General features: G+C 44.3%; 3 protein-coding genes across 4 annotated transcripts in view; all 3 read left to right on the forward strand.

Moving 5' to 3' along the window:
- Nucleotides 1-2,020: 2,020 nt before the first annotated feature.
- Nucleotides 2,021-21,173, forward strand: LOC306923882 (LHFPL tetraspan subfamily member 3 protein-like; the record flags this gene model as incomplete). Its single annotated transcript, XM_079502226.1, has 3 exons — nucleotides 2,021-2,209; nucleotides 2,595-2,832; nucleotides 20,929-21,173. 3 exons carry the CDS (start codon nucleotides 2,021-2,023, stop codon nucleotides 21,171-21,173), a joined length of 672 nt encoding a protein of 223 aa, XP_079358352.1.
- LOC306923181 (cullin-1-like) lies at nucleotides 10,183-12,558 on the forward strand (the record flags this gene model as incomplete). The annotated part of the gene is made up of 1 exon (XM_079501209.1): nucleotides 10,183-12,558. The coding sequence occupies one exon, from the start codon at nucleotides 10,183-10,185 to the stop codon at nucleotides 12,556-12,558; it is 2,376 nt and encodes a 791-aa protein (XP_079357335.1).
- An 11,715-nt stretch (nucleotides 21,174-32,888) lies between the features above and the next one.
- The window catches only part of LOC306923424 (tripartite motif-containing protein 14), a 493,176-nt gene continuing 465,369 nt past the window's right edge, over nucleotides 32,889-60,695 (forward strand). The window contains exons 1-12 of one of the 2 annotated variants that reach the window (XR_013790063.1): nucleotides 32,889-33,282; nucleotides 37,253-37,430; nucleotides 38,905-39,119; nucleotides 41,168-41,447; nucleotides 42,634-42,910; nucleotides 43,356-43,451; nucleotides 47,616-47,864; nucleotides 48,223-48,245; nucleotides 49,693-49,838; nucleotides 50,016-50,230; nucleotides 52,979-53,080; nucleotides 54,029-55,528. Coding sequence is in view for 1 of the 2 variants with exons in the window: in XM_079501510.1 (XP_079357636.1) it covers nucleotides 33,012-33,282; nucleotides 37,253-37,430; nucleotides 38,905-39,119; nucleotides 41,168-41,447; nucleotides 42,634-42,910; nucleotides 43,356-43,451; nucleotides 47,616-47,864; nucleotides 48,223-48,245; nucleotides 49,693-49,838; nucleotides 50,016-50,230; nucleotides 52,979-53,080; nucleotides 54,029-54,271 (2,295 nt within the window). In the remaining variant the exon portion in view is untranslated. Of the gene's footprint in view, nucleotides 33,283-37,252; nucleotides 37,431-38,904; nucleotides 39,120-41,167; nucleotides 41,448-42,633; nucleotides 42,911-43,355; nucleotides 43,452-47,615; nucleotides 47,865-48,222; nucleotides 48,246-49,692; nucleotides 49,839-50,015; nucleotides 50,231-52,978; nucleotides 53,081-54,028; nucleotides 56,139-60,695 lie in introns of those variants that run through there. The other variant, XM_079501510.1, reaches the window with a different exon arrangement.

Below are 60,695 nucleotides of genomic sequence, written 5' to 3' on the forward strand. Positions count from 1 at the left end.
CCACGGCCCCTCACGTATTAGAAGGACAATATTAGTTAAAATAGGTCGGATGTTTTTGATGAATCTATCATGGTTAAAATGGAGTTTTAAGTTTGGGTTTGTATAGGAAGGGGGTGGGGCAGCTAATATGAATATCAAATATGTAATTACTGAATCAAGCAACTTAAGAACTGCCCGGGGTGTTCACATAAGCCTGAGTAGACGTTAAAATGACCAAAAGCTTTTTTGAAAGTGAAATATCCCTTTAATTTGTCATCGGTCATGTTTTCAAACTCAACCATTACACAAACTGACCACTAGAGGGTAGTGTTAACCAACTGATGGAGAAGACCTGCTCTGCGTCAATCCGCATTCCGCTCTGATTGCGTCGTGCGTGCATCGTGCGTAAACTGGTTCTCAACATGAGGTCCGGGGGAACACCGAAGGGTCCGAATGGACACTTGCGGGTCGAGTCACTCAGAAGAAGAGTGTTTAGTACAAATGGAACCAAATGGACCAGCGCCGCGGCCGGACTCGCTCGCAGTTAAATGATCACTGACCATTTAACAGTAGGTATAGGGGGGTATATTGGGGTCCCAGACTTTTTTAGATTGAAAAGCTCCAGAATCAGGCTGCTATATGCGCCCCTCCCATTCCGTCCCTTTCATCCTATTCCCCTCATTATCATCATCATCTTCTCATCATCCTCTCCTCAGCAGCGGAGCAGGCAGGCAGTCAGGCAGGCAGGCAGGCAGGCAGGCAGGCAGGCAGGCAGGCAGGCAGGCAGGCAGGCAGGCAGGCAGGCAGACAGACAGACAGACAGACAGACAGACAGACAGACAGACAGACAGACAGACAGACAGACAGACAGACAGACAGACAGACAGAGATCAGATTCGCTTCGCATCGATCCGTATCGCCTGGCCGCCGCTGCTGTCAGATGATCATCTCGTCTGGCTGAATGAATGAATGAATGGATTGCGTTTGCATTGTATATCCTATTTAAATATCGTGCGGGGTTCTCTCATTGTGATGTAATAATGTGTGATTGAGGCGCGTGCGTGCGTGCGAGCGAGCGTGCGTGCGGCGGGCAGGCAGCATCACACATCCGCATCGCATCCCTCCGGGTAATGTATATACATTATTACGCAACCTGCTTTGCATCCTAGTATAGACGCATTTAGAGAGCCGCTGTAGTGGCGATTTAAGCCGTCATTGTTTCGATTTTAAACCCTTTTCTTTTTAGACGCATGCACGGGAGCTCCGGTGGCGATTTAATACACCGTTCATTGTTTTCAGCTGCGGTGAATGAATTAGCCTGGAGGTAGGCCTATATGCTATGCAAGAATGATGTCAGCTCCAAACGAGTGACGGTCGGATTCACATTATAGCCTTTTATTTTTGCTTTCTTTCTTTCTTTTCTCCCGGCCTGTCTCTCTCGTTTTTTTCCAAGGACGTGTACGTGTTTACACGGAACGTGCACGCGTCATACGGTGATGTGAGTGCTAGACAGACAGACACACAGATACACAGACAGACAGACAGACAGGCAGATCAATCTTTGTACCTGGAAAAATAAAAGAGAGAAAACATCAAAGTGTAGGCCTATTGACTGCATATAGGCCTATTTCACCCATCATATCCATAGGTTGAATAGTGATGTAAATTATTAATTGACTATTCACCATATTGCTGCCTACAGGCTTCAGGACACCATCACACAGAACAGATGTGGAGGGAAACATCTGGTGAATGAATGAAGAAGAAGACCGTTTTGGAGCGTTTCCCCCAAATGACCACACCAGGCCTCGCCTCTTCTTCTTCTTCTTCGCCTTCCATCGCTTCCAACAATTCATCCCCCGGAATTCTATCCATCGTGTGATGCTCCCACCTGCAGGAACGGGCTGCTTGCCACGTTTAAATTAAACGTTTCAACTTTATTATAATTTTCCCTTTTTTTTTCGTGTGCGTGTGGAAATATTCCCCTCCTGGGTTCTTGTTTTTTGTTTTATTTTATTTATTTATTTCCGTCGTCGTACCGATGCTCCCCGGATCAGCCGCCTCCATGCTGCCCTCTGCCGAAGCCGCCAAGCTCTACCAGACCAATTATGTGAGGAACTCGCGTGTGATCGGCCTGCTCTGGGCCATGTTCACCGTCCTGTTTGGGTTGGTGAACGTCACCATCTTCTCCCAGCCCTACTGGATCGGAGACGGGATGGACACCCCTCTGGTAGGTGCATGGGCTACCCAAAAAAAAATCATATTTGAACTCCCGACCTGATCGAAAATGTGTTCTCTGATTACCAAAAGGCTGGAGAAACAAGGGAGACTCCTGTTGCTGAACACTATACACACTCTCTGAGTTAATATAGGGCTATTCACTTATTTTTAATTGAGTACCACAGACGAATAACAGTCTAAGTCCACACTATTGATCCATAATATATAAATTATAGATAAGGGTTCAGGACAACAAGGCCTTTTCGTGGAGGGGTCAGTCTGAAATTTGGACTTAGACTGTTTTTCGTCTGTGGTACTCAAAATGTCGCTTGAACTACCTATGTAAAAAAACAATCAAACAACAAAAACAAGAGTACTTCTTCCTACCACTGCAGGTGGGTTACTTCGGCCTGTTCCACTTCTGCACGGGGGACGGGATTTCCAAGGAGCTGGCCTGCCAGGGCAGCTTCACCGAGTTCGCGGAGATCCCGTCGTCGGCCTTCAAGGCAGCGTCCTTCTTGGTTGGAATGTCCATGATGCTGGTGGTCACTTGCATCGCCTGTTTCAGCCTCTTCTTCTTCCTGAGCACCTCCACAGTCTACAAGATCTGCGGATGGATGCAGGCAGCCTCAGGTAAGAAGAACACCTGAGAACTTTGGGCACATGCACACATGCAATTACAATTACAATTTAGGCATTTAGCAGACACTCTTCATCCAGAGCAATTTACACTAAGCAAGAACAAAACAGTAATACATGAAATACAAACAAAAAATTAAATAGTCTTCAAAAATTACGTAAGCTAAGAACCTAACAGTGGAATATAATGAAACCAAGGTCGTCAAGGCTAGGGCAAGTGCTACAGATGGAGTCTGTATAGTAGAGGTGGGTTTTCAGACTACGGCGGAAGAGTGGGAGTGAGGCTGCAGTTCTGATTGTAATGGGAAGTGCATTCCATAGTTTTGGAGCCAGAAGGGAGAAGAGTTTGGGACGTGTGGAGGGTTGTCCCAGCGTTTTTAGTGAATGTACTTCCAGCGTTGACTGCGTTGACTGATCTGAGTGCGCCGGAGGGTTTGTAGGGTCCGATCAGATGTACAAGATATGGGGTGCTTTGAAGGCCAGCATCAGAGTTTTGTACCGGCCGCGACCGGGAGCACATAGACATCAATGTGGGCTTGCCACTTGAGCCTATATTGTCCCTTTACCCACCTGTAAAAAGTGCCCTCTCCAGAACATGAATGCTGTTCCTACTATGGCGAAAGAAATGCAAATGCCCCCTTTTCCTGGGTGCCTGTGTTTTTTCCGACGTATTAACAGTCCGACAGGCATTAGTCCGACACCTTACCCCAAACCCTAACCTAACCTAACCCTAACCTCACAGGGAAGCCACAGGTGAGTCTTTCTTAACCGGCAACGCATGTCGGGAGCCACAGGTGAGTCTTAAACAGCCACTCATGTGTCGGACTGTTGCCTGTATGTCGGACCAACGTATGTGCCCTCTTTTCCTTGCCATACCTGAAGGCAGTATTCAAGAGAATTGCCTTTTCCAAACTCTCCTGAACTTGAATGCAGCGAATTTATGTAAAGCAAGGCTTTTGCACACCTACAGGCGACAGGTGCATAGGAGAGGGTACGATGCCCGACAATGAAAAAGGAACAAATACCCGCACACTGTCTTCAAATGCAGTGAACCAACTTTAATAGGGAAACAGCAACGTTTCGGCCTATGCGGCCTTCATCAGGCTATCCAAAAGATAGTTGGTGCGGGTGTTTGTTCCTTTTTCAGTGAATTTATGTTCATCTCTGTGCAGAAATCCATGCCGTACGCCACATCACACACCACAAGTATACTGGCTTGATTCTGCTTAGTTCCGTGTGGTATCACACACCAGAAATAGCCGATCTCCAAGCTCACAATGCGTCGATACTTTCATCAAAAGTGCCCTTTTAGAAATTTTAGATCTCTCCCCTCTAACATATTCTCTGCACATCTCTGTAGGGTCGTGTCTGCTGAGGCATTCCTGAGCACATAGTGGTGCTGCGCTGCCCTGTTTTGATTGATTGATTGATTGATTGATTGATTGATTGATTGATTGATTCACTCACTGAATACTTTAGCAGGTTTGTTAACAGTGCAGGTAGTCAAAGCTTATGCTAAAAGGATAACACAACGTTTTCTAATCATGTTCCACAAAAACATAACATGCATAACTTGCTTTCATCCACTGTCTCGATGTGGTGTAACCTCAACTCAAACATTTCTCAAAAACAAAAGTCGGGCAACGTTATTATTTAACGTTAATTCAATAAAGTTAAAAAATAGCAGATCTAAGAGATCCCCTACTGTTGGTGAAGAGATTTGGTTTAGAGCAGTGGTTTTCAACCAGTGGGCCGGGGACCACCAGTGGTCCTTGAAAGGATTCTAGGTGGTCCCCAGCTAAATGATGGAGAGTTGGTAACCAAATGGACCATTATAGATATTTAACTCTTGAGAGCGTAAAATGAACACACTCTTGAGAGTTACATTATTGTTAAACATCTGCATTACTTAATTTACAAGAAGTCTACACAATTAGAGCATGTAGAAGAATTGTTATTTTGATCAATGGGGCCATATCAATACAGCATGGAATCTTATCCAAAGGTAAAATATTCAAAGTTTTGGGTGTGGTGGTCTGTGGCTCATAATGCCAATTATATAATGGGCCTTTAGTATGAAAGGGGTTGAAAACCACTGGTTTAGAGGGTGGAAATAAAAGCAGTATACTGTAGCTACGCTCCCCCACTTCTAAAAGTAGCACTACACCCCTGTCTGTATGAACACCATTTGGAAGTTTTTGAGGGAGGGTGCATTGGAGCTTGTGTGGTGTGAGTGCAGATAGGATAGGACTCTGGAGTGAATGAGGACATTTGGTGTCCCTCTGGAGTGAGTGTGCACATGTGGTGTCCCTCTGGAGTGAGTGTGCACATGTGGTGTCCCTCTGGAGTGTGTGTGTGTGGACATTTGGTGTCCCTCTGGAGTGAGTGTGCACATGTGGTGTCCCTCTGGAGTGAGTGTGCACATGTGGTGTCCCTCTGGAGTGAGTGTGCACATGTGGTGTACCTAGACTGGAGTGAGTGTGCACATGTGGTGTCCCTCTGGAGTGAGTGTGCACATGTGGTGTCCCTCTGGAGTGAGTGTGCACATGTGGTGTACCTAGACTGGAGTGAGTGTGCACATGTGGTGTCCGTGTCCCTCTGGAGTGAGTGTGCACATGTGGTGTACCTAGACTGGAGTGAGTGTGCACATGTGGTGTCCCTCTGGAGTGAGTGTGCACATGGGGTGACCTGATTAAGGTTGGTGAGGGGTGCGTTAAGACGACCGTATTAACTCATTCCATGCCACAGGACGCCTTTGGAGTTTGGACGCCTCCCCTCTATGGTTGGTGAGGGGTGCGTTAAGGGTTGGGAGGGGGTTAAGGTTAGGTTTAGGTGTGCTGCACCGTGGGAGGTTAGGGTTAGGGGGAGGGTTTGAGATATCGGACCAATGGTATGTCTAACCAAAAGCATGCACCCGTGTCCCTCTGGAGTGAGTCTGGACATTTGGTGACATTTAGTGTCTCTGGAGTGAGTATGGACATGTAAGGTGAAAATGAAGGAACCAATCACACCAGTGTGAACTGAGCGGTGCAACTATACATGTACTGTACTGTACTGTACTGTACTGTACTGTACTGTACTGTACTGTACTGTACTGTACTGTGCTCTGTACTGTACTTTGATTATTTTTTGGGGAAAAAAATTACAGAGTTACTGTGTGGGGGTCCCCGGAACATCCAGACACCCAGGAACGCTCACAGGGGCCCGGCCCGGTTCTGGCGAGCCTTCTTGCGTCCAAAACGGTCGAGAAATGACAGAGTTACTGTGTTGCAGCTTTTTGTGCTCAGACACATACAGTATAGGGACACACATAGGGACACACATAGGTGCGTAATGGAGCGGAGGCACCACTCAAAAAATACTACAGTATTACTGAACAGGGCAGCTGCATCTATTATGACATTTACCACTTAAAGCCAATAGAGCGTCGCAGTCCCGCCCCCTACCATGGACCAGGAAATGATTCTCCGTTCTCCTCATAGACATTTCAGAAAGTATTTATTTAAAGACGTTTACGCCGCGGACAAAGCCAACTCGAGTCGTGACAAATCATGACAACAAACACAATTTCTTGGGCCGAACAAATAATTAGAAAGAAGAAAAAAACGGCAGGTTACAACACTTTTTTTGTTGTTTTTCTTCTTTGTAATTATTTGTTTGGTCCAAAATATTGTTTGTGTTGTCATGAGTTGTCACGACTCGAGTTGGCTTTGTCCGCGGCGTAACCGTCTTCAAATAAATACTTTTTGAAATGTCTATGGGAAAAATGTATTGGGATTCATTTCCTGGTCCATGGTAGGGGGCGGGACTGCGACGCTCTATATGGTTGACCGGAGCTCTATAGGCTAATATGGTATTTATTTTCTGTTTTCTGTTATTTTGGGGAAATCTTTCGCAGAAAATAGCCGATCTACAAGCTGCTTACAGCGTGTCACATTGTGTGACATTGTTGCAACAAATGGTAAATGGTAAATGGTGCATTTATATAGCATTTATATAACAACACGGAAGCTGGGGTGGTTAATCCATTTAGGACTGATTCTAAACACGCACAGCTTCTAAATCTTGATCCAAGTTTTCTGAAAAACTTCAAATATGTATTCAACAATTACAAACATGTTATAACATAAAAGAAGAGGATCCAAGGCACTCTGTTCCAGTTATTGGTGATAAGGCATGGCAAAGATCATTACAAAGAGGACCAACGCGGTTCGGCACTCAGCCTTCGTCAGGGTCCCATGAACAAACATGTTATGTTGCTATATAATATGTACATATCAACAAGAACCCCAAAAATGGTTTTATCGGGTTGAATACAGTGTCTAATGAGAGCACAGCTGCATGGGGCTGCAGCAATAGAAGCAATCAGAGAGAGATAGAGAGAGAGGGGGGGGGGGGTTGTTGTTGTCAACCAGGTTTCTGGTTTTGACCCCCGATCCAAGGACACAGACATGTTCAGTATTCACTACAATATTCCTTCAACCTCTCTCTGTCTGTCTGTCTGTCTGTCTGTCTGTCTGTCTGTCTGTCTGTCTGTCTGTCTGTCTGTCTGTCTGTCTGTCTGTCTGTCTGTCTGTCTGTCTGTCTGTCTGTCTGTCTGTCTGTCTGTCTGTCTGTCTGTCTCAATTCAAAGGGGCTTTATTGGCATCAGAAAACATAAGTTTACCATAATCAATGTACAATTTAATGGGAATAAAATACATGTGTAAATAGAGCTGTGCTACACTGCAATGTAAAATAAAACCATGTTACAGAACAGGACCATAAGAATTGTTTATTTGAAGTCAGAAATAGTTTGAAACAAGTAACAGCAATGTTAGTGTGGCAGGATGGGCGTGAGTTCCCACGCTGTCACGGCCCATCCCCCGCCCACTGATTAGTAGTCTGATTAGTGGCACGGTAGCGTTATAAGGCGGCGTGTCTTCCGTATGCGTCAGCTGTTTGTCTCTCTCCCGTCGGTGTGTGAGTGCCACGCCACACTCTTCACGGCTGGGAATTATTCCACTGAAGTGGGAATTCTAAACTGAGCTGTCCCATCGGGTGACAGCGTGTTGACGTGCACATCAGTGCAGGTATGTACGTTTCTCCTCTGTCTGTTTAAACGATCATCTGCATTTATTGTTTGTTCATGAACTTGACCGACTCTTGTCTCTTTAGCCTCGGGGCTACTGACTCGACCTACTCGCTCCTCCCCTCTGCTTTTTAGGTACTCAGATCAAGCGCATCAGTCCCGACCATAGGGACTCCGAATCCCCCGTACCTAAACAGTAGATCCAAAACGACAGGTGGTAGCTGGGGTGGAGGTGGGTGAGCAGCAGGTTTGTATACAGCGGCACGCTGATACAGCAGCAGCAAGCAAGGAAGCAGGCAGAGGAATGCAAACCTCCGGTTAAAGTAGCCGGTATGAAGATGGAGTGAGTGTGTGATTGGCTGAGTGAATCATGTGAATGAGAGCGTGATGCTGAGGCGGCCCAATTAACGGCCGGCAGCAACTGCACTGAGGTTCCCTGACTGAACTGGCTCTGCGCATGTCTACGACAGGCACAAATGCTCATTACCACCCTACCACATTAGCATTCACTTTGTATAAAACCTTTGGGACACATAGCAATAAATCTTTCAAAGGTATATAAAGGTAGTTTCTCTGTTTGTATGTACATCATTTCTATGTATGTGCAGACACCGAATGATTTGCATACATGATTTGTAGTCTCATACGATGATTTGTATAGTCACGACAGCACATGCTGCTCTGTTTTTCTCCTTGTTGTACTTCACCCAGGCAGCATGTGTTTTTTTAGTCATGTTTCCAAACTCTCCTTGGGTCATTGTAATCTATGGGAAGTATGTGTCTCTGATGGGCAAGTGGTTAGGAAGTGTAGCACAGTATCTACCTAATTCTGAGTACAGTGGGTGCACTCTGTCTATCTGTCCGTCCGTCCGAATATAATTAGAATGCTGCTAATGCTAGCGTTTACATAATCAGCCTAGGTGTGTGTGTGTGTGTGTGTGTGTGTGTGTGTGTGTGTGCGTGTGTGTTAAGAGATTGTTAAGCTGCAGGGGAGGTCCTCAGGAGGTCAGGAGCCGCCAGCAATCAGAAGGTTCTCGGTTTGATCACGGCTCGCTTGAGCAAGACATTGAACCGCTGTACAGTATTTGATTGTAGACTGTAGACATATAGAACATAGTCATGCAGTATATGGCCATACCCATACAGTACAGTACAGTACAGTACAGTACAGTACAGTACAGTACAGTACAGTACAGTACAGTACAGTACAGTACAGTACAGTATATGGTTCAGGATCTGGGTCTGTTATGTAAGCATTCTGCACCACCATGAACTAGTAGTAACCAATGTACTTCTACTTGAGTGCTGTATTTCAGTTAATATAATCTTTAGTGTACACTTTACTTGAGTATTGTTTTTGGGGTATTTACGTCTGTCTGTCTGTCTGTCTGTCTGTCTGTCTGTCTGTCTGTCTGTCTGTCTGTCTGTCTGGTGTTTACGTCTGTCCGTCCGTCCGTCCGTCCGTCCGTCCGTCCGTCCGTCCGTCCGTCCGTCCGTCCGTCCGCCCCCCCCCCCCATCCAGACTGCTAATCCATGTGATTATGTCAGTATAAGTATATTTAGTGTATCTATGACCTTGACCCTGACCCTAGAGTTCACACAGTAACTAATACTTTAGAAGGTTTGTTGGGCCACACGTCTGATGTTTGTTTTGATTTGTTTTGATTGCATGAAATCAAATCCTGTTTGGAGCAGATGTCTGGTTTTCAAATGCTGCCTGCACATCAGTTATGAAGATGATTTCTAGAGCTATACAGTCATTCTCATGTTTCACAGTGACCCAGTTTTTTCCTGAATCAGGATTCAGGATCAGCAGCTAAGGATGATGGTATGGCGTGTGATTTGTTTTCCACAGATCGTCTTACAAATTTGAGAAGTTTGAGTTTGCTTTAAAATATAATGATTATGCACATTATTGATGAAGATGTTAATTATACCAGAGCGATTACACATTTATTCTGAATTTACTATTGATGTGATAATAAAGGGTAAACTAGCCGTGTCTCCACATTTGAGCACGGCTGACAAGGAAATGTCAGTCACAGACTCCAGGTGCTCTGACAAGTACTGGCAGTTCTTGTACGATGAAGAGAATCTGGACATTAAGGACAAACTGAAAGGTGCCTGAACAAATTGGCATCGCTAAGCTTTTCTGTTGTGTCTGATATCAGAACCCGAGCTCTGGTCAAGCCCATGTAAGGCTTTTGACGAGGAGTATGAATAGATTCATACTAGAATAGCCTTTACTACATTCTACCACTAGACAAATCACCATGGAAGTGGACAGTGATCATGTGATCATTTTCGATCATTTTTGGGCACCATTCCAGAACAACACGCTGGACCAGATCTGGGTGGAGCTGCAGGCCGGGCTCCAAGAGGTCTACGGGCTGCGGAGCTTTAACAACATTAAAATGTCACGCCGCATGGAACTCTGTGGACTAGTGCAAACGTACTGTTGCACACGTGGTGTGCAGGACACACGCATCACAAAACCACTCATACTGAGGTACGAAGGTCTAGAGCTCTACAAGAGACTCGACGCGTTCCTCCAGAACCACGTAACCCTCCTGGTTCAGGATGGAAAAGTCCTGGAGGACGAGCGTCTGCTGGTGTTCTACACAGAGACGTGGGAGAACTATTGTAGATCCAGTAGAGTTCTCGACGGCATCTGTGCCTACCTCAACCGCCACTGGACCCGACGGCAGATTCAGGAGGAAGACAACAGAAGCATCCATGAGATCTACCGGCTGGCCATGCTCACGTGGAGGAAGTGTTTCTTCAGAGCCCTTAACAAACAGGTTACGAATGCGGCACTGAAGCTGGTCGATAGAGAGAGAAACGGAGAAAGCGTCGACACCACGCTTGTCAGTGGCGTGGTTCAGTCTTACATTAAGCTGGGTCTGAGTGAAAAAGACACCTTCACCAAGTATTTTGAGTGTCAGCTCCTGAGCGACACAAATCACTTCTACACACAAGAGAGCGAAAAGTTCCTACAACAGAGTACAGAGAACAATTTCACAGAGTACATGAAGAAGGCCGAGGCTCGTCTGCTGGAGGAACAGCGTCGTGTCCAGGCGTACCTCCATGACTCCATCCTGCATGAACTGACCAGGACATGTGAACAGGTACTTATAGAGAAACACCTGACGATCTTCCACGAAGAGTTCCTGAACCTTCTCGCTAAGTTCCAGAAATGTCCCGATTCTGACAAGAATAAAGACAATGATGATGACCTGATCCTGGACGACCTAGGAAGGATGTACAAGCTGGTGTCTCGCGTCCCACATGGTCTGGAGGAGCTGAAGAAGCTTCTGGAGACTCACATCTACAGCCAAGGCCTGGTCGCCATCGAGACGTGCGCAGAAGCTGCTCTCGGTGACCCTCGGCTTTATGTCCAGACCATGCTGGACGTTCATAAGAAGTACAACGCCCTGGTAATGTCCGCTTTCAACAACGACGCTGGCTTTGTGGCTGCCTTCGACAAGGCTTTTTGTCGTTTCCTTAACGGCAACTCGGTCACCGAGATGGCTCAGTCCTCCAGCAAGTCCCCTGAACTACTGGCCAAATATTGTCACTCGCTGCTTACAAAGAGCTCCAGGATCTCGGAGGGGGAAGAACTGAGGGACACACGCAAGCAACTGGACAATGTGACAGAGCTTTTTAAGTACATTGAGGACAAGGACGTGTTCGAGGACTTTTATTATTGGATTCTAGCTAAACGTCTGGTCAACCAGAACAGCGCCAGTGACGATGTTGAGCTTAGCGTGATCAAGAAACTAAACTGCAGGTTTAATCACAAACTAGAGACAATGTTCAAAGACATTGCACTCAGCAAAGTCCTCACGGAACAGTTCAAGAAACGCACTTGTAACTCGGAGCCGCTGGAGCTGGACTTCAGCATCCAGGTGTTGACCTCTGCCTCCTGGCCCTTCAAGCAGCGTTCAAACTTGGACAACAGCTTCCTTCAACTGCCCTCAGAGTTGGAACGGAGCTTCCTGTGGTTCACCGCCTTCTACGACAGCAGACACGCCAATCGCAAACTCACTTGGCTGCACCAGATGTCTGCAGGAGAGCTGGTGACCAACTGCTTCGAGAACAGATACACTCTGAGGGTGTCCACGTCCCAGATGACCGTTCTACTGCAGTACAACGCAGAGCTGGCGTGCAGTGTCCAGCAGCTCTCTGACAACACGCTCATCCAAAAAGACATTCTCGCGCAGGTGTTGCAGACCTTGTTGAAATCCAAGCTGCTGGTCCTGGACGACGACGGCAAGGCGAACGCGAAGGAGGAGGAGGTGGACTTCAAACCGGAAACACTCCTCAGACTGAACACGGGATACAAGAACAAGCATCTTCGGGTGAACCTCATCGCCCTGCTGAAGCCGGAGCGGCATCAGGAGCAGGAGGCGATAAAGCAGAACACCGAGGAGGAGCGCAGGCTGCACATCCAGGCGGCCATCGTGAGGATCATGAAGACACGGAGGAGGATGAAGCATCAGCAGCTCGTGGCCGAGGTGCTGCAGCAGCTGTCCTCCCGCTTCACGCCTCAGGTCCACGTCATCGAGAAATGCATCGACATCCTGATGGAGAGAGAATACCTGGACAGAGTGGAGGGAGAGATGGACACCTACCACTACCTGGCCTAAACACCTGCATACCACTACGTGGCCCAAACATTTATTTTTGATGCCAATACTATTATATTTCTACTCGAATTGTTTTATAGTACTATATACAGATATTCTGCTAGTAAAATAGTATTTTTGCGAAATCTTTGTCAGGTACAAATATACCTGTATATCCCCCAGCTATGGGACGTTATCTGCCAGCAACATGTTCGTACCCCCTGGGTATACTCTGTGTATGTAATTGGTTGAGCCCCACGGCAGCTTTTGGCGTTGATCCGGTTGCTATGGCAACGCATGCCACTTCCAGCTATGGGATAGTAAAGGCTGACCACCGTCTATACCTCGGTTACTCTTCTGCCATCCAAAGTTTGGATCTAATTTGTGACTATGTACCGCGTTCCTCCTGACATGTAAACATTCTGACGACAGGTAAGCAGGTCCATTCAGAGTTATCAAAAGGCCCGAAAATTAAGGCCCGGCCCACCTTCATTCCATGTTAGCCTCGGTACCCAGGCTTTCATTTTCGTCGGCACAAAAATTGAAAGCCTGGAGGAACGCATTGGCCGCTCTGGTCTAGAAGTGAGAGTCAACCCTTCCGGGTGGGCGTCGCTCCGAATTATGTAACGTAGCGCTGCACTAGGGGGGAGAGGAGGGGCCGTGGCTGACGGCCCCTCCGTTGTGCGCAAATCTCAGCCGCGAGCTGCCCCTCTAGACCAGACACCTAACACGTTAGCTCAGGCTAATTCCATGTTGATCTGACCCCCCCATGCCAAAGCGCCAGCGCTCGCCCAGCAGTCTGACCCCCCCATGCCAAAGCGCCAGCACTCGCCCAGCAGTCTGACCCCCCCATGCCAAGCGCCAGCGCTCGCCCTGCAGTCTGCCGTCAACGAGGTGGATGCGAAGGGCGAGAAGCGAGGTCGCCCTTTATGGCCCTTTAGGGGCGAGGTCGCTTCTCGCCCTCAGGCGTCTCACTGGTTATATTGGGCTATTGCTTTTACTTAAATCTGAGTACTTCTTCCAACACTACCAGCAACGGGAGCAGAAATAGATTTTGGAGAAGAGACAGCTCGTCAGAGAGAGAGAGAGAGAGAGAGAGAGAGAGAGAGGGAGAGAGAGAGAGAGAGAGAGGGAGAGGGAGAGAGAGAGAGAGAGAGAGAGAGAGAGAGAGAGAGAGAGAGAGAGAGAGAGAGAGAGAGGAGAGAGAGAGAGGGAGAGGGAGAGGGAGAGAGAGAGAGAGAGAGAGAGAGAGAGAGCTCCAGTGGCTCCGAGTTGCAAATGTGTTTCTTGAACTGGTCCGTGAGGACTTTGCTGAGCGCAATGTCTTTGAACATTGTCTCTAGTTTGTGATTAAAGGGCCTTGCAAACGTTTAGCGAGGAACGCAGGCGTTGTTGCCTGCAGGCCCTGGATCAACACAGGTCTCCTCCAGGTCTGTTGAAGAGGGGCGCAACAACGCAAGCGTAAAAAAAAAGAAGCTATAAACAGAATCCAGGTCTGGTGAGTCACGGGCGTGTGCACGTAACGAGCACGTGCGCAACAAATGCATGGGACCGCGCTCACGTAAATACGCTTGCGTTGTCGCACAGCGACTTCTCAGAGCAAAAACGCAGGTCTCATTGAAAATGAACTATAGACACGTTTTATCGCTCCCCGTTTGCAAGGCCCTTAAACCTGCAGTTTAGTTTCTTGATCACTAAGCTCAATGTCACGCTCTGTCACACTGTCCAGTTGGTTGAGTGTGTCCCTCAGTGAGACGGGAGAGAGATTAGATGTGGTTACAGTTTACAGTTTGCTACAAAAACCGAGATTAAGATTACTAACAAATGGGGGCACAAATGGGGGCATGGTGGCACAGTTGGTAGTGCTGTCGCCTCACAGCTAGAAGGTCCTGGGTTCGATTCCCGCTCGGGACGCTGTGGGTGCTGGCGGCGTGTTTCCTCCTCCGCGTCATCAGTGCCCATGCCCGAGGCAGGGTTGGCGAAAGGGCCCTTCTGTGTGGAGTTTGCATGTTCTCCCCGTGTCCCCTAGGGTAGGTAGGTACCCTCTCAAAAAACATGCAGTAATCCTGGTCTCTAAACTGCCTCCCCCTGGCCAGCCGGGGCGCCTGATGGAGGGGAAAGGAACTGGTTGGAATAACGTGTTCCTTCCACGCGCTACGTCCAACCAGGGAAACTCCCCCCTGTCAGGTGTAAAGGAGCAACTTGGACACTCAGGCATGAAGGAAGCATTAGTTCAAGTCTGTTGCTCTCCCCATGTCCCCCATATATGTGGACTAGGTTGGCAGAGGGTGTGTAGAGCCCAGGATCACATTAGATAATTGACACAGGGGTGAAAAAAGGGGTTACAAAATCGTGGGATAAAAATGATATAAAAAAAAGACTACTAATAAAATGCCATTTTCACTGCTCTCTGCATTGTTCTCTTGTTGTTACCTCTTGTTGTTACCTACTGATTAATTGAACATGGTGGACCCTATTGTAAACAAGTGTAATGCTTTATGGTGTCGTCCACAGTTAACAGTTTTGTATTGAGTTGTGCTTGAAATACTACTAACTAGAAAAAGTGCCCCTTAGGGCACAGGTCTCCACCAGGGCAGGTCAGTTTGTGGCCTCCTGGTGGCGCTATAATAGGCCAATGTGAAAAGGGTGCCATTTCTTCATACGCCTTTGATGGCAATTGGATGATTTGAGGCATTTTGTTCCAAAAATGTGTTTTGCAAAAATCAACCTGTTGGTGGCGCTATAACAGGCCAATGTGAAAAGGGTGGGATATATTCCTCAGCCTAGTAAGAAAATGTGTGAAATATTTCACGTAAATTGCATGCTGCGTTCATGATTTGAGGCTTTTGTTCAAAACGGGGCAATCTTGCAAACTGTGAAAGCCAATTATAGCCAATTAGGATGGAATATGAAATATCGGACAGATCCGACTTGAGCACATGACCATAAAGATACTGTGTAACGATTTGTGAGATTTTTGGACAGAATCTGGAGGAGTAATATCAAAAAATGTGTTTTACAAAAGTCGGCCTCCTGGTGGCGCTATAAAAGGCAGATGCGGAAAATGCAGGTCAAAGGTTTATCCTTTGGCCTCTAGGGAGTGTGCATGCAACGTTTCACGCAGATCGGTGCAGTTTTAGGTAAAGCATTTGAAAGCTGCCTCATTGTGGCGCTATAACAGGCCGTTCTGGAAAATGTGGGGCAGAGGTTCATCGTTGGCATCCAGGGAGTGTGTGTGCAAAGTTTGGCATCGGCCGGGTTAACGGTGCCGGAGATTAGCTGTTCACAGACGGACGGAAGGACGGACACACACACACGGACGGAGTGCAAAACATACTCTCTCCCCATGCCTTCGGCCTGGTGGAGACAATAATAAGTACTGTAATTCTCCAATCTGTTAATAAATACTTCAATCAATCAATCAAATCCACGCTACAAAACATGGAGACCTGGGAATCTGTTATAATTCCAGTTTGGATCTCTCTTTCTCTCTCTGGTGCATTTATATAGCGCCTTTACATAGATTGTGCATTACATTCACCCATTCACACACCGATGGTGGCGGAAACCATGCAAGACACCAACCTGCACATCAGGAGCAATTAGGAGTTCAGCGTCTTGCTCAAGGACAATAATAATTCTTATCCCACAAATTTGTAACCCGTTTTTTTTCACCCGGTGCCAATTATCTAATGTAATCCTGGGCGCTACACTTCCTCTGCCAACCTGGGGGGGCAGCGGACTGACCTCATGCCTCCTTCTATGCATGAGGAGTCCAAGCTGCTTCTTTTCACCTGACAGGGGGGAATTTCCCTGGCCGGACGTAGCGCGTGGAAGGAACACGTTATTCCGACCAGTTCCTTTCCCCTCCATCAGGCGCCCCGGCTGGCCAGGGGGAGGTAGTTTTAGAGACCAGGATTACTGCATGTTTTTGTGAGGGTACCTACCCTAGGGGACACGAGGAGAACATGCAAACTCCACACAGAAAGGCCCTTTCGCCAACCCCACCTCGGGTATGGGCACTGATGACGCGGAGGAGGGAACACGCCCCCAGCGCCCACAGCGTTCCCAGCGGGAATCGAACCCAGGACCTTCTAGCTGTGAGGCGACAGCACTACCGACTGTGCCACCGTGCTAAGGACACTTTGACACTAACTCTGGGGGAGCCCGGGTTCGAACTGGCAACCTTGTGGTTACCATCCAGCCACTCTACCCCTGAGCCACCGCCGCCTCTCTCTCTCTGTTGACAGTAAAAAGCCGTTTTGCTCAGACACATATGACGTACATTCGCCTTTCATTGTCCATGGCAAATGTGACATGAGTTGTGGCGTAAAGCTGTATATAGGAGGGGCTATATCAAAAAAGAGCAGTATAGTAAGAAACACAGCGTACATTCTATGACGTCAATCTCGGGTGAGCTACAGTAAGTCGTCTGTCTTTATAGAGGGGTCAGGTTTTTGGTTTATAGTATTTCCTATGTGGATCTTAAAAGAGTGCCAATATTTTGTATGTGGTTATTGTCTTGTTTCATTTTTTTGAGTGGTGCAAGCCACTCCCTTACGGACTTATGTGTGTGGGTGCCTGCCTGGCTGGCTGGCTGGGTATGTATGAGCATGAAAACAGCATGGTTGTTTTTCACCACCTGTGCGCAACCTAACACACACACAAACACACACGCACATATTAACTGTATATATGATGATTGCGGGTGTGCCAGTACAGTACAGTACAGTGACAGTACAGTACAGTACAGTACAGTACAGTACAGTACAGTACAGTACAGTACAGTAGAGGGTACAGTAGAGGGACCGGCAGACAGTAACTCTGTCATTTCTCAACCGTTTCGGACACGGGGCGGCACGTCGGAACCGGTCCGGCCTCCTGGGTGCGTTCCTGGGGGTCTGGAACTCCCCCCCCCCCACCCCCGGGGACCCCCACATGGTAACTGTCATTTCTCTACCGTTTTGGACGCGGGGCGGCTCGCCGGAACCGGGCCGGCACCCTGGGTGCGTTCCTGTGTGTCTGGAACTCCCCCCCCCCAACCCCCCACACGGAGTTGCACCACTCACTTCACACAGGTGTGATCTTTTTTGTTTTCTTGTTGTGATACAATTCTCCTAATGGAAAATAACGAATGATGTAATGATGTAAACAAACAGTATGTCGTGTACCCGGACCGTTTAGTGCTATGCACCCAGGTCCCCCTTATAAGTGACACAGAAACACTGTTTTGTAGATTTGAGCTGAAGAAGGCCTCTCGGCCGAAACGTCCATTCGTCTGTTGTTGCCTGCTGGGGGAAATCGAAAAATAAACAAGAACCCTAAAGGATACAACGTGAGTGCTGGTATTCATTCCTTCAGTGTATGTCTTCCAGAACCGTGCACCCGTTACACTATTACGTGGAATTACTCAACTGAGTGCTTGCTCTCGCTTTCTTCTTCAAAGTGGAGCCAGGCCTGCACCTTGTACTGTACTGTACAGTATGTGCACAGGGATCTGGGGCGGTCCCTTGCTCCATGGTCACTGGTCAGGTCAGATCCTCTCCAACAATCAGCCCGCTAGAGTTTCATTCATGGGTTTATTTAATAGTAGAATATAATATAACCACTTTTCACCGTTTCCCAAACAATGGCCCATTTTGAGTCACAAAACAATTCTTTCTGGCTTCAGTGGGTTGTGAGTATATACATTTTTCATTATTTCAAAATATGTTCTAAAATTAAATTTAAAAAAAGTGATCAAAAGTCAAATATCTTTTTCAATATGGACGCTAGAGGAAACCACTGATCTGGAAAGAAGCTGGTCTCCTCAAGAAATGCACCCTACCATGTGCATTCTTGTAAAGACAGACCAGTTGGTACTGCAGTGTTACTCTAGCAGTGTGTGTGCGTGCGTGTGCATGTGTGCGTGTGTGCGTGCGTCTGTGCGTGCGTGCGTGCGTATGTCGTGTGTGTGTGCGCGTGTCTGTGTGGTAGGCTATTATTATAGTTTTGAGGTCCAAACATAGAGATGGAGAGTTTCTCAGTGTTGTTGAGCTCACTCCTATGCACAGCTTTGTGTGTATGTGTGTCTGTCCGTATGTGCACGGAATGAGCTCAGCTGATTGGCTGAGCATGGAATGTGATGTATGATGTATGATAATCATCATCATCATTTTTCGACCACGGTTGAGATCATGGATTTCACAATGCCACTCCAGTTTCTGCTTATTGATGCCTGTGTCCCTAGCGAAGACATCAGGGAATGGCAGTTTTCTACCTCTGGTCTGCTTTGAGGCAGGATTCCAGAGAAGAAGGGAAGATATAACCTCATTGTCAGCTCTGTAGCAGTGGCCGGCAAACTGTGTTCTTCTGGATCGGACTAGTGAAGAAACACGGGGAAGGTTGCCGTATATTAGAGAAGTCGATGGGTGGCTCTTCCAAGAGAGATTTTGCGCTCTCATTAGAAGGCGGGTGTAAGTGCCATCCAGCCATTTTGTGTGTGCGTGTGCATGCGTGTGTGTGTGTGAACAGCCACTGCTAACATGCACTGCATGACTACACACACACACACACACACACACACACACACACACACACACACACACACACACACACACACACACACACACACACACACACACACACACACTTACACTCCAACAGGAGTGGAGTGGGAGGGGGAGGAGGAAAAAGTTGTCAGCAAAAGTTTGGGGCGATAACGAAGCAAGGAGTGTGTTGTATTATTAATGTGCAATGCACTCTGGGTAATGGTGTAGTCAGCTCATTTTTGCACTGCAGAGCGGCCTGCTACTCGTGCATGCTCGCACACACGCACGCACGCACGCACGCACGCACGCATGCACACACATGCGTGCACACACACTTCACACAGACAGATTCTATCCTCGGGGTGTAAAAGAGAGCGCTGTGGCTGAAATGATAATCCACTTATTTTTAGTTTCATATCGTGGTGTAACTAAGTACTAAGTACATTTACTCAAGTACTCAAATTCATCATCTTACAATAAATGCACCACGTATGTCTGTACGTCTGTACGTATGTACGTCTAGCCCCTCCTATTTACAGCTTTTGTCCTCACACGTCTCATATTTGCCATTGACAATGAAAGGAGCAATTAGGTCATATATGTCCAGGGACGTGGTGGGCCCATAATTCAGCCCGGGAAGTGGATTTGCGGAGGCCCTCTAGGCGTGCGGCCAAAGGCTGCGCGCCTATTTTATTAATACAAAAAAAAACAACATCTGGCCTGGACTGGACCGGCCGTTCCGAATTTCCCAATGGCCAGCACGTCCCTGTATATGTCCCTCAAATATGACGTAAACTTTGAATTTTTAACATTAAATGCCATTGCCAATGAAAGGAGCAATTAGGTCATATATGTCCCTCAAATATGACGTAAACTTTGAATTTTTAACATTAAATGCCATTGACAATGAAGGGAAAATGTACATGTAGACGAGGAAATCGGCGAACCAATCACATAAATGCAGTTAGGTGAAAAGAGGAGATTTGTTTAGGGGAATCTTACATCATCATGGTGAAAGGATAAGTGTCTTGCCCCGAAATCTAATTAATTAAAATGAATTGTTATATAATATGTTGTCATTATTATTACATATACTTTTTGTCCCGTCACATCACGTCTCACATTTGCCATTGACATTGAAAGTCATATGTGGCTGTATAGTAATATGACCTACATTTGTGGCAACACATACATTGATGTATGATGACAAGAACGCCCCTCACTTCACACAAGTGTGATTTTTCTATTTTATACAGTATGTCTGGTATTGGGGTGTACAATCTACCACCAGACTGACAGGGTATAGTATTTAAACTAGAGATGTCCCGATACTGTATCGGTATCGGAGAAGTATCGGTATCTGCCCTTTATTGTTCGGGTTGTTGTATTGTTGTATCGGGTCATATCGGTGTCGGTGAATATGCCAGTCTAACCACCGATCCGACACAGGGGTAAGGGGTTGACACTATGGCAGGTAAATAAAATGTTGGGGAATGTGGAGTTTATTATTTTGTATCACTCAACAAGAGAAGAAACATCAATATTCAACTGTCAATATAGTTGTGTATTATCGAATTATCATTCAACATTGATTGATTGATTGAAAATTGTATTAACAGATTGCAGGAGTTGCCCAAACTGCAAGTGCACATATTATGAGTGAGGAGTCTGCTATAAACACAACACAAGATATATAGCTATAGATAGCTCTAAACACAACAAGAGATCACAACACTGGTATCGATATTCAGTATTGGTATCGGCTAACACAAAAATTGTGGTATTGGGATCGGATCGGATTTTTTTTTTAAAATCAGGACATCCCTAATTTAAACATAATAATATGTCTTCTGTTTTCCAGGGGTATGTCTGGTGTTGGGCTGTATGATCTACCCAGACGGCTGGGACAGTGACACGGTGCGCAGGATGTGCGGGGAGACGACGGACAAGTACAGCCTGGGAGCGTGCTCCGTGCGCTGGGCCTACATCCTGGCCATCATGGGCATCCTGGACGCCCTCATCCTCTCCTTCCTCGCCTTCGTCCTGGGGAACCGGCAAGACGGACTGATGACAGAGGAGCTGCTGGCCGAGAGCAAAGGTCAATGACCTTCTAAAATGTGTCCTGTCCTGTCCTGTCCTGTCCTGTCCTGTCCTGTCCTGTCCTGTCCTGTCCTGTCCTGTCCTGTCCTGTCCTGTCCTGTCCTGTCCGAGAATACAGATGACAGTGGGCCCTGATCAGTGAGTGCCCCCGACAGCCCCCCCCCCCCCCCCGTAGATCCAAACAGAAAAGTCATATTTGATTGCATTTAAACAATGTTAAATTCACTTTGTCACTCACTTTGCCACTCGATTTGCCATTCGATCTGCCATTCACTTTATGCATGCGCATACCCTCTCTTTAAACATGCAGCTCCTGAAAATTTCATTAACCATTTTCTTGAAAATGGTTAATGAAACATTTTTTTTTGCACATGCAAGGTTTCCCACCAGACAGCCACCATATTCTATATCCTCTCAGGACTGGACAGTGGAGACTATCACCACAGAGCACTCAGACAGCCGCAGGCAGCAGCTGATGTTTTTTTCATGGGAGTCATGAATCCTCTCTACAATGTGTGGAGAGGAGATTATAGTGTCCACACACACACACACACACACACACACACACACACACACACACACACGCACGCGCACGCGCACGCGCGCGCGCGCACGCACACGCACGCACACACACACACACACACACACACACACACACACACACACACACGCACAGGCACAGGGCAGGTTGGTTGACCACGGTTGTCCAGTTCCATTAGGACCGACACGGTGTGGACAGTGGATTATAGTGTGTGTGTGTGTGTGTGTGTGTGTGTGTGTGTGTGTGTGTGTGTGTGTGTGTGTGTGTGTGTGTGTGTGTGTGTGTGTGTTGGCAGCAAATTTCTATTTTAGTTTTAGTCATAGTCTCTTCAATAGTTTTCATTTAGTCTCAGTCACATTTTAGTCACCTGGAATGCTTTAGTGTTGTCTGATTTTACACTTGCTGAAAATAGCAGATCTACAAGCTCACAACGCGTCGTGCTGCGATGCGTTGTGAGCTTGTAGATCTGCTATTTTCAGCATGCAACCATGAGTGTAAAATTACTTATACTGGATCTCTTGTCCACTAGTCCCTTCCCAACATTTTAGTCTAGTTTTTATTTGTTGACAATTTTGTCAGTGAAAAAAGGTAGTCGACGAACATTTTTCTATTATTAGTCGACGAAAACAACACTGGTGTGTGTGTGAGAGAGCGAGAGAGAGAGAGAGAGAGAGAGAGAGAGAGAGAGAGAGAGAGAGAGAGAGAGAGAGAGAGAGAGAGAGAGAGGACAGAAAAAGGTGAGGGGAGTTGAAGAGCCATAGGCTCGATAGGCAAGCAGCACGCAGCCCCATATAGCCTACATTATTATTTTGTATCACTCAACAAGAGAAGAAACATCAATATTCAACTGTCAATATAGTTGTGTATTATCGAATTATCATTCAACATTGATTGATTGATTGAACATTTTATTAACAGATTGCAGAATGGGTACAGTCCAAGGAAGGCACAGGTCAATACGGGGTGCATACTTAGTTTAGACTAGTCATTGGTTAGATATGGGTTAAGGTTAGGTTTAGGTGTGCTGCCCCGTGGGAGGTTAGGTTTAGGGTGAGGGTTTGAGATGGGTTGTAGTTGTAGGACTAATGGCTGGTCTAACCAATGACTAGTCTAAACCAAAAACTGTCTAAACTAAGTACTGCACCCGGTCAATACAAGGATAAAACCAGAAAAAGCACCAAGACTTGGTTACATTAGGGTCCTCCAAACATTTCATTCATTACATTAAAAAACAAACAATGTCCTACCTCTAGTGTATGTTATGTGTTGTACTACTACTACTACTACTACTACTACAGTCAAGCTGACTGGCATTTATAAACAGAATGACCTTGAAAATCATTCATGAACTCTGAGTTGACACTTTTTCTGTCTTCTACCATCCTAACAGAGGCTGGAAATGCCTAAACGCCTGCCCCCTAGTGGTGAGTATCACACAATACACAGATACTCAAATATGACCACAAAACAAAATGTGAACACACAGGCAATAAATGTTTTTTTTCCTCATTTTTTCAGTTCAGGTTAAAAACTACAGCAGATTAAACACATGGCATGACTAGTACAATTTACAATTTAGCAGACACTCTTAGGCCTCATGTCGAAATTAAATAAATGTGTTCTGAAATACCTATGTTTCTATATCAGTGGTGCTCAGTATTTCATGTTAAGGACCCCCACAAATTATGTAATTGGCTGCCGACCCCCATCTGAAAATAATGAGAGAACCCCTCAGAAGCAAAGATTTGAGTTAAAAACATTCGCTCTGAAAGAATATATATTCAAAGTTTTGCGCCACATGTTCACGATGTTTCAAAAAATAGCAGATCTACAAGCTCATAGCACAGTCAGTGACCTGCTGTAGTTTTTAACCCGAACTGGAAAACAAACTATCATTTATTCAGCCTATAGGGTTTCATTCCCCTTTTACAATAATATAATGTATGAACACATCATGGATGTATTAAGATTAATAAGTGAATAGACTGATGCAGACATTCCTGCTGCATTTTCTACATCTCGTTATGGACATTTGCATGCATAACGTTAGCACTGTAAGATGTGATTGGCATGAAAATTGCATCCCCATCCCCATGGACCAATTAAATTATTGATGGTGTATAAGAGCGAGGGCGTGTCCACAGAAAGTGATTCCCCCCCCCCCCACCCCCCACACATTTGTAAGCATCATTCTGCCTAGCATTTCTAGATCGCAGATCTACAAGCAGATCTACGAGCTTGTAGATCTGCTATTTTTGAAAAATCATGAAAATGTGGTGGAAATCTTTGAATATATATTCTTTCAGAATATATATGCGCCGGATGGCACGCCCAGTACCGGCAGAGTAGTTCTGGAGCAGCGGATTGTGTGTCCCTGGTTTTTCCCTAAGGGACTGATCGAGGCATTCGAGGGTAGCTACTGGGACGTAAGTCGGGACTTAATCACCGGCTGGGTCACCCAAGTGAGGGGTATGATGTTGGAAGACCCAAAACCCAGAGGACCCTGGGATACATCACTGAGGCTACGTCCCAGTTGCATCCTAGCGATGTTTTTTTAGTTCTTTCAGAGCGAACGTTTTTAACTCAAACATTTTGCTTTTGGAGGGGTCCCTGGAACAACATATTTTCAGATGGGGGTCGGCGGCCAATTACATATATTTTTGGGAGTCCTTGACATGAAAATGTTTGAGAACGACTGACATAGAAACATTCGTTTTTCTGACAACTGTCATGATTTAGACTCTTGTAGAATCGTCCTCAGGTCAAAATGACGACTATCGCCGCAAGAGCGCCAAAATTTAGTACCAAGCAAAGGCTGCTAAAATGGTGCCAGTGAAGCATCAAATTTGTGCCCTTCCTATGTGTAAGACTAACAAAAATGAGCGGTCGATCCTGACTGTTTGACAACCTGCCGTTAAATCATCATCACCACAACCAGGGGAAGTTCAAGTTTAGAGTTATTACAACTAGCGGTATTTGCGCTATAAGTTAACGCAGAGGAACATCATCGTCAATAAATGCTCAGTGTGTTTAGTTAGAAGCACTCTGGACATGACATCCGGACCAAAATGGTGGACACGCCCCCTAAATAGGTAGAACATAAACAGTGTGGCTCTGTCACCCAAAGATGTATATATCCATTATGTCTTCTGTCTTAGGACTATGAATTTCCATGTGTCTGTTGTCTTAGGACTATGAATTTCCATGTGTCCGCTGTCTTAGGACTATGAATTCCCATGTGTCCGCTGTCTTAGGACTATGAATTCCCATGTGTCCGCTGTCTTAGGACTATGAATTTCAATGTGTCCGCTGTCTTAGGACTATGAATTTCAATGTGTCCGCTGTCTTAGGACTATGAATTTCAATGTGTCCGCTGTCTTAGGACTATGAATTTCCATGTGTTCGCTGTCTTATGACTATGAATTTCCATATGTCCGCTGTCTTAGGACTATGAATTCCCATGTGTCTGTTGTCTTAGGACTATGAATTTCCACCACCTTCCTGCTCATCACCTGAACGGACGGAGGACGTTTGGAGGTTGGAGGAGAGATGGAAGCCCCTGTCAGACTGTCACTGAAGCCCCCTACTCTGCACACACACTGTCCCCTATATGTCACTGGTTCTCAAAGTGGGGTCCACATGGTCCCCGGCTAAATTAGTTAATATAGAGTCACAATAAGTTTGACTTGAACCCCCTACGTACATCAAGTTCACAACGTGTCGCATTCGACATTGTTGTGATCTGCTATTATTATATAAATGCATATTAAATACATATTAAATTACATAAATACATATTAATTTAGTGGTCCTTCATATGAAAGCGCTTGAGAACCACCCCCTTACGTCACTCATACAGCTCACTTCAAACACTTCAGCCCTAATCCAAAAATGTTCAAAAATTGTTCATCTATTCTACAAGTTGACAACAATGACAGCTTAACTTTCATAATGAAAACAACAACAAAAAAAACACGAAAGGGATTGGGCCTAAACTTGCACCTTGAGGCACTCCACATAATAGTAGGGAGGGAAACATGGCCGCTTCCCAAAATGAGAGACACTAAGCAGGATTTGTACTCCGTAGTACGACCGTGTCCCGCGCCAAAAAAAACAACTGATCTACAAGCCGTTAACGCGTCACATTGCCGCACATTGATAGCTTTGAAGATCAGCTAATTACTGTAAGAGGGGAGGGTGGGGGGGGCAGAGACTGTTATTGTCCCTCCAGGGGTCTGTTAATGCCACACACACACACACACACACACACACACACACACACACACACACACACACACACACACACACACACACACACACACACACACACACACACAGCATCAACACTCTTCGTAATTACAAGTATTCTGCTTTGTTAGTCAGTTTATATATGTGGTAACTCCCCTAATATATACCTACTGTACACCTAGTGGTGGAAAAAAGTACTGCACTGTTTCTTTTTTAACTTTAAGTACCCATACCACAATATGTAGAAATACTCAAGTAGAATGCCTGTATTCAAAATTGTACTTGAGTAAAAAGAGCAAACGTATTTGTGTCAAAATATACTTTAAGTACCAAAGTAAAAGTACTTTGAAAATAATTCGAAAATCGCTGATCTACAAGCATCACGAGTTCACAACATCATGTTATGTTGCGTTATTAAGCATGTAGATCGTCTATTTCCGAATAGCCAAAGCGACTAGTAGAAGAATGAATTAGCGGAAAAATGGAAATACTCAAGTAAAGTAAAAGTACCGAAAACCTTTACTTATATGTACGGTACTCGAGTATATGTACTTATAATTACTGAGTGTCTATCCTGCTGTACCTGATGTCCCCAATGCCTGGGGATTTATTTGTGGATTATAAGAAGAAAGAAAAATGAAAAAAAAACATTTTTATTTAATATTGTTAATTTTCATATAATATTGTTAATTTTCGTAATATATGATGCATTTTCATATTTCACAAACAGGATCATCTAAAACAAATATCACGGAAAACATCATATACGCCTATATATAATGTAATCATCAAGTTTCAAACAAAAAAAGGTTTAAGATATTTTGTATATATTTATTTATGTGAAATGAATCTCTAGAATATATATATGAAAGTTTACGTTTAAAAAAAATATATATTATGGAAAAATGTTTTCCAGGATATTCTATATTTTTCTGATGATCCTGATATATTATTCATTTTCATAATAATATTGGGTTGTTGTAAATCTGTGGTGTTACATTATGTAGACGATGATAATTAACATTCGTGTTATGTTTTAAGAGGATAATTAACATTATCGTTATGTTAAAGATGCTAATTATCATTCTCGTTATGTAAGTGCTGATAATTACCATTCCTTATGTAAATCAGCGGCTCTCAACCTGTGTGCCGGGGCCCACTGGTGGGCAGCGGGGGTATTGCAAGCAGCCCCCCCCCCCCAAATGATTTGGCATATTTAACATTAAAACTGATACCAATAAATATGAACTTGAAGGGATAGCATGCTATAGGTTGGTTCCATCGATCCAAGGTGGAACGCGATCGATCAATGATCCTTAGCCCATTCTGGGCGGGAACCCCCATTGTATAACCATTATTTTAAACTTTATCTATTGAAAAATAGCAGATCTACAAGCTCATAGCGGGGCACCGAGTGCCGCGCTATGAGCTTGTAGATCTGCTATTTTTTGAAAAATCTTTCAAAATCTTTGAATATATTCTTTCACAATGAACGTTATAACTCATACCTTTGCTTCTGGGTATTTGCATACATTTGCAATGCATTTGCATAAATATGCAAATGCCTCATTTGCATATTTAAAAATGTAAATTTTGTAATACAATAAATCATTGTCTTTGTGTAAGTACTCAATTGGGGAAGTTACAAGGTGATAACAATCTAATATATAGGTATGGTTTTGCCCACTCAATTCATAATTAACGTTCCAATTTTGGGGCTCTGGCTCATGGACTATAAGAACCAAAAAGAACTGAACCGGTTCCCACTGGGAACCAACCGGTGGAAAAGGGGTCTATTATGTGTTCCTTCTCCTTCTCCTCCCTTCCAGACTCTTATGTTACGCATTGTTGTTGTTTTTTGTTCAGTTTTTCTAAAGAACAGCAAATATTAATTATATATGAAACCAAAAGAAAAGTCCTTGTATTCCAGAGTGGACACAGATCTATACAGTAATGTGTATTAATCATATTAGCTGAACTTTTTTGCACAGGGCTTCAACTTTCAGAAGATAATTCATATTTTGTAGCTTGTCGTATAACAACTTCACTGTGACAAAAAAAGGAAGAATCATGACTCATTCATGCTTATTAGGGATGGGCATTTATTGTGGGTGTTTTGATAAACGCTTAATGACCTCATATCAATGAATGAAGTTGCAGGCAGAGGTGGAAAAAGTACTCAATTGTTTTACTTAAGTAAAAGTACCAATACTGCAATTTAGAACTACTTCTTTACAAGTAAAAGTACGGAATTGAAAATGTACTTGAATAAAAGTACAAAAGCATCTGCATCAAAATGTACTTAAAGTACTAAAAGTAAAAGTACTCTTTGTACAGAATGTGCCATTTCAGCAGTTAAAAATGTGTACAAAATCTATTGAAAATAGCAGATCTACAAGCTCACAATGCGTTGCGTTGCGACGCACTGTGAGCTTGTAGATCGGCTATTTTCAAATAGCCGAAATGTATAGCATTGAAGTGGTAAATGTATGTTTTCTAATCAAAATGTAAATCGCCAAAGTAACTAGTAACTAAAGTTTTCAAATAATTGTAGTGTAGTAAAAGTACAAATTTTGGCTCTGAGATGTAGTGGAGTAGAAGTAAAAGTATTGGAAATTGGAAATACTCAAGTAAAGTACAAATACCTCAAAATTGTACTTAAGTACAGTACTTAAGTAAAAGCACTTTCCACCACTGGTTGCAGGCCTGTGTGGGCAGTTAAAATAGGGCCTGAAACATGTATTGTAACATACATTATGGTCTATATCTCACTCTGTAAGGTTTTCTTCTAGATTATTATAGATTTAATGATTTACTCCATTAATAGTCTGTTTTCATATTAACGGTATTTCGGTTGAAAGGTTAACCGTTTAACTGTCCCATCCCTAATGCTTACAGCGATGTGGACCAAAAATGACCGATCTACAAGCTCTCACAACAATGTGTCGCGCATGAGCAGCATGTTGATGTGAGCTTTTAGATCGTCCATTTTCAATCTGCAACAGTGCCATCGTATGGTTAAGTGTAAATGAGGTTTAAAGAGTGTCAGTCAGTGTCTGCTGTGTGTGTGCGTGTGTGTGCGTGTGTGTGTGTGTGTGTGTGCGTGTGCATGCATGCATGCATGCGTGCACGTGTATGTTTATGTGTGAAAGTAATAAATTAGTCTAAAGAGCAAATCCATCATCCTCACTCTGTCTGTCTGTCTGTCTGTCTGTCTGTCTGTCTGTCTGTCTGTCTGTCTGTCTGTCTGTCTGTCTGTCTGTCTGTCTGTCTGTCACGGTCTCACTCTCCCTCCATCTCTGTCTTTCTCTCTCTCTCTCTCTGTCTCTCTCTCTCTCTGGGCGTACAGGGTAATATGCATTGTGTTTGTATGTTATGTGCAGTCACTGCCGGTCTGTCTGTCTGTCCTTCAGACAGACAGACAGACAGACAGACAGACAGCCAGACAGACAGACAGACAGACAGACAGACAGACAGGTGTAAAGGTCATCAGTACCCTGTGGTACTCCATGAAGTACTCTGTAGATACACCAACATTTAGCCAAGAATGGACATGGAGGCTAAAATAATAAGCTATATATGATTATGAAAACATAATATAAATACTGAATAAAAGCTTTTCACGGTAAAAAAGAAAAGAAAAAGAAAAACACTGTTGCACCGTTTCCTTTTCTAATACAGTGTGTGTGTGCGTGCGTGCGTGCGTGCGTGCGTGCGTGCGTGCGTGCGTGCGTGCGTGCGTGCGTGTGTGTGTGAGAGAAAAGATACATGGGATCGGGTGGAAACCTTGTATGTCCGAAACTGCTCCTTTTCATCATTTTTATTCTTACAATGATTTAAAATAGTGAAATATAGGCAATCTCTCTCAGAGAGCTTGTAGGTTGCCAAGTTTCACTACTTTAGTGTGACTATATGACGCAGTAAGGCATTAAGTTACATGAATAAAACATAGGAGATATACACGGTTTCTGCGCCACAGTAATGATATAGTACACAGTATGTACACTAGTACAGTATTTTATGTCTGTAGTTAACAATGCTTCATGGCAGTAACTTTTATACCGTTGAAAAGCCTGTTTATTTCCCTTTTAGATGGCAAGGAACCATGTGGGATCCACCTGTAATGCCAAATCGTCTCGACCCCATTCTGTTCATTCACATTTTATTTACAAATCATTGCTGCAGAAAACTCATATCACCATTTCAAAATGTTATATTCACATTTGCTTTGCTTTTCTCTTTTTAAATGAATGGCCTGTATACTACACTACAGAGTCACACAAAACAATTACAACTGCTTTTGAATCGTCTCTTTTTTTTGCTATACTTAACAATTCTATTTTAGTCAAAGTTTTTCAGAGAGATTGTGTGTGGTTGTGCATATGCGTGTGTGTGTGTGACTGTGTGACTGTGTGTGTGTGTGTGTGTGTGTGTGTGTGTGTGACTGTGTGTGTGCGTGCGTGCGTGCGTGCGTGCGTGCGTGCATGCGTGCGTGCGTCCGTGCGTGTGTAATTATTGAACCAAAGAAAGGTATTAAAAATAGCGACTAAATAATCTCTCAGGACAGATTCAGCTTCTTTCTTTTTGTTTAGCGAATGGGTACCCAGATTGGTTCTTCGTGGACATACTAGGTTTCCACCTGACAGCAACCAAATGGAATGGAACCATGGATGTGTATTTTGTTACTGACATTCTATAGATGTTATTAATTAATTGCTCTCCTATAGTTTGATGTGGCCTAAAGGTCTCCCTGCATGGTTCAGATTATAAACGGATTAACACAGATTAGCTGTCTGTCAGAGTCACATGGCAAAGAGTAAAGACCACCGACATGACAAGAATGTTGAAATACCCCATGCCATGCACCGTGTGTGTGTGTGTGTGTGTGTGTGTGTGTGTGTGTGTGTGCGCGCACGCACGCGGTGGGGGGAGGGTATATTATAAAATAACAATGTTTAACTCTGCGTGTGTGTGTGTGTATATACACAGATCCTTCTCAAAGAATTTGAATATTGTGATAAGTTAATTATTTTCCGTAATTTAGGACATTCAAATGCTTCAAATTCAAGCATTTTATTGTTTTAATCTTGATTATTATTATGCTACAAATGGCATAGTGGACGGACCGCATCAGAAATGTTGACCTCTATGGGGACCTGCCACGGGTCATGGACAAAGTCAGAGAGAGAAGGATGAGGCTGGCAGGGCACTGCGTCAGGCACCCCGAACTTGAGGCAAGTAAATTGACAGGCAAAGCCAGGAGGGGAAAGAAGCGTATCACCTATGTAGACGTGCTGCGGCGTGACAGCTTGGCTGACAACACTGAAGAGCTGAAGAACCTGATGTTGGATAGGAAATTGTGGAGGGCAGCGATCCAGGAATTGGCTAGACCTCACTCTTTAGCAGCAGCTAATTATTGTAAAATAATATAATATAGCTCAACGTATAGTATACAGCTCATGAGAAATCCATATATGAAAATATTAGAATACTTTATCAGACAAGAAAAGGATTTCAAAATGTCAAATCTTCAGAAAATTATGTTAATTTATGCACTCAATACCTGGTCAGTCGTCACGAATCCTTTTGCACAAATTATTGCATCAGTAGCATGGAGACAATCAGCCTTATGTGTGGCATGGCTGAGGTTTTCTAGGAAGCCCATGGATGCTTCAATAGCGGCCTTAAGCTCATTTGCGTTGTTGGGTCATGGTGTCTCATCTTCCTCCTCAAAATACCCCACATTATTCTCTATATGGGGTTCAGGTCAGGCGAGTTGACAGGCCAAATTCAAACACAGTAATACCATGGTCAGGTCAGGTCAGTACAGTACACCATCTGCTAGTTGTTTTGGCACTGGGCAGGTGCCAGGACTTGGTGGAAAATGAAATCAGCATTCTAAAATCAGCTCTAAAATCTCCTGATGATACACAGCTGCATTGACTTGACTCTGGACTTGATAAAACACAGTGGACCAACACCAGCAGCTGACATGGCACCCCAAATCACCTACTGAACTGACTGTGAAAACGTCACACTGGACTTCAAGCAACTTGGATTCTGATCCTCTCTAACCTTCCAGACTCTAGCCTAGCACCTTGATTTCCAAATGAAATGCAACATCCGAAGAGGACTTATTTGGAAACTTCTTGTCCATAGCCCAGGTCAGAGCTTGAATCTGCTGTTGGGTTGGGTTCAGAAGTGGCTTGCCGCATCATGTGGAAAATGTTCATGCTATGCTATTTTGTAGCCGATTTCCTGGACACGTGCAGGGTGGCTCTCCATATGGGCTCTCCAGCCTCAGGCCACTGCTTTTGAAGCTCTCCCAAATTCTGGAAAATTCAAAGTCGTACGATTTGTCACACACGTTACCGCAGTGAAATTTTGTTCTCCGCATTTGACCCTTCTCTTGGAGCGGTGAGCTGCAGCCAAGGAGCAGTGAGCTGCAGCCGTGCCGTGCTCGGGAATCATTTGATTAGTTGATTTGAATTTGATGCTGAGTGTCAAGCAGGGAGGCATTGGGTCCCATTTTTACAGTCTTTGGTATGACCCAGACGGGGGTCAGGGCGGACACTCTAACCACAAGGCCACTGAGCTTACTACCCACGATTGTGGTTTTGTGTACTGAAACAGGCCAGCCGCCAGCTGAGTTTTTAAAGGCTCAGGAAGCCTTTGCAGGTGTTTAGCTGATTCAGCTGATTAGTTAAATAGCTTATTTCAGTACTCCCTCCCCCCCCTGGTATTCTAAAATGTTGGTATATTGATTTTTGGATTTTCATGAGCTGCTTGCCATAATCATCAATATAAAATCAATAAAGGGCTTGAATTATTTCAGTTATTTCAGTGTGTGTGTGTGTGTGCGCCTTTAATAGCAGGCAGAGTGGGAGGAGGCGGGGCGGTGCGGGATTCAAACGTCCGTAAGCTCCGCCCTTCAACTTTTCGTTCTTCCACCACCTCTTTGCGGAAGAGAATAACCGAGACAGTATCAATCATACAGAACAGGACAGAGACAGAGTAATTACATTAACTAAATTCGGTAATTAATACATGAATGAATGGGTAATACATTGGACGGCGATCAGCAGCGGTCAGCTCTCCTGTGCTCGCTGTGCCATAGCCCTCTGGCGGACGCCGTGACGCTGAAGCAGTGTAATCACCGGTTCTGCAGGAGGTGCATAGGGGACCTGTGGTCCGGATCGCGCACCGGACCCTACTACTGTCCAGAATGGAGGTGCAAGACCGAGTACCGGACCCTGCCTTTCAGCCAGACCCCGAGCGGCGGGTCTGCAACAGCAGCAGCAGCAGCAGCAGCAGTCAACCGCGCCGGTAAAAGAAAAAAAGCTTAACAAAGTTTATTGCTAGACAGTCATACCATGACAGTGGATGGATTGTTTTCAATCTAACAGTCTAATCCAGGGGTAGGCAACCTTTGGCACTGGTGCCAACCTTGGCACAAAGGATGGTGATCCCTGGCACACTGGCATAAAAACAAAATGTAGTCAAATAAATGAATTCACTGCACATCATTCTACGTTCATTAAAACTCTGAACTCTGACTGGGGAGGGAGATAGGAGGGCTATGCTCTGAGTCTAATGATCATTAGAACAATGTGAAATAATATTTAAAAGGTTATATTCGTACTAGTAGACAATCAAAACATGTTGGAATTGTGGTGTGCAGTGTCATTAAAGTGACACACTGACTATCTAGAAACTAAAAACATGGAACTTTGTTTCAAAAAGGTTGCAGACCCCTGGTCTAATCTAGTGTACAAATAAATGGACCCTACTCTATTGGTTCCATCACCAATCCCTTACACGTGCAGACTCTTAAAGTAAACCATATCTGGATTTTAGATAGGTTTTTATAAGTTTTATACTGTAACCGGCAAAAAAAATCAGTGTTTTAGTGGCACCTATGCCTTTTTAAACAGCTGTGATCATGCTGAGGGCTGAGCTGAGTAAACAAACAGACTTTGCAACTTTGCAATGGTCAATTTAGAACCGCCTCAAGAACCATGATTGAGTCCCCTGGGCCCCACTTTGAGAACCACTTGACTTCAGCCTTGGATCAAGACTATATGTATTTGATCGATTTGGACAGAAACTAATGCAAGCTAATTAAAGTCAGACTGCATGGATTAAAAATACATCTATGATAGTATTTTGGTCCAAGGCTAAGAACCACTGGCCTATTAGAAGAGAACACACTTTGCGATATATGTTTTAGAATTTAGATGATCGTGGTTTAAATGCAATGACAGGTACATGGACTTTACTCTCTTACGTGAATGTAGCTGTCTAATATGGAGGTCAGTGCGTTAGCCAGGGCTACATTGATAGCATCTAGGCTAGCTCTGGTGTTCTCTCTGCTCCATGGCGTTAGGCGGAGTTCTCCTACTGTACAGTACTGCATGTGTTCTCCTCATTTCAACGATGTCTTACAGTCTACACTCCGTAAAACAGATAATATATTTATTATGTGTTGACTCTAGAATCTGCCTTGCACACAAACTGCTCAAGCTCTAGACCCGGATGTGAGCACTGAAATCTCCAGGCTTTCCACAGTAGAGAATATACATACTAAGAGTAGAGTAGACCGATCCCTATAATTTATAGCTACACATACGTTCAAGGTTGTATTTTATTGGTATAAATAATAATAATAATAATAAAAAAACTAAAAAGGAGAAACCTATAAAAATACATAAAAAGGAGCAAAACAGTAGTTTCATACTAGCAGTAATAGTAATAGATCAGCATAGATCAGCATGTAGGCCTACATACCCTATATGTACAATAAAATGCACATACAGTATAAGACTGGCATATTAGGTTTCTGCCTGACAGCAAATGTATAACAACGGTTCCTGACATCCAGAAAGCAAACCTGTCCTAATATTAGTCATTAAGACTATAGCTGATTCTACAAATGCGGAATGAAAATGTTTTGTGCCAGGGACCCCCAGAAGATAAGATTTGGTTAAAAAAAATGCACTATACATTTTTTCACACTTTCAAGATTTAAAAAAATAAAATCGAAAATAGCAGATGCACAAGCTTGCAGTGCGGCACAAAGTTGACATGCTGTGAGCTTGTATATCTTGATATACAGATGATGTCACTGGTATTATAGGCAGAGTTCTGAACTGTCCATAGTCCTCTGAGACAGAGGTTCCCAACCACTGGTACTAGTACCACTGGTGGTACTTGAGCGCCCCCCTCTGGTGGTACTCAGAGGAGTTTTTTTCGCCCAAAAAAGGAGAAAAAAGACAAAAGTGGGATGAAATATGTATATTACAGGTAGTACTTCTGACTGGTTGAAATCGTCTCTCCAGCCGTGCTGAAATGAGCATAACAGCACACCTAGCCGTTAATAGAAGATTTGAGAACAGATTAATCACATTAGAAATATCATCAGTTGTGCTGATTAGTGATTAGACAGAGTTTTGTCAGAGCAGCAGCATTATTGGCTTAGGAATGGAAGAAAAAGTACAGTCAGGTATACGCTTCTGTATCTTAACATCAGTTATTATGGTGGTACTTGGGGGAGCCAAATATTTTCTGAGGTGGTACTTCAGTATAAAAAGGTTGGGAACCAATGGATGCTCTGAGACACAGAGTGATTAGACACAAATTGTGGCATATTATAATGAACATTAGTTATGACGACAATTCTACGAAGATACGGTAGGTTGGAAATTGGTGAAGTTGTCCATTCCCTTGCAGTGGTGATTCTGGTGAACTACTTTATACTTTGACTCAAGTACTGGGGTTGAGTTTGAGTACCATAGTATATTTAAAAAATATAGATGCCTCATTGGCCGCTGCAGTTCGTTGGAGCAGCCTGTCTTCAACGAGAGCTAGGAAAAATAAAGAGGAATGTGCACGGAGGTGTGGCCCGGTCTCCTGCGGGAGGTTTGCACATGCTCAGTGTAAACAGGAACTGCGATGGGAGTGTTCCAGCAGAGGTGCTAGAGATGCATGAGAGTTGCTGACCCTGAACTGAAATACGGTAATAAAAAGAGAATAGTACAATGTTGATTGTTTTTATTTTAAAAAGTAAATCAATTTCATAACTGTGGAAAAAATGTTGTGTATAACAGACTGAAAGACAAAGGACAAGTACATTTACTAAATTTTAATGTTTTTGTATATTTTTCTTTTGTGGATTTTCCATGTTCTGTTGATGCTCGCTTTGATTGTAGTACATGTGTTAAACTCTTATTTTTGTGAAATGACAAAGGAACATGGATACTGTTCATTCAAGTGCTGTGGATGATATAAAACATTTGAAAAGGGAAGGGTGACTGCTGTTTAATTCTCAACTGTTCTGGATCTCATTATTTAGTTATGAGCTTACTATCTAGCACCTCTGCTGTAACACTCCATCATCGCAGTTCCTGTTTACACTGAACATGTGCAAACCTCCTGCAGGAGACCGGGCCACACCTCCGTGCACATTCCTCTTTATTTGTCCTAGAACGGGAGGAGGAGGTCAAGCGGAATCTTTAAGGCACGCTCCTCTGATTGGCTTACCGAACCGAACGGCCTCTTCGGGTTCTTCCGTTTTGCTTCCGCTATGCTTCGCAAGGAATCTCAGGAAAGCTTGCCAATGCAACAGTGTTGTTTTTGTCGACTAAAACTAAGATGAAAAATGTTCGCCGACTACCTTTTTTTCACTGACGAAAACTAAATGGAAACTAAATGAAAACTAAGCTATGATGACTAAGACTAAATGTATTGACAATTTCGTCAACAGCTAAAAACTAGACGAAAATGTTAGGAAGGGGCTAGTGGACAAGAGATCCAGTATAAGTCATTTTACACTTGGTTTGCACGCTGAAAATAGCTGATCTACAAGCTCACAACGCGTCGCAGCGCGACACGTGAGCTTGTAGATCGGCTATTTTAAGTGTAAAATCAGTCATTACGACGGCATCAAGGCCCGCCAAAATACATTTTAGTCGACTAAATCAACTGTAGATTTAGTCAACTAAAATCTTATGACATTTAGTCGTCGACTAAAACTAGACACTAAAACATTCCAGGTGACTAAAATGTGATTAAAAACTAAATGAAAACTATTCAAGAGACTATGGCTATAACTAAAATCCAAATTTTCTGCCAAAAACAACACTTGCAATGCAATCACGCATCGCCATCGCCTCCCGTTGCGTTCTGTTGAGATACAGACGCCGCAGAGACGGAAGAGGCCTTTATATGTCTATGTTGAGTACTGTCCACGCCTGACAATAGCCCAAAACAAATGTAAGTGTTTTTTTTAACCAATCAGGTTGGAGTATGGGAACATCCTCCCTCCTGGGGAAGAGGAAGTCCAGTTCGGCTGTTCCAGAGCAACCTCCTGAACCCAAGCGCCCCGCCCCCGGCGAGTCACCTGACCTCCAGGAGCCAATGACATCATCACCCACCGCCGGAGATGCTCTTCCCACTCCCACTACTACCCCTTTGAGGTGAGAATCCACCTCACCCCCTAGCACTCACCTCTTCAGATTCTATCGCACCATCCTAGCACTCACCTCTTCAGATTCTATCGCACCATCCTAGCACTCACCTCTTCAGATTCTATCGCACCATCCTAGCACTCACCTCTTCAGATTCTATCTCACCATCCTAGCACTCAACTCTTCACACTCGGCCTCACCACCTAGCACTCAACTCTTCACATTCGGCCTCACCACCTAGCACTCAACTCTTCACACTCGGCCTCACCACCTAGCACTCAACTCTTCACACTCGGCCTCACCACCTAGCACTCAACTCTTCACACTCGGCCTCACCACCTAGCACTCACCTCTTCACACTCGGCCTCACCCCCTAGCACTCACCTCTTCATATTCTATCTCACCACCTAGCACTCACCTCTACACACTTGGCCTCACCACCTAGCACTCACCTCTACACACTCTGCATCACCCCTAGCACTCACCTCTTCACACTCTGCATCACCCCCTAGCACTCACCTCTTCACACTCTGCATCACCCCCTAGCACTCACCTCTTCAGACTACCTAGTCACCACTCAGCACTGTCTGTCAGCTGCGCTTTGCTCTCGCGCTGATAAAAAAACAAATCCACAATAATAAGTCTCAAGAACACTTCCATTTGCTGCAGTGCACTGTGCAACACCAACTGGCTTGTTTGTTAAAGTGGTAATTCGAATGCAGTATTTGACTGAGAGCTCATCTCTGAACAGGAAGCTTTTCACCTGCTGTGCTGTTCATAGGCCTATACTAGTTTCAAATGTACAGAATTTTATTTAGCATGTTGTAACAATCAGCCTTTACTTTGAAAGGTAAATAATTAGCTAAAGGAAAATCAACAGGATCGGCAGGTGCTTAGCTTAGTGAAACTTTATTTTGAAGCCACACAAAGGTAATAATTGTTGCGGCAAATGGGAAACAAAATACACTTGAGGCATAAACAGGCTGTCCCTATCTCTCTCCATATAAACAAAACAAATCAACGAACAAATCAAACTTATTTCAATAATCCCCCCCAACCCAACCAAGTCCCAATATCTGCAGCATAGTTCCTTCGGTCCAAACGAAATGGTCCAAAGAAGAATGAACATTCGGGGGAACCCCTAATCAACTGTAATCCACAAGAACAGGAAACAAATGTTCATAATCGACTTCAAAGTCATCTCACAGGAATTCACTTATATCACTCGTATACAGAAACATGCATAGGCCAAGCAGACAAATATTATGACATAATGTGCATTTGTCACAATGTTGTTCAAACATATGCTAGGTTAACTGTTTACAATGGTATCCTGTAGTTTCTTCGAGGCACACATTGCTCACTCTACCCATGTGACTCTACCTATGTGACTAATTACCTTGTTTATTGACTAGAGTTCATCTTTACTCTGATCTCACAAGTCACTCTGAACAAGTGGGCCTGATTAATGTCTACCCAACAGCCAATCAGCTGCTGGTGTTGACCCGTCCAGGACAGCGAGACAAGAAGAACCTGTCGAGATCCATGATAGTGAAGATGATGGTGGTGATGGTGGGACCAGGTCTTCCTCTGACTCTGGCTGTGATGATGTAGAACTATTGAACAACGGTCCACATGACTCCGACTCAGACACCCACCTGAAGGTCCAACCTCAACCACAAGCTGATGAGCAATCAGGTCGGTCATTCTCTGAATGTTCCTCATTTTGTTGTGCAAAAGATCAATGGCTCTCAAAACATTTCCGGCCGCAGCCCCCACAAAATGATCATATTTGAACTAGGGATCGACCCCTATACCCTGACAAGCACTTGAAATTATTAGGAGTCAAGGAATTACATTTTGTTTGACTCGTTTCCACAGATTAATATTGTGAAAATAGCCGAACTACGAGCCATTGTGAGCTTGTAGATCAGCTATTTTCACAATTTCTTGCCTCTTTCTTAGGTAATATTTGGCCAATGTTAGTTTTTTTGCTTACCGGTATTTTTTGAGGGGCGCCAGCCTCTCCTATATACAGGTTTAATGTTTGTCTTTAGTTCAATGTTTGTTTTGTAAATGCCATTGACAATGAAGGGAACATTTACGTCATAATGTGCCTCATTACGTCATATTGTCTCTTTATTGTTAATGGCATTTAATGTTTGTGTTGGCATTGTACATCACCATTACATCACCTAAACAACATGAGTTAGACTTTAATATATTAGTGCCCCTCACTTCACACGGGTGTGATTTTTATTTTAGAGGTATTATATGGTCTTAAAAGTCCTTAAATTGTTACATTGTTACATTAGAAATGTGCAGATACCCTAGTGTATACCTTAGTTTGTTTACTGTTGAGTGAGAAAATAATGTTTTTTTTTTAAGATGTTTTTTTTTGGCTTTCGTTTTCTTTTTATTGATAGAGGGATAGATGAAAGTACGGTGACAGGAAATGGGGAGAGAGATGGGGGGGGGTGACACGCAGTAAAGACTGTCGGGATCGGGAGTCGAACCCGCGGCACACTGCCAGACTGGATTACCAGCGAAGCTGCCCAGACAGCTACGCCAGCCGCCCGGGCCATGAGAAAATAATGTTGTACATTAAGCAAAATCATCTGCGGACTTACAGTACAAGCTATTTTCAGTTATTAGTTATTTTGAGGTGAAAGACTATTTGAAGTGGTCAAACTAGCAATAGAGTCCAGTTGGAGTGAAGACAATAAAGCCCTTTGTTGGTGTCCCCACGTTTGCACTGCTCAATGCAATGCAATACAATGCAACGCCGTATGTTGTGTTGTGGGAACACACCTTGACAGCGTACACATGGTTTGATTTTACAGGATCCATTTGGTTCCATGTGTACACTCAGAGTTACAGACCTGTAAGGGTCCATTTGGTTCCATGTGTACACTCTCAAAGTTGTACGTAGACCTGTAAGGGTCAATATGGACCCCACCTTGAGAACTTGTGGATTCAAGTCCAGTCCTTTCCATAGAGGCCAACACACCCTGCTGCTCTGCTGCCACCATGTGGCTGATAAAGTCAAATGCTGCAGAAATAGTATTTTATTTTACGAGAGGATTTTAAATGGTCATACAGGTTTATTTGTTCCAACAAACATCATTTGTAGTTTTCAGGACAGGGAAGAAGAATAGAGATGGAAAGATAGAACTAGATAAATAGGTTGGATAATTAAATATTGCAGTGGATCCCAAACCTCTCAGCTCGAGAGACCCATATAAGGGAAAGTCTCCCCGGCCAGGACCCCAAACGAAAATATCAGATCTACAAGCTCACAACGCGTTGTGATGTGAGCTTGTAGATCTTCTATTTTCACTACTTCTTTAAAGTTTATTTTTAAACTGTATAGAATTATTTGATTTATTTCCTCCTTTTTTAAATCAAATTCTTGTTTGAATTCGTTTTTAATTCATGTAAAATAAATAAATAATTGAAAATCTTTTTAAATACTAATAACTGCCTGTTATTATGATGCCTGAAGAAAGTCAGTAGACCGAAAGCTTGCAAATTAATCCTTTGATTGTGCACAGATTTGAGTGCGCGGAGCCTCACTTTATTTTTTCTTCATTATACTTTTGTGACTACATTTTTGTCTAATAATAACTAAAAACAAAATGTAGACAGAGAAAAATAAAGGGATATTTACTCACGGCTAATGAGAATGGGAAACACTGGGGTGCAAGACTCATGTGTGTGTGCTGTTTGTGCTTTAATCGCTGCAGGTGACTCTAGCGAGGTGGACATGTGCGACGCGTCCTCCTCTCCCACGCGCTCCACTAGAGGATCTCCAGGAATGTCCCCTCCGTCCACCCCGAGCCGCTCCACCCACAGTCCTCCTGGAAAAGACCAGCCTTCTACTTCTCCTGTTCTTCGTCTCAGCTTGTCTCCCGGCCTGCGCGCCAAACGTCCTACGGCCACGCCCCCCTCGTCCTCCCCTCACCGCATCACCCTGGCCCCCCGGGGGGGCTCTGATGTGACCGCGATGTGCCACTACTGTCCCAGGTTAGAAGAGCTGTGCGTTGTTCCACAAAATATAAACAAGGAGGTGACCAGACAGACCGTGGCCTTGTGGTTAGAGTGTCCGCCCTGAAACTGGGAGGTCGGGGTTCGATCCCCGGCCGGGTCATACCAAAGACTGTAAAAATGGGACCCAATGCCTCCCTGCTTGGCACTCAGCATCAAAGGGTTGCATTGGGGGGGGTCAAATCAACTAATCAAATGATTCCTGAGCACGGCACAGCTGCAGCTCACCGCTCCTTGGCTGCGGCTCACTGCTCCAAGAGATGGGTTAAATGTGGAGAACACATTTTGCTGCGGTAACGTGTGTGACAAATCGTACGACTTTGACTTTCACGTATAGTCTCGCTCCCAACCAATCAGATTATCCCACATTTGACATTTTATGACTGCAACATTGGGCGCGTTCGGAAATAGCGCACTGTGCAATGCAAACTAATAGGCGAGTGCGCTCCCGGTGTGCATTTCCGAACGCACCCATTGTTTCCAGAAAGGACGCACTGTGATTGGCCACTCTCTCGCTCTCGCCAGAACATGATTTGCTATTCGCAACGTTCGGCGCGGCAACTCGTGGCACGCCTCAGTCGTGGTCAAAAACTATACTTTATCGACCAAAAAAACCGTGCAGTTGTTATAGGCGAGAGGAGCTTTGGCGCTGGCCACAGAAGCGGGGCGTGATTATAAGCACAAGCCGTGTAGGGTTTAGAATGTTGCAGAGCATGACTTGACCTTCACACGGTCTGGCTTCAACTATTATATTAAAGTCTGAGTTGACATGTCCGAACTGTGGTTTTTCAAATCTTGAGATAAATCAATCTCTGATCAACAGATATTATTAAGTATTCTTTCTCACCAGAAAAATGAGTTTATAGACATGGCTCATGTCTTTGCCTTCATTTAGAATTCCAGGATGTATTAAATATGCCAATATGCCACACCTGTAGGAACAACCCCTCTGCCACGGCCCTGCCCTCCCCCAAAAAAAAGGAAACAAAGAAAAACAACAGCCACAAACAAACCCAAAACTAAAACACACAATTGAGTTAAAAAACCTTCGCTCTGAAAGAATATATATTAGAATATTTGCGCCACATTTTGCTATAACATAATGCTATAAACACCAAAAATGGGTTAATAATATATTAATGCATACATAATGAATTAAACCTAGTTCCAGGCAGCTGTGTGCGGTGAAGACCTGCCTGGTGTGCGGGGCCTCCATGTGCACGGAACACCTGCGCCCCCACCTGGACAGTCCCGTGTTCCAGAGCCACACGCTGGTCCCTCCCGTGGAGGACACGGCGCCCTGGCGGTGCCAGGAGCACCAGGAGATGAACCGCATCTACTGCCGGCCGTGCGCCGTGTGCGTGTGCACCGTGTGCACGGTGATCGGAACGCACCGGGGACACGCCTGCATCAGCATCCGAGAGGCCGAGAGAGAGCTGAGGGTGAGGCACACAGCACACGCGTTCTGTCTCCTGCTGCTTACCATTCCACTTACAAGTTCCTCTCTAGTGCAGCGTTTGTTGTTGTTTCTGCTTCAAAATGTGTGTGTGTGTGTTAGGGCATTAAGCAACTAGTCGACTATTCAACTAGTCGACTAGTAAATCCACTAGTCGACCTTGTTGGTACTAGTTGACTAGCTTTTTTTCCTGATTTTGTAGGCCTCAAGATCAGTTAGATTATAGTTATAGTCACCAATGTACACAGTTTTTAAATGTACAAATATGAATTAATTATTATTATTATTTTTACATAATGGGTAGTTAAACAACTAGTCGACTAGTAAACTAGGCAACTAGTCAACTAGTACAAATGACTAGAAGTGAATGCCCTAGTGTGTGCGTGTGTGTGTGTGCGTGCGTGTGACGTACTGTTGTTTTATTACATCAGGTCACATTGAAGGATGACATCAAACATCTTCAGGAGAATGAACAGACGCTGGTCAACAGAGTGACTCAACTCACACACCAGAAACAACAGTACCAGGTACACAGACCAGCTGTACACTTATTCATGTGTACAGACAGACAGACAGACACACAACATCTATATAGAGCGTCGCAGTCCCGCCCCCTCGAGAGACCCCGAAAAGAAATCCCCGTTCATTTTCCTCATAGACTTTTCAGAAAGTATTTATTTAAAGACGTTTTACACCGCGGACAAAGCCAACTCTTGTTGTGTCAAATCATGACAATAAACACAATGTTTTGGGCCAAACAAAGAATTAGAAAGTAGAAAAAAACTGCAGGTTACAACAATTATTTGTTTGGTCCAAAATATTGTGTTTGTTGTCATGATTTGTCACGACTCCAGTTGGCTTCGTACGACGCTTAAAAGGTCTTTTAATAAATACATTTTGAAATGTCTATGGGGAAAAATGCATTGGGATTCATTTCCTGGGCCTGGCGTTGTCATGAAAGGGGGCGGGACTGCGACGCTCTTATATAGTCACACTTTTACCAGTTTCATTTTAGAACCATGTATTATTATTATTATTATTACATAACCACCTCATTAGCTGACCCAAAGTCCCCCAGGGCTCTGTACTAGGTCACCTCCTGTTTTTTGCTACACACTAAAATAAAAAGGGATATAGAAGCTGACAACGCATCCAAAGTTACAAACATGATGTGTCGGCACGTGATGTCTGTATGGGTAGCAGTCAGAGCTCTTTCTACACGTGATGTCTGTATGGGTAGCAGTCAGAGCTCTTCTACACGTGATGTCTGTGGGTAGCAGTCAGAGCTCTTTCTACACGTGATGTCTGTATGGGTAGCAGTCAGAGCTCTTTCTACACGTGATGTCTGTATGGGTAGCAGTCAGAGCTCTTTCTACACGTGATGTCTGTATGGGTAGCAGTCAGAGCTCTTTCTACACGTGATGTCTGTATGGGTAGCAGTCAGAGCTCTTTCTACACGTGATGTCTGTATGGGTAGCAGTCAGAGCTCTTTCTACACGTGATGTCTGTATGGGTAGCAGTCAGAGCTCTTTCTACACGTGATGTCTGTATGGGTAGCATAACAGACACGTGATGTCTGTATGGGTAGCAGTCAGACACGTGATGTCTGTATGGGTAGCAGTCAGACACGTGATGTCTGTATGGGTAGCATAACAGACACGTGATGTCTGTATGGGTAGCAGTCAGACACGTGATGTCTGTATGGTAGCATAACAGACACGTGATGTCTGTATGGTAGCATAACAGACACGTGATGTCTGTATGGGTAGCATAACAGACACGTGATGTCTGTATGGGTAGCAGTCAGACACGTGATGTCTGTATGGTAGCATAACAGACACGTGATGTCTGTATGGGTAGCAGTCAGACACGTGATGTCTGTATGGTAGCATAACAGACACGTGATGTCTGTATGGTAGCATAACAGACACGTGATGTCTGTATGGTAGCATAACAGACACGTGATGTCTGTATGGGTAGCAGTCAGACACGTGATGTCTGTATGGGTAGCATAACAGACACGTGATGTCTGTATGGGTAGCAGTCAGAGCTCTTTCTACACGTGATGTCTGTATGGGTAGCAGTCAGAGCTCTTTCTACACGTGATGTCTGTATGGGTAGCAGTCAGAGCTCTTTCTACACGTGATGTCTGTATGGGTAGCAGTCAGAGCTCTTTCTACAGATGGATTTCTGTCAAAATTAATTATTTGTCACAGGATTTTTCTTTTTTTTTACAGTAAATGGCTGTGATCTCGTGAATACCCTTTTGGTGTTTTAAGCATTATGTTATGCTTTAGCTGTTGACCTTGTAGGTCTGCTATTTTTGAAAAATCGTGAAAATGTGGCGCAAATCTTTTAATATATATTCTTTCAGAGTGAACGTTTTTAACTCAAATCTTTGCTTCTGGGGGCGGGGGGGGGGGGGGGGGGGGGGTCATTGGAACAACATATTTTCAGATGGGGGTCGTGGCCAAATACATATAATTTTTGGGGTTCTTGACATGAAATATTGAGCACCACTGATATAGAAACATGGGTATTTCAGAAAACTGTCAGGATTTGGAAGACATTTTTAAGAATCATCCTCAGGTCTAAGTGATGTTGTGCTACTGATGTAGGCTATCAGGAACAGCTGTTTGCCAGTTTAGCCACGCGCCACTGCCTGACGCGTCATACCAAAGCCTACATGGGTTGTGCAAGGACGCGCTGTGATTGGCCAGTCGCTGTGACCCTGGCTTGCTAACCCTAACCTTAATTAACCTCAGTAAAACTATACCTAAACCTAACCCTAAAAAGGCCATTGAATCCCAAACCTTACATGAGATAGATACTCCAGGGCAATAGCATAAACACAAAGATTTAGATTCAAAATCAGCAGTGATCAGCAGTGATGGTCTGATATTGACACTAATGGGTTTGACCACCAATGAGTATAGGTAAACATGCTTAATCCCCTCAAAGGCAATCACACATTAACACAATCCATCCATAGGACGTCTGGAAACGTCATAGGGAATGCAACCGACACATACATTGGACGTGTGTACACGTAACATGTCCTAGCGTATCCTCAATGATATCAGACTAGAGAGAAGAATATTCTGATTTTTTTTTTCATTTCTTTTTTCAGTTGGACTCTCGGCCACCGTACGCTTCGCTCTACGGTCATATTAGCTTACCGTTCACTAGCCTGTTAGCGCGGCAGAAAGAATGCCTCGTCTCTCCTAATCTAGGGCGCTCTCCGTGGTTTTGATCTGATGGATATACTAGCGCTTCATTTCTGCTCCTCATCCGCCTCTTGTTCAAAATATGCTTTTTGGATCATGTATCGTATAAATAAAAACGAGAGCAAGGTAAGCTAGCAACTTTTGGGGGCTTCAGAGTAAAATGGGCATGTCTTCCCCGGCACCCCAGAGCTCCTATTTTGAAGGAATCCCGGGAATGATTGTGTTAAGCAGTTGACCTCCAGTAACCTCATGAGGTGACTATAGATTAAGTCAGACTAAATCTAAATATGAGATTTAGAAACGTTAAGTAATTCTAGTAGGATTACAACATAATTGCCCAGACTCTTTTTCAACAAAGATGGCGAAAGCAAACATTCTTTGTTTCTGTACTTATACATACAATAGTATGGTACAGAACACTGAAGTCCTTAAACCTAACCTTAACCTCAGTAAAACTTAACTTGCCCAGGGGCGTGGTTATAAGCAGTAAGCACAACCCGTGTTGGATTTAGTATGCCGGCCTGCCTGACACAGTCATGTGATCCCACCACAGTCCTAGGTAGACCTGCTGTGATTGACAGTTCTTCCTTCCTAGCGTTTTCGCAACCACGCCTAACCAACCCAAACCTTAATTCTAACCTCAGCCTAAACCTAACCTTAAGATGAAATGCGAGTTTGAAGTTACAATGGGTTTGTATAGGAAGCGGCCGTATCTAATAAAATGAATATCAAATATCGAAATACTGAATCAAGCAACTTGAAAACTGTCTGGGGGTGTCACACAAACACCAGAGTAGACGTTAAAAAAATGACCCCAAACATGTTTTGAAAGGGAAATGGCCCTTTTGATTGATTTTGATTTATTAACAGTTTGCAGAATTACAGTACATTTCGAGCACAACTCAATACAAAAAACTCCACTTGTTTACAAGAGGGTCCATCTTGTTCAATTCATCATAACATTTAGAGACGTACAAATATACACTTATAGCCAAAAACAGGAAATCATCATATAGGGGGTAATAGGGGAAAAAAATATGTATACAGTGAAGGGGAAAAGGGGTGGGTTATTAACCCATTATGTTATACTTTAGCTATTGAAAAATAGCAGATCTACAAGCTCATAGCGCGGCACTCAGTGCCGCGCTATGAGCTTGTAGGTCTGCTATTTTTGAAAAATCGTGAAAATGTGCCTCAAATCTTTGAATATATATATATTATTACAGAGTGAACATTTTAACTAAAATCTTTGCTTCTGGGGAGGTCCCTGGAACAACATTTTCAGATGGGGGTCGGCGGCCAAATACATATAATTCTAGGGGTCCTTGACATGAAAATGTTTGCGAACCACTGACATAGAAACATAGGGTTTTCAGAAAACTGTCATGATTTAGAAGACCTTTGTAGAATCGTCCTCAGGTCTAAAATGGGTTAAACTATAACAACTCTCTCCCCGTCTTCCAGACCCTCTTACAGACGGCGCGAGCAGACGTCTCCCTGCAGTACGTGGCGATGCGGGAGGCCCTGGAGCAGGAGGAGAGCACGGCGCTGCAGTGCGTGGAGCGCGAGGAGCGGAGGTGCGTGGGCGGCCTGGAGGAGACGCTGTGCTCCTTCCAGAGCAGCCTGACCTCTGTCCAGCAGGGGCTCCACTCCCTGGAGACGCTGGCCGACGCCAAGGGGGAGCAGAGGCTGCAGGACCAGGCCTTCATCATGGTGAGAGGACCATGTTATACCTCTTATCTTCAGTGTTGATTTCATCGACTTAACCCATTTAGGCCTGAGGTCGAAATTAAAAAAAGTCTTCCAAATCCTGACATTTTCACGATTTTTCACAAGCTCACAACGCGTTGCGCTGCGACGCGTTGTGAGCTTGTACTTTGGCTATTTTCAGCAAGAGCATAGAGGTTCAATAGTCTAAATGAATAATGTTACAGCTATCAGTGTTGGAGAAAAAGGGAAGTTTAACCACTTCGCTCTTTTCCCATCTACACCAAATATCTTAACCAAAAAAATAGCAGATCTACAAGCTCACACTGCTTCAAACATTTCTTCTTCTTCTGTCTGATCACAGGAATACAGCAAGGTGGCCCAAATGTAAGTCACTTCTATTTTCAATTCCATTTAATTATCGTTCCAAACATCTGTACAAATCTGTACAGTATGTGTGTAAATAAACCAGTGGGATTATCATTTCAGCCACAGCGCTCTCTTTTACACCCGAGGATAGAATCTGTTTCTCTGAAGTGTATGTGTGTCTCTAGACATGGTGGACACTGGACAGTGACATGGTGGACAGTGTCTCAGTGTGTGTATGACTGTCTCTATAGACTTGGTTACTGTGTCCTAATTCAGAGGGTTCACCCTTCAAGGTGCGGGACTAGTAGGGTGGGTGAGGGCACTACCCTGCAGAGGGCAGGTAGGGACTAGTAGGGTGGGTGAGGGCACTACCCTGCAGAGGGCAGGTAGGGACTAGTAGGGTGGGTGAGGGCACTACCCTGCAGAGGGCAGGTAGGGACTAGTAGGGTGGGTGAGGGCACTACCCTGCAGAGGGCAGGTAGGGACTAGTAGGGTGGGTGAGGGCACTACCCTGTGGACGGCAGGTAGGGGGGATGAGGGCACTACCCTGCAGAGGGCAGGTAGGGACTAGTAGGGTGGGTGAGGGCACTACCCTGCAGAGGGCAGGTAGGGACTAGTAGGGTGGGTGAGGGCACTACCCTGCAGAGGGCAGGTAGGGACTAGTAGGGTGGGTGAGGGCACTACCCTGTGGAGGGCAGGTAGGGTGGGTGAGGGCACTACCCTGTGGAGGGCAGGTAGGGTGGGTGAGGGCACTACCCTGCAGAGGGCAGGCAGGGCACGCGTTCTGCGGCTGCATGTGAATTGGGACAGCATTCATCCCTTCGGAGGCCGAGCAGAGCCGAGCGTTCCCGAGTGGCAGCCATTTATAGTGTTGCCAACTTGCCACTGCAGTATTTTAAAAAACGCCCTCAAACTACTACCAAAACATGGTGGACAGTAGGGTGGACAGTCTCTCAGTGTCTGTGTATGTCTCTATTGACTCAGTGACATGGACAGTGACATGGACAGTCTTTCAGTGTCTGTGTATGTCTCTATTGACTCAGTGACATGGTGGACAGTCTCTCAGTGTCTGTGTATGTCTCTATTGACTCAGTGACATGGTGGACAGTGGGGTGGACAGTCTCTCAGTGTCTGTGTATGTCTCTATTGACTCAGTGACATGGTGGACAGTGGGGTGGACAGTCTCTCAGTGTCTGTGTATGTCTCTATTGACTCAGTGACATGGTGGACAGTGGGGTGGACAGTCTCTCAGTGTCTGTGTATGTCTCTATTGACTCAGTGACATGGTGGACAGTGGGGTGGACAGTCTCTCAGTGTCTGTGTATGTCTCTATTGACTCAGTGACATGGTGGACAGTGGGGTGGACAGTGTCTCAGTGTCTGTGTATGTCTCTATTGACTCAGTGACATGGTGGACAGTGGGGTGGACAGTCTCTCAGTGTCTGTGTATGTCTCTATTGACTCAGTGACATGGTGGACAGTGGGGTGGACAGTGTCTCTCAGGCTCCAGAAGTGGACACAGCTCGTCTCACCTGCCTGCAGAAATGGACTGAGAAGAGACTGGACAACGTGGTAATTTCTCTGCCCGACAGAGACCCCTACAGGCTGCTGTGTGAGTAGCATCTATCTGTTTTGATAATTAGAATTATCATAATAATAGAGTCCCTCTTCTCCCTTATGCCCTTCTGGCTCCCAAACTGTGGAACGAACTCCCCATTGCAGTTGGAACTGCAGACTCATCTGAAGAAGTGCGCACACTCGTATGTGCATTTGTGTGTGTGTCCTCCAGATGGGACAGTTCCTGTCCTAGACGTGGACACAGCTCACCCCAAACTGCTGCTGTCGGCAGACAACAGGACAGTGACGCACACTGAGCTCCAGCAGGCCTATCCGGAGCAGGGGGCTCGATTCAGCTCCTTCCCCCAGATCCTGGCCTCTTCGCCAGTGACGGGAGGCCGCTGCTACTGGGAGGTGCGGGTGTCTTCAGACGAGGGCCGCTGGAAGGTAGGACTGTGGTTGAAAGTTATGCTATTTACTTTAAGTACTGTTACTTAAGTGTCACCTTTTAAAGTGCTTTTCTTTTACTTTACTAGTATGTACCTTTTTCAATATTGTAGACTTTTACTCCAAAAAAGCTCAGAGGCCGATATTTAAGCAATATTACATGAGATTACTTCTGCGCTGCTTACAGAACTCGCCTTTGGGTCGTTCTTGCAGCAACGCAGGCGTGTCTTAATGACAGTAACGCACACCCTCGAGTGTAATATTGCGATTATACAACTATTAAATAGATAAGAGTTCTAGGTTCAAAGGATATTTAACATCACCATGGTGCATCGGCAAGAATGCATACAAAGAGTTCCATCAAAGCCTTTATTGTTCCGTTGCACACATGAGCATTTGGGTTATGAGCAAGGAGTTGGTGAGGCTTCACGTTATGGTTTTTTTACTATAAAAGACAGAGAAACATAATTACAAGTCAACATTATATACATCACATTTATATAGACAATTAGGCCTAATGCAAACTTGGTACTCAAGGTGTGGGTGGGTAGCTACCACTACATTAAAGAGTACCAAGCAAACTTATAACAATACAAACAACGTTTCAATTAACTCTCTATAGGTTAAGTACTGCATTTCCATGAATACTAAACAAGTAAAATAATGTGCACTGCGCATTACACACCATCTTCTCCATAAAGTTTCAAGGCAAACAGCTGAGATCTAATATCACAATAACCAATAAATACAGCATACAAAGCATGAACTGAACTCACTTCATTGGCGCATAATGGTCTGATTCTGAGACTCCAGACCAGGACAGAGAGGTTCCAAGGTAGGGCTCATGCTGCTGCTGCTGCCAAACAATAACTGTAGGGACAGGCACTCAAGCAGTAAATATAGCAGGCCACTGATTGAGGTGTGAGTGAGCACAGGTGTGATTAGGGATTGGTAGGGAGTGACAGCAGGAAATGGGTGGATCCAATCCATGAGTAGGCCAGGGGGAGGGTTGCTGTTGAGAACTAGGATGACTCTTTTCTACAGTTACTAAGATAGTCGCCAAAAAAAACATATTTTTTTAATGACAGATGAAGCCACTACGACCACAAATGTCCCAAAAAACTAGCTAGCCTAGCCACCGAGTGCTGCGCTCTGGGAGAACAGAAACTAGCTAGCCTAGCCACCGAGTCTGCTGCGCTCAGGGAGAACAACACGGCTGACATATTTGTTTTAATTGGGTGTTCCATGATGCTGGTTTGAAGCACGGCTAGACGGGCTGTTTCAACCAATCAGATTTTGCTTCCTCGAAACGACCATGTACTTTTTACTCCACTACTGTTATTTGAAAAAACACAGTTGCAAGTTACTCTCTAGATTTAGATTATTTATTATCACGCTCAGGTGGCGCAGTGATAAAGTGTCTGCCTAAAACCACTGAGGTTGTGGGTTCGAATCCACAATGGTGCGTCCAGCTTTGTCGAACGTCTCCATGGACACAATTCAATTGAGCTTCAATTGTGCCCGTGTTCGGGGGTGGGAAGCCAGTCGGGGAGGGTGGTATTTAGATGGATGGATAGATAGATAGATAGATAGATAGATAGATAGATAGATACTTTATTGATCCCAGAGGGGAAATTCAGATGGTCCCACAGGCAATACAATAAGGTTAAAAATACAGCACATAAAGAGGGGGCACGGGTTGAAAAGAAAGACTATATTATAGAGAATATATTATGAACAGCATAAAAAAAGAATTTAAAAGGTGTCACTAGATATTGGATGTAGATCCATAACTAATTTGGGGGTGCAGACGTTTATCTGACATACCAAAAGTCTGACATGTGCAAATCACCCTTTGCTCCCGACATGCATTGCGTCCATTTGCGGTTAGGTTCAGGTTAGTGTTTGAATATAGGGTGTCTAACTAATGACACTAATGCACCCGGGATTTGTCAGGCCTCATTCACACGTATCAAACAAATGTTCTGTGATTAAGCATTACGTTATACTTTAGCTATTGAAAAATAGCAGATCCACACGCTCATAGCGCGACACCAAGTGCCGCGCTACAAATCTTTGAATATATATTCTTTCAGAGCGAACGTTTTTAACTCAAATCTTTGCTTCCAGGGGGTCACCGGAACAACATATTTTCAGATGGGGGTCGGTGGCCAATTACATATAATTCTTGGGGTCCTTGACATGAAATATTACCACTGATATAGAAACATAGGTATTTCAGAAAACTGTCAGGATTTAGAAGACTTTCTTGTCGGGTCTAAATGGGTTAATGGCTGCCACAATGCAATTCCAATGGGAGTCACATGGCTTGACCAAACATTTGTCAAACCATGTGACTCCCATTGGAATTGCATTGTGGCAGCCATTAATCACCGACAGAGAACAGAACATTAGTTTGATACGTGTGAATGAGGCCTCACTGTACGTACCCCTACGGACTGGGGAGCACCTGTCAGCAGGGAGTGTTGGGCGGGAGGAGGAAGGCTCTGCGTCCTCACGGTGAAGACTCCCCACTGGCAGGTGAGTCAGTAGGACACAAAAGCAGCGACAAGTTTCATTCGGGAGAAAAAGGGGTGAAAAGCAAAAAAAAAGACAATATATTTGTTCCTTTACATTGTTATGGTAAGCATATGTTGAGGCCAATGCTAAACTTTGTTTACATGCCTTTTTATACTTTGTAAAATAGTATTTTTATGTTGTTGTATTACGTATTTATTCCACCACTAGGTGGGGCTGTGTGAGGCTCAGATGGGACGTAAAGGTCAGAAGGACGGATGCCGTTTGGGTTTCAACACGTTTTCATGGTGCCTGAGCAGAGAGAGAGGCAAGGTGGGTGACATGCAGGGATGATTTCCTCGACTAAAACTAAGACGAAAAATGCTCGTCGACTACTTTTTTTCACTGACGAAAACTAAATGGAAACTAAATAAAAACTAAGCTATGATGAACTAAATATACTGACAATTTCGTCAACAAATAAAATCTAGACTAAAATGTTAGGAAGGGACTAGTGGACAAGAGATCCACTATAAGTCATTTTACAATTGGTTGCATGCTGAAAATAGCCGATCTACAAGCTTACAACGCGTCTCGCTGCGCCGCGTTGAGGGCTTGTAGATCAGCTATTTTCAGCAAGTGAAAAAAAGTCATTACGACGCCAAAATACATTTTGTCCAACTGTAGATTTAGTCGACTAAAATCTTATGATATTTAGTCGACTAAAACTAGACTAACACTAAAACATTCCGGGTGACTAAAATGTGACTAAAAACTAAATTAAAACTATTCAAGTTCAAGACTACGACTAAAACTACAATCTAAATTTGCTGCCAAAAACAACACTATTGGTGACTGACATGGTGCCTGAGCAGAGAGAGAGAGGCAAGGTGGGTGACATGGAGTAAGGCTGTCATTATTATGAGATTTTAGAATACGTTCAAAATGGGGCAAACTAGCAATCGAAATCATGTTCTATTGCTTAACCCATTGTAGGCGGGAACCCCTTTTGTTGTTTTAAGCATTAAGTTATGCTTTAGCTATTGAAAAAATAGCAGATCTACAAGCTCATAGCCATGAAAGTGTCATGGCGCAGCCCAGTCACGTGACCATTTCCTTTCCTTCTCAAAGCTTCCTTGCTAAAAACCAAGAAGAGACTCCTGCCGCTCGCGGCAAGAAGCATCTTTGTGACTCGACTGTGTGGATACACCTTGTGTGAGATTAGTTGAATTTTTGGCCGTTGTCCCTGTGTGACAAATGCAACCTTGTTGATTGGTTCAGGTGGAGGCGTGTCACGACAAGATGGTCACCAGTGTGGGCGTGGCCGCAGACACGCTGCAGACGGTGGGCGTGTTCCTGGACTTTGAGGAGGGAGTGTTGTCATTCTACAGTGTGACACCGGGGGGTGCTCTGGTGCTGCTGCATTGCTTTAAGCACGGCTTCAGCGAGGCACTGTATCCCGCTCTGAGTGTCTACAAAACAGACCTGCACGTCTGTGATCTGTTCAACGATGACAACAATTAATTGATCCATCCAGTAGATTTGATAATGTTACATCTGTGTCCCTAACGCAGCTGAGGAGTATCGGTGATCTTCTGCATCATGCGGTGCCTTTTCTGATTTTACATGTTTTAATATGGTAATTTTAGTAATTTTGAAGATCGTGTGCGAAAGTGCTTTTATTATTTTTTTCATGCGTGCTTTACAGCAGTGGTTCTCAAACCTGAGTTGACGCATTCAGTGATGTAAATAGGTTTTCAAAGTAATGGGTTCCCGCGCCCCAGGGATGTTAGATCTGGGTCCCAGTGACATTTTGAGTCCCCTACTTCAGCAACGTTGGAGTACAGTACGGTCCGAGTACAGTATTGCATCCCAGGACCCCCGGAGGGTGACATGTTTGCGTCCTTTCTCAATTTTGTGAGTCTGCAGGATGCAGGCGACCGGTATTTGCATCACTGCGCATTACATTTTGTTTGACTCGGTTCCACACATAAATATTGTGATCTACATGCTCACAATGCCTCGCTCCCCAGATTATTTGCTTAAAAACCAGTGAACAGTAAGTGAATACAGAGTATTTCAAAATTCAAGAATCAAAGAACATAAATAAAAATAAATCAACAAGCTACACTATAAATAATTGTCAAACATTGGCCAAATTGTCAAATATTACCTGAGAATATTGTGAATATTATTATTATATCTGCTATTTTCACAATATAAATCTGTGGAACAGAGTCAAAATAAATGTAATGCCTCAACTCCTACAATTCCATGTGCTTGTCGTGTTGGGTGGTCCCCAGTTCAAATAGGATTATTTTCGGGGGTCCCCAGTTAAAATATGATTACTTTCGGAGGTCAGGTTGTGGTTGATTTATTTTTGGGGTTCGCAGCCTGAATAGGTTGATAACCAGTGCTTTAAACTTAAAGGAACTCTTTAAAAAAAGACTCGTTTCTGTCAATTGCTCACCTTGTAATACCTGGAACACGTTAATCTTCATGTTAATTTAAACCTTCAATGTGAAGATAGGTTTGTGCCTGACAGCAACGACTGTAAACTCTGTAAAGTGAGACTTCAACATTCCACACACAAACTAGAGGATCTCCTGTCCCATCCTGATTGTCATCATGATCGACCAATTCAGATACTGATACCGATCTTTTGATTAATTGAACACATTTCTTGGAAGGGTCAAATTCTATTCATTCCAAAAATTGTGTGTGTGTGTGTGTGTGTGTGTGTGTGTGTGTGTGTGTGTGTGTGTGTGTGTGTGTGTGTGTGTGTGTGTGTGTGTGTGTGTGTGTGTGTGTGTGTGTGTGTGTGTGTGTGTGTGTGTGTGTGTGTGTGTGTGTGTGTGTGTGTGTGTGTGTGTGTGTGTGTGTGTGTGTGTGTGTGTGTGTGTGTGTGTGTGTGCGTGCGTGCGTGCGTGCGTGCGTGCGTGCGTGCGTGCGTGCGTGCGTGCGTGCGTGCGTGCGTGCGTGCGTGCGTGCGTGCGTGCGGTTTGACTTTTGTACAGCTTAGTCATTATAAAGATTGGTTTCTCCTGATCGGTTAATTTGAGTGAAAATGGTCCGATTTAAATGGATGGTGAACGGATCGGAGCGCCTCTCACATGAACACAATGTCAATGTCCTCAAACCTGCTTTTTAAAAAGGCTCCAAATACAACTTTTATAGTTTTGTATCTATCGACCAAATGTGACATTTTATATGAGTCAGTAGGGCTCAGTGTAGAGCTGTGCTTCTTAAAGAAATGAGCCTTTTACTTTTTTATTTGTTCTTGTTTTGTATTTTACTAATAAATATTTTCTCAGGATTGACACTACTGTATGTTTCCATTGATCATTTAATAGAATTACCTGAAACAAAATTAAAACACGAATGAACAGCAGGTGTGTGTAATGTCATCATTTTAGGACAACAAGATTATTCTACAAGTTGATAAAATGTGTTCCTTCTATTCATGCATTGAAAGAAGCATGAGTTCGGGGCTCTCCCCGGGTCGGCAGAGGAAAGATTACATTTTAGGGAATTGGCACCGGGTGAAAAATGGGTTACAAAAATCACAATGATTTTTAACCACTTTGTCCGTCTACAAGACGACTATTCCTCAGTGGGTAAATTCAGAACACCTTAGTAAATAACATTAAATTGGCTACAACTTTACCCTCATGAGTTAATTCTTCTTGCAGCCAGGTATATTATATTTATATGGTCCACACTGAAGAGAAGTGAGCTCTTTCTCTCATTCTTGTGCCGGTCTCTTCCTCTTTTATTTTGGTTTATTCCTACTTCCTCCCTCACAAGAGAACAATAGAGAGAAGAGAAGAACAATGTTACGCCTCAAATAAACTAGTACAGTGGGTAAATGTGGATAAATGATGATGTGCCACGTTGTAAGCTATATTATAACACATTTTGGGCGGGAACCCCTTTTGGTGTTTTAAGCATCATTTTAAACTTTAACTATGAGCTTAGGTCTGCTATTTTAGAAAAATCATGAGAATGTGCCTCAAAACTTTGAATATATATTCTTTCAGAGCGAACGTTTTTAACTAAAATCTTTGCTTCTGAGGGGTTCCTGGAATAACATATTTTCAGATGGGGATCGGTGGCCAAATACTTTTTTGGGGTCCTTGACATGAAATATTGAGCACCACTGATACAACATAGGTAGCCTATTTCAGAAAATACATTTTTCTGCCCCCGGGGCAGCTCGGTCCGTTGGGGCCATGTCCACTCCTCACATGGTTTGAATTGTAAACAAAAGCAACCATGATTAATTGGTACTCAATTAAGCAGTAATACATATAATACATGCAATACAATACCAAAGACGCCCTGAGGGCGAGAAGCGACCTCGCCCTTAGGTCGCACTGCAACTACAGGTCTGGGAATGCCCATATGGACTTATTTTATTTTATTTTTGACGTTTTCGGGCCGGGTAGGGCGAACAATGTGTGCTAATTTGTAAGGCCAGGTGGAGCCTCGGGCCAGCCCAGTTAGGGCTCAGGGCCCTTAATTGTCGGGCCTGTTGAGAACTCTAGTTTTCGCCAGCTACCGCTAATAACTTTGGGGCGGGCCCGTCTAGAGTTTGAATGGACAGGTATTTGTCAAAATGGAAACATCGAAGAGGAAGGACGGGTGGGGAAGGAATCAACATATGGAATGTCAGAGAAGGTCAGCTCCATATATGGAGATCTAAGGGTTTGAGGTTTGAGGTCAGATGTAGAGTTGCTGGCCGGCTCCATATATGCAGATCTAGGTGATGATCCAGTTTTCTCCATGTATGGCTATACAGGGCGTGACGGACTGGCGGCCATATATGGTGGCATGACGAACTGACTGACTGACAATGGACTGACGACCTGACTTTGCAGGTTTTCATAGTAATCTGCGACCTATTGTCGCAAACAAATGAGGCTTGTAGATCGGCTATATTTAGTGTGAAAAACTAATTTGAGTCATTCTACGAAAACATGCCATTTTCATTATCTAACAGTTTATGAATGATCTATTAACTACTTATAACTAATAGTTATTCGAGAGAGAGAGAGAGGATAGTTATAGTGGATCAGGAGGTAGAGCTTGGAGTCACAAGCTCTAGGTTCCTGGTTTTATCTCCAGCTCCTCCTGGATGTGTGTCGTCGTGTCCTTGAGCAACTGTACCCCTGTTCCTAATGTGTTGCCTTGTATGGTTTGTGCATGCGTGCGTGCGTGCGTGCGTGCGTGCGTGCGTGCGTGCGTGCATGTTTGTGCGAGTGTGCGCGTGCGTGCGTTGATGAGAGAGAACAATCCAAACAGTGATGTCTGTGTGTGTTGAGATAAGCATGTAGGTCGTAGAGAGGTTGTTGTTCTGTGTTTGTGTGTGTTGGTTCCACAAAATTTCCCTTTGAAACATCAGTCGTCAATGGCGTCAGTCCTGATAGCACCCTATCGCTCCTTCTCCCTCTCCCTGTCTCCCCCCCCCCCCCCCCCCTCTCTCTCTTTTTCTCTTTCTCTTTCTCTCTCATATCAAAATGTACTGATTGTGGTTTGTTTCCCTTGTTAAGTTGTTTACTTCATGTCGATACAGAATGTTGTTAAATATGTTATCTGCTTGGAATGACTGTTCTGAGATGTCATTACACCAGTTTATCTCAAACGTATACTTAACATGCATTTATACCAGTAAGACGCGGTGACAGGATCTCCATATACCGTATGGGCATTCCCATATAGGGGCTTAATATTCTAATCTCCATCCCTGATGATGTCACGTGATGTCACGAGGGTGACCACCCAAACAACTGACTGACTTGACTGACTGACTGACTGACTGACGGGAAATGCATGATTTCATAGTTGCGGTCGCAATAACATATATTTAGATCAATGATTATGTATTTGGGGTCTGGGCCGGCTTAGCGGTCCAGCCACATTGGCTGGTAATCCAGCATGACAGTGTGTCACGGGTTCGAATCTCGAGTTCAAGTCTCTCCCCGTTTCCTGTAAAGCTACTGTATATCTATAAAAAGAAGATTATGTACCGTATTTGTCCACGGACCCCCGCCATCTGAAAATATTATATCCCCATACAAGATGTTCGTCTAACGCCCTCCCGGTGGGGGCTCCTCACTGGCAGGTGAGCCTGTAGGGTACAACAGTATACTCCCTCCCGGTGGGGGCTCCTCACTGGCAGGTGAGCCAGTAGGGTATACGTCCTCTCGGTGGGGGCTCCTCACTGGCAGGTGAGGCAGTAGGGTACAACAGTATAGTCCTCTCGGTGGGGGATCCTCACTGGCAGGTGAGGCAGTAGGGTACAACAGTATACGTCCTCTCGGTGGGGGCTCCTCACTGGCAGGTGAGGCAGTAGGGTACAACAGTATACGTCCTCTCGGTGGGGGCTCCTCACTGGCAGGTGAGCCAGTAGGGTACAACAGTATACGTGCTCTCGGTGGGGGCTCCTCACTGGCAGGTGAGCCAGTAGGGTACAACAGTATACGTCCTATCGGTGGGGGCTCCTCTGGCAGGTGAGCCAGTAGGGTACAGTAGTATACGTCCTCTCAGTGGGGGCTCCTCACTGGCAGGTGAGCCAGTAGGGTACAACAGTATACGTCCTCTCGGTGGGGGCTCCTCACTGGCAGGTGAGCCAGTAGGGTACAACAGTATACGTCCTCTCGGTGGGGGCTCCTCACTGGCAGGTGAGCCAGTAGGGTACAACAGTATACGTCCTCTCGGTGGGGGCTCCTCACTGGCAGGTGAGCCAGTAGGGTACAACAGTATACGTCCTCTCGGTGGGGGCTCCTCACTGGCAGGTGAGCCAGTAGGGTACAACAGTGGCAGCACATAAATGTGTTGCGCTGCTACATTATAACTACAGTATACTTTACATAAAGGTTGGGTCTATAATGCATTATAATCACATTTATAATTGCATTAAAATACACTCATAAGACACTTGGCATAGCAATTATAGTAACAAAGAAACTTTATAACCGACTTAAGTTGCGGTACTTATTGTGTGCTGTTCTGCTGAGCTTAATATAATGACCAGCACTTATAATACTTTTTTATGTGGTTACATTTACTCTATATGAATATTTAAGGGACAATGCTCATTAATCAACACGTCAGAGTTAGCTATACGCTAATTTACAGTACATCTTCTGTATAGTCCCTGAGCAGGCTCTTAAAAATTATGATAAAACTATCCATACAATACAATACAATACAATACAATACAATACAATACAATACAATACAATACAATGAGAGAGTGAGAAATGACACCAGTGAGTGCTGATAATTACTTGTGCTTACAGATTTGATTTGTTTTTTGCCACCTCTTCAGGTTGAATTTTTGGAGGTCTCTTACTTCTGTGGGGAGACTGTTCCAGTGATGGGAGGCTCTAACAGAGAAGACTGTTTTACCAAACACACTACGTCTGTTTGGTACATCACAGTCCCCTCTGGTAGTTGCCCTTGTTGCTCTGTCACCACTGTCCCTTCGATCTATGAACTGTTTCAGTGGTGGTGGAGGTGCATAAGTCCATTTTTGATTAATTGATTGATTGATTTATTAACAGTTTGCAGAATTACAGTACATTTCAAGTACAACTCAATACAAAAACTGTTAACAGTGAGTGGACGACACCATAAAGCATTACACTTGTTTACAATAGGGCCCACCATTTTCAATTCATCAAAACATTTAGAGACGTACGAATATACACAACTATATAGTCAAAAATAAATCATCATAGGGAAAAGGGAAAAGAAATATATACAGTGAGGGGAAACAGGGGTGGGTGGGGGATTCAGATTTTACGGGGGCCAGTTTCGAATTGCAGCCCTCCGTAGGTGCCCTTTGAGAGCAGTTTTGAAAGAGTCAAGGGATTCAGTCTTTATGACTGTTGGTAGGGCGTTCCACATTTTGGTGGCATAGGAGCGAAATTAATTTAATCCC

The sequence above is a fragment of the Electrona antarctica genome, assembly GCF_951216825.1.
Source record: "Electrona antarctica genome assembly, chromosome: 5".
In the NCBI taxonomy this organism is placed as follows: domain Eukaryota; kingdom Metazoa; phylum Chordata; class Actinopteri; order Myctophiformes; family Myctophidae; genus Electrona; species Electrona antarctica.